Source organism: Nelusetta ayraudi, unplaced genomic scaffold (genome assembly GCF_046127955.1).
Source record: "Nelusetta ayraudi isolate G7.1 ecotype Tasmania unplaced genomic scaffold, CSIRO-AGI_Nayr_v1 ptg000007l, whole genome shotgun sequence".
Taxonomy (NCBI): domain Eukaryota; kingdom Metazoa; phylum Chordata; class Actinopteri; order Tetraodontiformes; family Monacanthidae; genus Nelusetta; species Nelusetta ayraudi.
Window position 1 is genome coordinate 6,818,213 of NW_027466057.1, and position 63,617 is coordinate 6,881,829.

General features: G+C 45.9%; 4 protein-coding genes across 5 annotated transcripts; 3 read left to right on the forward strand and 1 right to left on the reverse strand.

Annotated features, from left to right (window-relative positions):
- Positions 1 to 364: 364 nt before the first annotated feature.
- Positions 365 to 21,313, reverse strand: LOC142883406 (RAS guanyl-releasing protein 1-like). The gene is made up of 17 exons (XM_076018264.1): positions 20,811 to 21,313; positions 19,929 to 20,104; positions 13,558 to 13,663; positions 11,199 to 11,261; positions 10,890 to 11,021; positions 10,198 to 10,345; positions 9,945 to 10,118; positions 9,108 to 9,224; positions 7,827 to 8,102; positions 6,445 to 6,525; positions 5,626 to 5,730; positions 5,389 to 5,498; positions 4,398 to 4,542; positions 4,177 to 4,213; positions 3,350 to 3,496; positions 1,439 to 1,779; positions 365 to 1,346 (listed from the first exon to the last, which is right to left on the reverse strand). The coding sequence occupies exons 1-17, from the start codon at positions 20,945 to 20,947 to the stop codon at positions 1,212 to 1,214; spliced, it is 2,430 nt and encodes an 809-aa protein (XP_075874379.1). The 5' UTR covers positions 20,948 to 21,313; the 3' UTR covers positions 365 to 1,211.
- Positions 21,314 to 22,795: 1,482 nt separating this feature from the next.
- On the forward strand, positions 22,796 to 27,401 carry exd1 (exonuclease 3'-5' domain containing 1). Of its 2 annotated transcripts, XM_076018274.1 has the most exons (11): positions 22,805 to 23,545; positions 23,728 to 23,790; positions 23,866 to 23,899; positions 23,980 to 24,044; positions 24,192 to 24,265; positions 24,337 to 24,423; positions 24,510 to 24,614; positions 24,697 to 24,777; positions 24,877 to 25,020; positions 25,476 to 25,667; positions 26,307 to 27,401. In XM_076018274.1, the coding sequence occupies exons 1-11, from the start codon at positions 23,422 to 23,424 to the stop codon at positions 26,826 to 26,828; spliced, it is 1,491 nt and encodes a 496-aa protein (XP_075874389.1). In that variant the 5' UTR covers positions 22,805 to 23,421; the 3' UTR covers positions 26,829 to 27,401. The 2 variants fall into 2 exon arrangements, with proteins under 2 accessions (XP_075874390.1, XP_075874389.1); XM_076018275.1 differs by lacking the exon at positions 25,476 to 25,667 and having other exon boundaries at positions 22,796 to 23,545.
- A 20,542-nt stretch (positions 27,402 to 47,943) lies between these two features.
- LOC142883413 (delta-like protein 4) lies at positions 47,944 to 55,169 on the forward strand. Its single transcript, XM_076018276.1, has 11 exons — positions 47,944 to 48,421; positions 48,531 to 48,785; positions 49,254 to 49,311; positions 49,870 to 50,133; positions 51,339 to 51,399; positions 51,657 to 51,787; positions 51,883 to 52,049; positions 52,323 to 52,542; positions 52,678 to 53,431; positions 53,524 to 53,632; positions 53,727 to 55,169. The coding sequence occupies exons 1-11, from the start codon at positions 48,368 to 48,370 to the stop codon at positions 53,730 to 53,732; spliced, it is 2,079 nt and encodes a 692-aa protein (XP_075874391.1). The 5' UTR covers positions 47,944 to 48,367; the 3' UTR covers positions 53,733 to 55,169.
- Positions 55,170 to 57,142: 1,973 nt separating this feature from the next.
- On the forward strand, positions 57,143 to 58,859 carry LOC142883414 (glutathione-specific gamma-glutamylcyclotransferase 1-like). Its single transcript, XM_076018277.1, has 3 exons — positions 57,143 to 57,352; positions 57,529 to 57,564; positions 57,990 to 58,859. Exons 1-3 carry the CDS (start codon positions 57,185 to 57,187, stop codon positions 58,407 to 58,409), a joined length of 624 nt encoding a protein of 207 aa, XP_075874392.1. The 5' UTR covers positions 57,143 to 57,184; the 3' UTR covers positions 58,410 to 58,859.
- The last annotated feature ends 4,758 nt before the right edge of the window (positions 58,860 to 63,617 follow it).

The window sequence follows — 63,617 nt, forward strand, 5'->3', positions numbered from 1 at the left end:
TTTGGATGTAGATCTCACCGTATTATACAAATATGTTAGTGAGGACACTCTGATGTAAAATTAAAAATAGTTTGTATTATGACAGACCCCGTAATTGAATCATTGACGAGGCTACGTGTTTTCTTCTTCCTTATTTTAAAAGCCATGTAAACCCCAAACAGTGATACAACAATGGTTGCAATTATTTAATTTATTACAAGCAGTTCGTTCCGTTTTAATTACGTCTCCAGCCTTCACGGCACGCCCTCCTTTAGATTTCTGAGAAAGTGAAAAGTCAACGGTGGCGAAACGCGAGCTCAGAAATTTTGCGGGGATCTGGTGCCCCCTGGCGTCCAAACTGAGAAACGCAAACGACGATTGTGGGGAATTTCCCAGGCTTTTATTATGACAATAATGGAACAATACTGACGACAGGAGAATGACCCTTGAGATCAGATGGCAAGGTGTGTTAAAAGAGTTAACACACACGCACGCACGCACACGCGCGCGCGCACACACACACACACACAAACGCATCTTTAATCCTGTTCACCTAAACCAGACGTGGCGACACTAAATAAGAAATAAAGTATAATAATTATTATGATGCCAACATACACACACACACACACAGACACACACAGACACACACAGACACACAAGCATAAATAATTCACTGAAAGTACCAGCACGCTGTACAAAATGTCCACTTAAAGTCGGTCTTTGTATGGAGTGTGTAGTGTTTCGGACAATAAATAAAGACAGGAGCGATGGAATCATCAGCAGGGAAGATGAGTTGCACTGCTGCATGTGGTAGGACCCAAACTTCCCGTCGTTCCGCCGCCGTTCTGTTAACTGGCCGATAAAATGACATTCATTTTTCTTCTTCCTCGACTTGCAAAGTTAGCATCAAGAAATCTATGCGTTAACTCCTTAGTTGTGCTTTCTACTTCATGCTGTCGCAGCTTTACACAAACACCAATGCACCCTTCAAAGGTCACAATCAGACACAAACAGTCGGCTTTCGTATGTCGACCACTAGTGACTGTTTTTCCCATGTTTTTTACTTATATGATGCTAATTGTTTGTTTGTTTTTTAAATGACATCCAGTTGCTTCCATTGTCTCATGACTGTAACAATAAGTAACACAGTGGATCTCAGAAGTTTAAATTGCCGCCATACGGGGGCAGCACCACCCTCCACCAGGTGGAGGCCCCACAGCTGGTCTGCTCTAGGAGGAGGAGTCCTCCTCCACTGGGTGCAGGGCGTGTCTCTTCAGCATCGTCTTTAGTCTCTCCATCTCGCGCTCGGCCTCCTTCAGCTTCTTCCGTAGTGTCTCGTTGGCTTTCTGCAGCCGCTGGTTGTCCTTGGGAGACGAGAGAGGGAGACGGAAGCAGGAGTAGGTGAGCGACGCCTGGCAGGGAAAAAAAAAATAATGCAGTACCCTGCAATACTCACCGACTCCAGAGACTCGTAGGTTGGTTTGCTGTCCTCCTCCGTCTCCTTGGCCATGATGGACGCCCGGTTCTCCCACTTGGCGCAGTGCCGCTGCTTCCTCTGCGGCACGGGGCTGCGGCAGCACGAGGCCAAGGCGGGCGCCGCTGCCGCCGCCGCCACCACTGGGACCAGCAGGGATGCCTGCGGGCCGCCAGGCTCGGGGGTCCTGGGGCCCAGCTGGGGCCCCTCTGTTTGGGTGCCACAATGAACCCTCTGAGGCCCGGGGCGGGGGGTGAGCGGAGAGTCCGGGCTCCACTCCTTGCTGTCGTCCGACTGGTATGGGAAGGGGCATTCCTCTGAGCCTGGCAGCAAACAGACAAATTATTCTCAATTTTATGACTTTAAAATCAGGGCCATGTGAGCTGGGTAGACCCTGCTGTGAACACGTGTGAACTTTATATATCCTTCAGGTTTTTGACGCTTCATACGTCACTCATGGGGCGACACGGTGGTGCAGTGATTAGCACTGCAGCCTCACAGTAAGAGGGTTGTGGGTTCAATTCCGGGCTTAGTGTATGGAGTTTGCATGTTCTCCTGTGTCTGCATGGGTTCCCTACGAGCTGTCCAGCTTCCTCCCACAGCCCAAAAACACGCATGTGAGGTGAATTGAATAATGCTGATTGTTATATTGCAATTTAATGCTTTAGTTCATTTTCAATTGACATTAAAGCACATATTTTCCACATATCCCGTGATATATTTTCCTCTCCTATGAGGTGGATCACCAAAACACTCCATCCATCTGCTCCTGCTCCGGCCCCTCTGTCGAATTTTCCTGGTCTAGATGTTAGTCAAGTGTGAAATACCATTGCATGATATATATATCAAATTTTTATTTATTTATTTATTTATTTATTTTTACTTATTTTTTTCAGAGCTTGCGCTTGTAGTACAACTATTTCAATATGCCAGCCACTGGTGAGATCCCCCCCCCCCCCAGGTATGAACCTTGTTTACTGTGTGTCACAGTAGGTGAGTGGGTGGCTGCATCATTACTGTCAGTGCAACATTTCCAAATAAGAGCTGGAGGGGATTCACCTAGAAGAGACGCCGTGTAAATAGAAACTATTTAAATTCAAGCTTTTATTTTTTTTTTTTCCCTCCACTTCATGCAGGCAGTGATTACAGGAAATCAAACTGCCAGGTTGACGATCACATGCCCTGGAAAAAAGGCCTTGCATATGATGATATTGATGATGCAATGTTGTATTAAGGTCACCACTTTTCAATTGAGGTGCCACTCTATCTGCGTGTGTGTGCGTGCGTGTAAACGATCCGTTGGCTGGAAATGACTGCCGTCACTCACAGTCAGCCGAGGTGGGAAGTAACCAAGTACAAATACGTTCTTATCGTACTTCAGTAAGTCCATTTTTCAGGTATTTGTACTATACAGTAGTGTTTCGACGACTGTCTACTTTTATTGCATACATTTGTACACAAATATTTGTACTTTCTACTCCCTCCATTGGAAAACATGCTTGTTACTTTTGGGGTTAAAAGTGTTTAAAGGATATGAATTCTGTTAAAAGTAATTCATTTCTTATTACGCAGAAAATAAGATTGGTTTGTGGTTATGAGTCGCTGAGAGTTGAGAGAAGCAAATCTGTTAAAACTTATCCAGATGTTCATGCAGGACCTGTGACCTGTGACCCCTGGTCAGTTCAATCCTGATTATTCTGTCAGAACTTTTTTTTATTTTTGCCAAATTAATATTGTTTCGTTATCGGCATTAGAAATGTTTTTACATTTTACGTTGGTACATTTCAGAACCTGAACTTTCTTACCTTTACTCCAGTAAAGTACTTTTAAATGTAAAACTTTACTTAGGCACAGAAGCCGAATACCTTTGCCACCTCCGGCGGTCAGACCCACCCTCTGAGTTGGACGCTATGAGGGGCGTCGAGCTCGGCGTCGAGCTCGGCGTGGGGCTGTCGACGGCGCTGGTCACTCTGGGGGTGTTCTTCTTGCACTCGAACGCCACCTGGTCCTTGCACAGCTTGTGGCAGTTCATCCCGCAGTCTGCGAGAGGCAGAGGAGCGCAAGGCACGTCAGAGCAGGAACCCGTGGCACGTCGGCGAATGAATGAACGAATGAATGAATGAATGAATGAATGAAACGTGTGAGTAAAGAAACAAGTAGAAATAAGTAACAAAACAAAAGAACAAATGAAAACACTTAAACCAGTCAAGAGAAATCATATTAACATAACATGTTTGAAAATAATTAATATACAAGCTGTTTTTTTAATTTATTTTTTCACATACAGTTAACAATTGGCAATAATGGGGAAAATAAATAACCACGTACACCCCATCCCTCACCCACTCCCGCCTCCTGTCAGTCTGTTCCGTAGTTTCACTCCACATGCTGAAATCACACGTCTTTTCAGAGGGGCGGGGAGGTGGAGGCTGGGGCGGAGGCTGCAGACTGGTTCTCTCTCTCTCTCTTTCTTTTTTTCTTTTTTTTGGTTTTGTGCGCTTCAAAGCAAAGCTCGCAGTGTGCAGCGCATGCACACGTGCGCACGCACACACACACACACATGCGTGCGCGCGCGCGTGCGAGAGAAACCGCACGACGGCTTTGGTAAGAGACCAACTTCTGCAGCGCCCGCCCGCCTCCTCTTTTACGACACGTCGCACGGCCGTCTGGACAAATGTCAGAGGAGACGACTGCGCTTGGCGCAGGAGTGCAGTAATTACCTTTGCATCTGTAGCCTTGCTTGATGACGCCCCACAGCTGCGGTGAAAGAGTGTGCAGACGGTGAGGGGGGGCGATCAGAACGGAAACAGCAAAAAGGTTGTAAATGGAGAAGTCGTGAACTGTGATCTAGCCACAAGGTGACGCTTTTCGTAATGTGACAACTTTGACCACAAGCGCGAGTGCTGGGTGCGCTCGCGTGTGTGTGTGTGTGGGAACTCACGAAGCCCGAGCAGTTGTCGCAGAAGGTGGGCTTCATGTAAGTGGTCTCCTGGAAATTGTGGACAAAACCGAGGCCCAGCTTGGAGCAGATGACGCTGGCGCGCATGAAGTAGGCGGTGATCTCCTCTCGGCTGACGAGGCCCTCCCTGCACGTTAGGAGGGGAAGTGGAGCGTGTGTTTTCTACTGCGTGCACGGCAAGACAACAATTTCACAGACACTCTTGGATGTTTAAAAAAAAGAAAAGAAAAGAAAAAAAAAACAATTCGATTGTTGTCGATTACCTTCCTAGAATGAAGTCCACCCTTTACTGCCCCCTTTTTTCCATTTAAATCAGATTTATTCATTTCAGGATCTGGGCCCTCTGTGATGTCACAAAGAGCACTAATTCTCAGTGACAACACCGTCTGTGTGGCATTTGTAAACCCTCCCCCACCCACTCCTCACCACCTTTCCATTACAATTTAGCAGGAAGCTAAACCAGCTACACCTGAGTTTTTGCAGAAGGCTGCAAACAGAGGTCTAAATTTATTTATCTTTTTTTTATGGGTGTAATTTATTATGCATGACCCCTCCACTGCCGAAAGACAGCTATGAAAACTGAATACCTCTAAATGGGAGGTAGAACATGGCATTTAATATTTAGCACTGCCAGAACCCATTTACCTATGTCTAAATAACCTCTTTTTTTGGCCACAAGCTAAAAAAAAAACCAATGACATCCACTGTGTTAGATTTCCTGTTGGGTCCAATTGAAGCATTTCACGCTGCTCTGCAGGTTACGGTGATCATGCAGACGTGAAGGAACAAAACACTGAATGTGTTGTGGTTAGAGTTATGGTTAGTTCTGCTGTATTTTTTTTTTTTTTATTTCTTTCTTTGCTTCCTGTTGCTACACTCGTCACTACAAATAAACCCTGTCTTCCTCCGGGTCTTCTGATGTCACATATGAGCTGCGCTCATGAGAACCCGAACGAGTGTCGAGGCAACTCACTTGGCTTTGTCCATGACACAGAAGGAGAACGGAAAGCTAGCAGCAATTTTCTCAAACTCTCCTTGAGAAATGAAGCCGTTCTCGTCGTGATCGTAGTTCTTAAACACAGACTGCGGGAGACAAGGGGACACGAGCACGTGTTGTTATTCTGGTAGTTCGTCAGCAAGCCACTGCAGGAGAAGAGGAGGGTTTTCTCCAGGCTGAAAGAGAATAATGCATGATAACTTTCGCACTCACATCCACCATTCTCTGCACATGTTTGCTGATGGTACGAGGGTCAGGCCGAGGAGCAACTCCTGAAGCCCAGTCCACAAACACTGGAGGCCTACAGGGGGTGGCTGGCTGATGAAAAATAAATAATTAGCCATTAAAATATGTTGTACATGAGCCTACGATGCATGAAAACTAGAAAACTATGGAGAAAAACATTATCGGAGCCTTGCAATCTGCTCTTTTTAGGGTGGAATCAGCACTTTGAAGGAGACACAAGCCAAATGCGAGCTGAGGTTAGCAGTCTTTCTTTTCCCTTTTTTTTTTTTAGCTTAGCAAGCGCAGATCCAAAAATGTGTTATGCTCTGTGGCAGCCAGAGTGACACAGCCCCTTATTCCTAGTTAATTTATTTTTTAATTTTATGAAACAACGTTTTTCTTCTTGGCAAAGCAGCAAAACGTTAAAGAAAAATATTAAAAGATACCTTGCTGAAAAGAGATGTTACTGTTTGATTTAGAAGCAAACTTGAATTTAAAAAAAGATACGAAGATACTGGTCATTTTGTTGTTATTTTTTCTTTGATATATAAAGCCTTGGTCTTGTCTTGTTGTTGATACTATCTGGTCTTGATAATATCTTGGTCTCGGTCGGTGCGGTCTTGATAACAACACTACTCTCGAGTGCCGGACGTCAGCAGTGGCTAAACTAAGCTAGCTCCGTCCACAACCATGTGAAGCCTTTTAAACAGTTTTTCCCACAAATCATTTCCCCAATTCTCAAAATACCCCTTTGAAACTGTCTGGCAGAGCAAAAGTTCATTTTAGCGGTCTGCCATGATGACTCACGGGAGCTTTGCAGTTCTTGGGTTCCCTGGTGTAAGACAGTTCATAGATCTCGTCCTCGGTGTAGTACAGGTCCAAGGACAGCTTTTGGGAGAAAGAGAGAAAAAAAACACGTGTCAGCACACGGGAGGCGAGCGGAAAAACATCTCTCGGTCCGTCTCAGCCATTTCTCCTTCAGGCACATGCAGATATCTCGTCATGGCGTAACAAGTCACAGCTCAACAAGGCAGGCAGACATAAATACAATCACATTAGACTTTAAAACAGACAATAGGGCACCATGTTTCTAGGGATGGACACCTATTAAATATGATGCCTTTTTGTCATAGACCTGACTGTCCGTTTATGTTTTCTGTTTGTATTTTGAAAAACATCATGAGGAATCACAGTGAGATATTAAAAATATTCAAAATCAATCAACACCCCGGATATAAGAAAGATGCACCATTTACTTCCTTCATCTAGTCCGCTTTTCAAAAGGCGTGCACTTAAATACTTAGTTCTTGGAATTAACTCTTTGTGATGTCACAAAGAAAACTGATACCAGCTCCTGAGAGGTGTCGGTTCCTTTTGAAACATAAAGGGCATCGAGGGCTGATTATGGCGTTTTCTGGAGATCTCTGACGACCACAAAGGAGTGCAGAACAACCCAGTTTTTCGCAAAAACATCCGCAATATTTCAAAAATTTCGACAAAATACAATTGCGATTTGCAGGTGGTCACGTGACCCTGTACGTCACATCTAGTGACGTGTCAATGCGAAAAAGCGTTTCCATGACACTTTTGCGAGATACCTTAATATCGATGCGTCTGAAAAACCACCTCATCAGGGAGTAAAAACCTTTTAAGGATATTTGAGAGGTTTTTTGAAGTTTAGATGTTTCCATGACCAGTTTTTTATTGCGATAATCAGGTTTTGCACAGTTCTAGGGGTAAAGGAAACGCAGCTACAGTCAGCCATGGTCCTCAGCCTGGCCGCGTTGTGGCTATTTGCTGCGGACTTGTAAACCAACAGATTGGGATTTTTCCCTTGACTCGCTGACGTCGTCTGCTGCCGTCGGCCGACCCCAAAAGAAGAAAAACCCCGCAAAAATCTCGATGCCACCGAGAATTTCTATTGTTCGCATGTGTCAAAAGCGCCCAGCGCACAGAGTTAACGCAACAATGCAGCAGTGTGAACCCGCTCTCTCATTCACACTCAGCTTGTCACCCACACACTCATAGATCATAGACTCTCATCACGCCCACGCGGGGCCGCGGACAACCCTCATGCTGCATCGCGCTCATTTGCATACTGCGCCTCGTCCTCCGCCGAGTCTGGAGAACCTCGAGAAAACGACCGAAAAACGGCGGCAAAAAAAGCGCGTCGACGCCGGTGCGGTTACCGTCAGCAGGTGCACGAGGTCTTTGTTGGCGTCCAGCACCGGCGGGACCAGCTGCAGCTGGATGAGCTCGTTGATGTGGCCGTAGAGCGCCTGCAGCTTCTGGACGTTCACCTTGTCCTCGTCCACGTAGTCGGACATGGCCTCGTTGACCGAGATCAGGTCCTTGAGGTGGACGCCCAGGATGGGGATCTTGAAACCCGCGCACCTGTTGTAGGCTTGCCGGTAGTTGTCGTAGTTCCTGCAGGAGGACAGCATCTCCGTCATCTCGTTCAGTACCTGGGGCGGAGGGCAGACACGACGTGAATAGAACTGAATATAACAGAATCGAATAGAATGTCTTTCTTAATCCCACATTTGGGAAATTTGCATAATTACAGCATTAATATAGCGCGAGAAGGAAAATTATATGAAATATGTTTATTTATCAGGGGCGATACATGCAACATTGCCACAAGAAAGGAAAAATTTGATGCATATAAGACATCTTCCTTCAGCTAATTTGCAGTCTTCATCCCTGGTCAGGCTTTTAGAATACATTGAGACATAATTAATTAAATGATACAAATGCATTGAATAATACAAAAAAAACAGTTGCACTTGTCAGTTACAAATAAAAACCCGAGTTAAATTTAGGTGCCCGTTACGTTGACAATGACTTCATAGGAAATGAATGTTCACATTTCTACTACTGCTTGAGCCAATGTTTAACTATCACACTAAACCAGTTCAGTTAGTTCGGTTTGGGATTTGATTTCCAATGGAATTCCATAGGTGTGTACTTTGCACTGGGAGGGATGATTGGTCAAATGTTGTCGTGTATCTTTGACAGTTCTGCTTGGTTCTGCTGCTTGTCATTGTCCTAGAGTTGTCTGTCTATTTAAAGATCTGTGACATCACTTGTGGGGCCAGTCTATTTAAACATGTGAAAGGAACTTTTAGGAAAGATTCATAAAATTTATAAAATTCGAAAAAGTCAACAAATTGTTTTTTTCAATGAATTTGCTGTGTGTGTTTTTGCTGTTCTTGGTCTAAAATTTTCAAAGCTTGTTTCTTTCAGATCTCTTTAGCCTAGCCTTTGGCCTAGTTTGCATTAGCCTGCTCTGGTGTTTCCTGGTCTTCTGGCTCAGATTTCTAAAGGCGGCAGCAAAGTGCAGTTTGCCGTCTCATCACAAACCCAAAAGGACAAAATTGAGACGGGGCGAGATTTCCCAATTAAAATGCAAAAAGGGGCCCCGGCAGCCGTGCAAGGTCGGCGAGGGCGATGTCGCTGGATTCAATTACCTTGGTGACCTCGCTCGGCACATGTGAGGTGGTGTCCTTCAGCCTGGAGATGGAGCTGTGGCAGAGTCCTCCGACCACCGCCATTAGAGTGTTGTAGTTGTGCATCTGGTGTAGACACTGGCGCACACACACGCACGCACACACACACACACACGTATCAGTCCATTGCAGCGCACACATATGCATAAACACGCACAATTAAACTCATTCCAGGTAGCCCTGCTTATGTAACCCACAACACAGGCCGTTGCATAAGCCACTTATATTGTTGCCTCTCTCTCCTTTTTTTTTCTTACTGCGCTCCGATATCGCACTCTTTTTCCGGAACTCTCTTTCCCACCTCCTCTCAGTTCTCCAATTTGTGCCGCCACTGGAGCATTGCGGTGTGAAATTCGTTTCCACACCTGCGGGTTTGGAGGTTGACGGCGGCCGAGCGCGGCTGACCGCTGCATTAGCGCTTCCAGACAGAGAGGCCCTCTCGGAGAAAAAATAAATTGAAAAAAAAAAATAAAAAATCAAGCTCGCCCGACACCTCCCCGCCGCCGCCGCCGCCTCACAACTTTGCGTCAGAGAGATCTTGACCAAGAGGGCGTCCGATGAGAGGGGGCTGTAGCAAATTTTTTCACTCCTCCTTGGCTTCCAAAAAAAATAAAAAAATCTCGCTGTCAAACGGTAATGTTTGACTTAACGGATTCTCAAAGCGAAACCCTGCAGCATCAGCAGCGTGCAGTTGCAAGGAAGGAGGAAGTGTGTAGCGAGCGCGCTCTCTCTTTGACTAAACCAGGATCCGAGGCAGACAGAGTGACGGTGGTGGGTGAGGGGTGATTAACACGCTACCTGGGCCACGTGGATGAACTTGGTGAAAACCTCGGCCCGGAGCTGAGCGGTGGGCCGGCTCAGCACCATCAGCTGGACCCACTGGGAGATGCCGTTGCACAGGGCGATGGAACGCTCCATCACTGGGATGTCCTTCATGCAGGAGTTGCGAATGTAGTTCTGATAGTCTGCAAACTGGCACAGAGGCGAGGGAGAGTTAAAAGGGATCCGAGCCATTCGAGCCCACCGGGTTCCCGTTCAGTCGGCCACTCACCGATATTCTGCAGAAGGACTTGAACTCCAGGAAGGTGAGGTGCTCGGCCAGCTCGATGGGCTCCAGGTGGTCGAAGAGGAGGGAGACCTTCCTCTTTTTGCTGGGTCGGATCTTCTGGCTGGTCTTCCACGACCAGTCCCGTTCATTTCTGGAATCACACGTCACAGACGACACTTTCGCTTGAGCCCGTTTGCAACGTAGGAAAAAAAAAAAAAGAAAAATCCCAACAGGGGCATCTTGGAGCATAGTCAGTGAAGTTTTGAGAAACCGTGCAGTCGAAGCGGCGCTTTGCTAATTTGACATCATCGGGCAACACCTGACACTGGCCGAGGCTGAAAACAACAGAATAAATGGAAAGAATTTTCCTGCTACTCAAATTACGTATTAAACCTCCTTCATTGAAGACATCCGTAACAGCAAATCCAGAGGTTTCTGTGAAGATCGATCGGTTGTTCAACAGAAAAAACAATCGTCAGAAGGACAAACCTTTGAGTGTACTGAAATTCTGCAGCATGCACTCGTCTCAAGGAGAACAAGGCCAGATTGGGCAGTGAGACATCAGTGGTAGGATGGTGGACCAGTCAGACCACTGGAACCCCAGAGGGTGAAATCTCTTTTCTTGGATCCAGCTCATGAGTCGCAAAGTCGCGAAAAACAAAACAACCCGACTGTCTGATGAAAACACCACCTACATCCATTTAGTCTCCAGGAGGCAGCAGAGATGCTCCTGGCCCTGCTCCCTGATGAGCTCGCGGAACTGTTCCAGCCTGTCTGACAAGCTGTGGTGCAAGCGAAACGTCACCCAGTACTCGTGGATCCAGTGCCTGTGGGTCGAGAGAAAAAAAAAAAAAGGAACAAAAAAAAAAAAACCAAGTGTAAGTCAGACGGCGCCACTTGGGGCGGCCTCTCTTGTGTGTGTGTGTGTGTGTGTGTGTGTGTGTGTGTGTGTGTGTGTGTGTGTGTGTGTGCGTGCGTGTGTGCGTGTGTGTGTGGGCGCTGACCTGATAAAGTGGCAAATCCTCCGGCACTCGGCTGGCTGCTCGTTGTCCAGCGCTACTTTAAACGTGAGGGTCTCTGTTAAGGAGCCAGTGATGATGTGGAAAAACACAATGGCACAATACGACTCCGGGCGTGGTGCCCTTTCTGTGTGGAGTTTGCTTGTTCTCCCTGTGTCTGCGTGGGTTCTCTCTAGGTTCTCCGGCCTCCTCCCATGAGGGGGTTTTTCTGACGTATCGATATAGAGGTATATCGCGAAAGTGTCATGGAAACACTGTTCTCGCATTTACAAGTCAGCGGACGTGACATAAGGAGACACGTGACCAGTTCACGTCAAGTGAAAATGGCGCGTTATGCCTGGACGGAGGAGGAGACGGAATGTTTTTTTTTTTCTACAAGTAATCAAAGAGAAACATATAGCAACCATTCTTGGCAGCAAACAACATCGAAATGTAGATTTATACAAGGAATTATAAAGTGAAATGAGGGAAGAAGAATTACGGCTTATGCGCTTCACACCGTTCAATGGAAACGCCTGCAAATCACAATTGCACTTCGTTGAAATTTTTAGAAATATTGCTTTTGTTTTGCGAAAAACTGTAATGGAAACGCAACTTATCAATTGCGATGAACTGGCAACTTGTCCAGGGTGTCACTCTGCCTTCGCCCTCTGACAGCCGGGAGAGGCTCCAGCAGGCCGCCGCAACCCTGAGTTCAGGAAGAAGCGGGTACTGAAAATGGATGGACAAACGCCACATAACATTAAAACCACAAACCAACTTGCCATCAAAGTTTGTCTGCGGCTGTGCTTCTTTTTTCTTTTTTTCCTAGCAAGTAATCAACATAGGGCAGATTGGGCTGCTTCCTCGCATGCGTGCGCACGACTCACTAACGTGACGGAGAACCTCGCCGAGCGGGACCGAGCAGAAAAGGCACAAGCACAAGTGGAACGTGGGAGGAGGCGACGGCATCAAGTGAAACTCCAGCGATGATGATGAGCAGCGCCGCTGAATCATTTTTGGCATCCAGAGGCGAGTGAATAACAAAAACGTACCGAAAGGGGATAAAAGGCCGCGTTTCGCCGCTTCGTACGCCGAGGAGCAGCAGCCGGCTATTTGTCCCCGACTGAAAACAGCGGGTTAATCTGCCCTGCTCGGGATGTTATTTATTGACAGTACGCACTGTACAATGGCTTTTCCTCACAGAGGCTCTCGATTGGCAGGGGTGGCCGTGAATTGATGCACATGTAAGGGGCCAATTGCATCATGGGAGCAGACGAGCAGCCCACGCCATCCATCCATCCATCCATCATCCAGCTATCATCCATCCATCACCCATCCATCATCCATCACCCATCCATCATCAATCTCTCTATCATACATCCATCTAGCCATCAATCATCCATCAATCATCCATCCATCATCCATCCATCATCCAGCTATCATCCAGCTATCATCCATCCATCATCCATTATCAATCCTTCCATCATACATCCATCTAGTGATCCATCATCCAGTCATCCTTTTATCAATCCATCATCCATCCATCATCATCCAGCCATCCTTTTACCCATCCACCCATCATCCATCCATCCAAAGGCCAGCCTGTGATCAAGGCTGTTTAGCGGCCCCCACCGTCTTCTCAATGTTCACCCACGCATCTCCCCATCTTGGGTCTCCAGTGAGGGGTAAAAATAGCAGGAGGGCGCCCGACGTTCGCCGGCGTGACGTGGGTTCGGGCCTCCGCCAGGGGCGGGCGTGTCTATTTAAGGCAGCGTTTATATACGGCTGAAGGGGACTCGTCACTGAAGAAGGCCGAGGTAATTAACACCTGAAGCCCCCAGGCTGACCACCGAGGGTGTGTGTGTGTGTGTGTGTGTGTGTGTGTGTGTGTGTGTGTGTGTTAAGGGGGGGGGAGGGTTAGGGTTAGGGGGAGGTGTCCCTGTTGAGAGAGCGCCGTGACGCCACTGCTGCTGCTGGGAGCTCGGATTATGAACTCGGCACAAGAAAGCATTTATTTTTCGAGGCTTAAAGCAGCAGAAATGATTTATTTATATATTTACTCATTTATTGTATTGTATTGTATTGCCGTGACGAGACAAAGTGAAAGACATTCGCTCAAACGAATCTGCAAGAAAAAAAAAAATCAAACTGTTCCACTGACAGCCACGGGCTGTATTGTCAGCGCAGTAGGTAGGAGCTCGACTGCCTGTTGCTGTTGACAACCACAAGAAAGTGGGACGCAGCAGATCCAAACACGTTTTTGTTGTTGTTGTTGTTGTTGTTTTACATTTTTTGTTGTCTTTTTTGTTTTTGCAAAATCCTCCCAACGAGAGAATTTTGTCGTTCCGGCACCGAAGGATATATAGCGATGAGCTTGTCCAGAAGGTCGCTGGAAGGGATGAGGAAGCGGTGCATGGTCAGGGTGATGTTCAGCAGGTGGCTGCTCCCACACATGCAGCCGTCCGAGTCTGCAAGACAGCATGCACCAATCTGAGTGGAGACTTTCTTTCAGTTTTTTTTTTTTTTTTTGTGGTAAGTTTCTCTTAGGGACTGCTGTCTCACTCTGACTGAAAGGGACTTTTATAAAAAGAATATATATATATAAAACAAAAAAACACTTGACTCTATGAGCTTCACCATAAGTAAGCTTGCCTTTGCTTGCAGCCCATTCTGACATTCGCTATTATTGTGATTGCTGTCACATGTTCACAGCCACTATATTGTAGACTAGAACAGACGTGAGGGAAATTTGCATAATTACAATAATACAGTGCAAAAGAAGCAAATGACATCAAGAAAAATAGAATACAATACAAACAATACAAACAATAAAGAAATAAAATGCAAATATTTAATTATATTAAATTATAGACTAAGAAAGGACATTACATAATATTGACAGATAAATAATTGTTTTACTGTACGTTTCAGAAAAGTGAGTGTTTGAGAAGGTATGTGGAAAATTCAGTTGCTTACGAACACATCTGATCAGCCAACACATGGCGGAAACTAAATGCACTTAGGCATGCGGACGTGGCGAAGTTCAAACTGAGCATCAGGACGGCGGAGAAAGGTGGATTTAAGTGACTTTAAACATGTTTGTTGGTGCCTGTTGGGCTGCAGGTCTGTGTGTTTCAGACTGGGAAATTCACAACATCACGAGCCCCTCTGGAGAACGGTCCAAAGAAAAGAGAAAATATCCAATGAGCAGCAATTGTGCGGCTGAAAATGCCTTTGTTGATGTCAGGGGTCAGAGGTCGGCCCAGACAGACTCAAGGTGTACCTAATAAAGAGGCCTGTGAGTGCATTTTCGTTGTTGCTGCAAGGATAGCACAAAGGGCAACATGGGTCTTTGACAAAAGCTTAAAGCCTCTGCTGGGATTTCCAATAAAGGGACATTTATTTAATGGGGATCAACTCTCTGCGCAACAGCTTGGGGTCTAAAAGGGCAACGCATGTATTAGCGAGGTGTGTTAATGTCTGAAACTGCAGTCGTTAAGACTATTAGGCGCAGCTGAGCAAAATTGGGGCCTGCATGTGATGTCACGAAACACATTTGTTTATATAAAATAACCACGTGTTCAGTACAAACACTCTCCTGTCGACTCGTGTGACATCATCACAAATGTGTTTTGTTTGTTTGTTTTCTCCGTTCGTGTGCCAGTTTTGAGATTAGAGTCCTGACCCTCATGGGAAAATGAGGCGGTTGAGTTGCTTTTTTTTTTTTTTTTTTTTTTTTTGTCCCGAACAGGGACCAGAATCCAATTGCTGCCGGAATTTAAACCACTATTTCTATGCTAAACTTCGATGATTTGCTCAGAATTAGCACTGCCTTCTGATGCAGTCCTTTTGATTATCTCAGATCATTTCAGTGCAGACGTGTAAACATTTGTTTTTTGAAGTTGTCGATGCCAAGGCTCCGCAAAATGCCTGTTCTGAGATTTTATCCTGGACTCCAGTGGAGTAGTTTGTTTGGATCTCGGGTGCGACTGGATGCGACGTGCTTCCTGCTCAGTTTACTGTGTCCATTGCTTACTGTGTTGTTTTTCTCTCTCAACTGATGCTTGGTTGGTTCATCATGTTTTGAAGGAGACAGAAAAAAAGGCAGCTCTGAGTAGGACTCACGTTCTGGTAGAAATGACCTGGCTTGGTCTGCTGACGCTAACCTGAGAGAGGTATCAGTGCTTCTTGTGACATCATAAAGGGCTGAACCCCTGAATTGTACATTTTAGTGAAATTTTGCAACACGCAGACCCGTTAATTCAAGACCACTCCTGCTGCAAACACACAACCACCGTCATAGCGGGCTTGACTGCACGAGGACGAGGTTTAGCCGGCAGAAAATCAAGTGGTGAAGACCGTCCAGTTTTATCACACTGTCCACACGCTCCTGTTTGCCTTTTCCTCCGATTGTGAGAACCGCTGCAGCTCGCTTCTCTCACTCACATTTTGTTTGCTTCCTTTTCCACGGCGCGTATGTCACTTCCTCTCTTTGTGACCAGACCACCTTTCCTTATTTTGGCTGTCTGACTCTACAACCGACTTCTTGAGAACCGCAGACTGACAAATCTTTTTGGCAGCGGCTTAGAAACATATTTTCCAAATATTATGTGATGGCTCAAGTTAACGTAGTGACACAATTCCGGACAAGCCGGCGTTAGTAGAATAAACATCAGTCCCGGTAAAGGAACACTGCGCAAAAAGAACTGATTTGTTTTTGTGGGGAAAAGGCATTGAATTGAATTTTTCAAAAAAAGAAAAAGGTATTTGCATTTCCTTCTGTGTGCAATAACTTATTTTTTCTCGGCAGAGCACTGCTTTGCGCTGAGCTTTGTCGGTATCTTGACACCATCAAGGACGTCAGGCGTCTGTGGACCCGCTTTCAAACCATATCACCTTGGAAATACCTTGGACGCCATGGCAACGTGTTTTTTTTTCCACCCCCCTCCGATCTTTGTTATCTGTAAGCAACTCGCCACTCCAGACACAGCTGACTAATCCAGCCCTCGTACCCTGGGCGAGGTGTGTTTCTGTTTGCAACACGCTGCACCCACGGGGGGCGTCCTCGCTGACACCGGTCGAACAAAAGGCAAGTTAAAGCAGCTCCGCTGTACGGAATCACAAGTTGAAATGTGCTGCAGTTCAGACGCATACCAAAAGATAAAAGAAAAATACCACTTTTCCATACCGAGTGGAATCTGCGTAAAAACCCGGCGTTTCGTTTTTCAATTCACAGTCCAAATTGTCGGACTCAAGGCAACTCCACAACAGGAAGTCCTGACAGCAGGTAAATAATTGCTCCCTACTTCCCTCCCCGCGTAGGGTTAACTGCAGCAGGAAATCCTCCCCGGCCCGTCTGTTCCTGCCTGGAAAATTTGGAAAGTTTTGCCGCCCGCGACGCTCTCAGCAGAGGACGGGCGTGCGGTGATAAACGGAGCTGAGGGCACCCAGCACACGACCCACCCACACGGGTTATCTTAAACAATCATCTGCCGTGCTGAGCCTGTTCGGCCCTGTTCCTTGTTGTGACAGGGAACACTGGGCAGCGTTGTTTCTGGAGGATTCCAAGTCACGCTTTCCTCTCTGCGTCCTGAACAAACATCACGGCCTTGATTTGATTTATCATGTTTGGTTTTTTTTATCATTAAATTTGCTAAATTTGCACTTGAAGTTTTTAAGCAAGTTGTATTCCTGGTATAACATAACAGCAGTCTGAAGCAATCATCACATCCATTCCATAAGTAGAGAGTATATTTCCTCCGCAACCCTACATGCAAGCTGCGCAGAGGGATTCTGTAATAATATTGCTTTTTTTTTTTGACTTGTCAGGCCTTAGTTGGTCAAAGAATTTCATGACCAACCAGCTTCATTTTAGTTGTTACAAAAGCAGGAAGTCACTGTCAGCAAACCTTAGAAGAGGCAGCGGCAGAAGCAGATGAAGAAGAATGACAGGAAGTGACTGCGAGGCTAGCTACCGCCAAAGACATTAGCGTAGAAGCTAATTGATCGTCTCTGAATGGCTTTTTCATATTGAAAGGAGAGCTAAGAATGACGCTGAAGGCTTCTCTCACCAGACGTGTTCCCCACTTCACTCACGACTGATATGTCAAGAGTTTCGTTGAACCAAAAGTAGGCAATCATGTTGTGGTGTGAAAGAGCGTTACTTCTCACACCTCCAGGAAACTGTAGCTACCTGGCTCGACTGACGGAAAGAAAATCTGACTGGTCAGCTCTTAATGTGACAGACAGGAATTTGTCCAATCACCATTCAAGTTTGGGTTGAAAACGAACTTCCCTCTACATTAGTTTTTCCCTTTGGTTCACTCTTTTGCCAAATTGTCTAAAGCCTAAATTATGAGCTAACAATTCCTTTTCCCGCTACCTCAGGTCTGATGCTTTTCAGTCTCAGGTCAAAAACTGATCATTGAAAAAAAATGTTCCAATAAATCCAAACCACCGGCTGCTCCAAGGTTCTTACAGATGAATGTGGGGATAAACTTTAGTCTAAATATAACAAAAATCAACTCCTCAAAAAATATTACTCTTTGTTTTGTCCACAGTATTATTGTGTTCCAACTCTTGGGGTCAACAAGGTGTTATTGGCATCGGCAGTGGTCAGCAGTGTTTCTGCCCCTTGCAGCTATCCCATGGATTCTATTTTGGGACTGTGAGTTTGTTTTTGTACAATCATGAACGCGGAACACATGTGAAGCCAGTGCAGCGTTTTGACTGGACTGAGTGTGGACTGAGCCACCATTTTGAAATGGTCGGACTACCTCTGTGGTCTTTTTTTTACGCAGCGTTCAAATGAGCATGCATGGTGCTAATTCACCTTTTTTTCGTTTTCGTTTTAGTTAGTTGAAAAAGCATCTTTAACGCCACACCTTTCGATTTGTCGAGAAAGCAAAAATAGATTAAATCAGGAAGTTGCAAACAGCGACCAAAAAAAAAAAATTCACTGTACCGTTTCTGACTATGCAAAGGTCATTTAAGCAAACAAGAGAGTGTTCCCAGTGAATCACAATAAAAATGATGAGAGGGTCACATTAGTGTACATTTAAAAAAGGTTAAAGAAAGTGTTGGAACTGGCATGTTAAATATAAACCTTTCTATCCAAAAAAAAAAAAAAACTAATTATAAATATGAAAAATATTCAGGAATCAGGCCAACAGTGTTGAGTTTCGAGGGGCTCGGCACAGAGTGGTCTAAAGACTGCGATGATGTCAACAGCTATTGATCCACGCCTCAGTGTGCTGTGCATTTCAAAGGCCGGTCAGCATCTGAGGGCCGCTGCTGCTGGGGGATCTGACCTTTCGGCTCAGCCAGGCTTGAAGTTCCAGCCATCAGGTAATCCTTCAAATGGCTCTTACGTGCAGTCTCACATTAAAAAGAAGAAAAGGTGGTAGGAACTCATGGGCCACGGGGAGGGGCGAGGGGGTTCGCCTGTGATGTGGGCCGAAAGGAACAGGGCTGTGCGGCGTTTTGTTTTGTTTTTTTCTATCAGGGCCAGCTGTTCAAGGAAAACCTCCGTCGGGACACAATGGGCTGCGTGAGATACCATCTCGCCTTTTGCATAGCGACACTTGGCTGTTTGAAGCTCGAGTTGGGAGCAGCGCAGCACCGTGCGGAACAGTTCCTGGGACTGATCTGGTTTCTGCCGTGCATCTGAAATGACCAGCAGACCTTCCACACTGCCAACCCATCCACCGCCACCCACCCTACGACCACCACACACACACACACACACACACACACACACACACACACACACACACACACACACACACACACACATACACACACACACACACACACACACACACCCCTCAGATAAATGTCATTTTATGTGCGGCCCATTGTAACGCCTCTCCATCGCTCTTGCTCCATTTGTGTAACCAGGCAACGGCAATTTGAAAGCTCATCTCTTCACAGACGCAATCACCATAACTCTGAGAGCACTCCAGACAACTTGATGAGGCCAATGATCTTTGCTTGATTGATCCAACCGCGACCCGCTCAATCACTGCGCTCTCTTTCTTTCTTTTTTTCTACTTTAAAGCGTCCGCGCACTTTGTACACGGTTAGCGACCTTCCGACATTTCCGAGCTTTCGAAACACACCGCAGGGATTTTCATTTTATGTCTCAACATTGTGATTTGACAGTTTTCACAATAATGCATTGACTTTGCAATGGGCGCATCCTTGCAATTGACACAGCGCCACCTGCTGGTGCTATAGTACCACACAACTTGGTTTCCTGCCTGGCACCTTTTCACGAGACCACGCCTGTGTTTTGGCCACTTCTGTGGCGCTTTCTCTGCAACTATACTGAAACCAGTGAGCTAACTTGCATCTTACAACCACACAAGAGCTTCTGTTTCTGAGTGGCGTGTTCCCATAAAAGTCAACTGTGTTCTCAGAAAAAAGCAAGACAACCAGAGACACTGCATATAGTCCTATTTCAGGTCAGCGAGCGACAATAGCAACAAATCAGTTTTAATCCAAGCTGGAAAAACTACATCATGCTGCTCAGTTGTAACTCAATTTGTAATTGAATCTGAAGCCGAAAAGAACAGCGGCTTCTCACGAAACCACAACCGAGTCGGGTGCAGACAATAAAAAAAAAAAGAGAGACCCCAGTTTGACGCAGAAACGCCCGCTGCGACTTTTCACTGCAAAAGTCCATCGTGTCAGACTCAAAGTTCAGACGCAGGTGAGCAAAGGTGAACTTACCGAATGACTGCAGGCAGGCCTGGATGAGCTCCTCCCAACTCGCCCCCTTGGTCAGGTTTCCGAGGGCCATGGTGGACTTGCTCGGTGCGGTCTGGGCCGGGCTGGGCTTGTGGAACCTGTGAGGGCGGCCAGGAGGAGAGACCCGAGACCTGGAGCCGCAGCCTGGAGTCCCCCGCCTTAAGAAAAAGAAGAGAAGGCAGAGGTCGAGTGAGGGAGAGGAGGGCTCGTTGTAAAGATAATGCATCTATATTTGCATATGAGGATGTGGGCCCTACATCTGCCCTTTTACGTGTGCTTCACTACATAAGCCTAAAAAAAAAAAAAAAAAAAAAAAACCCAGTGGCGATTATTACGCCGAATCTATTTGTGTAACTGTCTCAAGCGCACGCGCGCGCACATGAGAAAGATAGAATTGGAGCCATTGTTCAAACTTAAGAAAGCCTTCTGGTATTTTGCTCCTCAATTGTTCTCGCTTCCTTCCTTTGACTTAGGGGGAAATGCCTGTTGATTGCGAACATCAACTTGAGAAAAAAAAAAAAACGTGGAGCGGCCGCGGTAAACAAGAAGGAATTTTCATCGGAATCGTGTGCAACTCGTGGCGGACAGGCTTTGAGCGGCTCACAAAAGTACACAGTCCCGTTGCTAATCACCTATTCATATATTTATTTAACTATGTATTTATTGCGCGCAGATTTTTACGCACGACTCGCTGCCAGTAGCAGCGGCAACAGTAGCAGCAACTCGGATCAACAGTCTGATCGAGTGATCGATTAAAAGTATCTATTTCTGTAGAGACAGATACCGACTCGAGAGAAGCAGGGAGGTGAAGGAAGAAGAAGAAGAAGAAGAAGAAGAAGAAGAAGGGGAAAAAAACAGACTTACGAGTCATCTTTCGCCTTCTCGTCCGCAGCCGCGCTTTCGCCGTGGCTGCTCTCTCGGGTCTGGCATCCCATGGCGAGGTACTGGGCGACCAGCGGCTGTACCAGGCTGTCCATCTGCGTCCTCTTCGACGGGAGCATTTCATCCCTAGTGGGCTCGGCTAAGTGCGCCTTTGCGGTGCCGGCAGCATTGTGCTGCTGACTCGTCAATGAACGTTACACAATTAAGAGCCAGTCACCGAGTCTCCAGCCAGTCAGTCAGTCTGTGAGGGGGCGGCCGCCGGAGCGCGGTCTGCTTGTCACTCACTCACTCACTCACTCACACACACACACACACACACACACACACACGGGAGTGGGCTCACTCGCTGCCGCTTCTTCACCACTCGCTTAGCTCTTGCGTCAAAGGAGTCCTTGCAAAGGGCTCGTTTGTAGTCATGTTTTGTGTTTTGTTTCTTTATGCAAGGAGCCGAATTCCATTTCCAGCTCGGTATGTGCTGGATCTATCTGAAAGTACATTTACATATTTCAGGAATTAATTCATTGTTATGAGTTTTGGGAAGGAGGGGGGATGCATGTGATTCATCCCTTTCTGTTTTTTTTTTTTGTTTTTTTTTTTAACCCCAAACTTCAACCTTTTGGTCGTGTGATTAGATGTATGATGAGAAGTATGTTTACTTTTATTTAAAACAATAGTTAGGTATCCTGGAGATTCTGACATAAGGTATAAACTGTCGATATTATTCTGATACAGAACTGAAGTGATACCCATGAAGTGATGCAAGGAGTGTAAACATTCATATTGGTCACATCAGTATGCATAAAGCCTCAAAGACTTGAAATGACTAGAAATGTAACTTGAAACCGAAAATGTAAGACCATCCTCTTCCTCACAAGAACGCTTTATGCCTTGCGCCTTCCACATTTTGCATGGCAGAGTCCCAAAGAAGCAACAGGTTGTGCATTATGCATCCACTTGGAGTGACTACAAAGTTTGGTTGAAAGCTTGGTATTCGGCCTTTTTACATAGACAGTTTTAGTTCCTGAAGAACATTGAGGCATTTGTGCTGCTTTTCAGTGGAAATATTGTTGTTGTTTTTTTGTTTGTTAGTTTTTCTTGGTCCTGAACTCCAGAGCGCCCTCCTTTTGTTTAGGCCCAACCCTGTGTGTGTTGTCCACAGGCAATTCCAATTTCAGATTCATGTTTTTACACAGGTAGGGTGAAGTCATGGAAACCTGTGTGCGTCGGCAGCTGGCAGCCTATGATGAGGGAACCTCTCTTTGCCATTGCTGTGATCAGAGCGGTCAGTCGGTCTCTCGGTGGCACCTGGAGACTGCTGCCCTCATGTGGCTGAAGGTCCAATCGGATGCACACCGGATTTGCAAGATGTGATTCCCCCCCTCTTCTCTGGCCTAACTAAGCCTAATGGGATGAATCCAGGTGCAAGTCGTGCATTTCACGCTTAGGCCATCAGTCTCAGTTGTCACCTACAGGCCAACCTCATGCAAAGCTTCTACTGCTCAACAGTGGAGAGTGTGCTTACGTATAGCATCACGGTGTGGTATGCCGGCCTCACTGCAGAGGACAGGACAGCACTGCGGGGAGTAATAAAAATCAGCACATAAGATCATTGGCCGCCCCCTGCCCGCCCAAGAGGACATTGCAGACCCCCAGGGACTCAATTGGGCAAAAAAGATCTTACATGACCCAACCCACCTTGGACAGAGTTCTGAGGCAACGGACAAGCAGGTTTAGAAACACCTTCTACCCCTGGGCCATCAGGCTGCTCAATAATATGTGAATGATGAGGGGGTGAGGAATACAGTACGCTGTATTTTATTCATTGTTTTTACACTGTGTTTTTATTTGTATTACTTTTATTTATTGTTCTATTCTTGCACTTGTAGTAAGGGCAGCATATCCAATTTCGTTGTAACCTTAAGTACAATGACAATAAAGCATATTCTATATTCTGTTCTGGTCTATTCTATTCTATTCAATAATATGTCCGGTAGTGCCCCCTGGTGGATCGACTGAATAATCTTTCAGGCGGACGTTCAATGACCGTACACCGGTTCACCTGAGCCGACTGCGGTCTCTGAGAGTAGACGTGCACATAATCTAGAGGAGGGAAATATTTTGGCGATAGGGTTCTGTTGATCTCGCTTTGTCAGCAGAACCGGAGTCACCGGTATCGTCATCAGACGTGCAATAAGAGCCAGTCTTTCTTGCTGGGCAGACCTGTTTGCGGGACTTGAGACACCTCCCGTCTCCTCGCCGTCCTGTTGCCGTTAGGCAGCGCCCAAGTTGTAGGTATCTGGAGTTGACAGCGTCGCGACACGTGTCCTCGCCGCCGTTGTGTTTTACGGGCACTCATCATGAAACTGAAACGTCAAACGAAACGCCAAATAGCGTCATGTGCTCTCGCGTTGGTTATACGCAACGTAGACGACAACGACATTTCCAAGGAAGTGTTGAACGCAACATCGTGCTACGGCGCGTCTGGCGCCATGACACGCCCATGCGAACGCTGCGTGCATTCGCAAGCAGTTCGCCAAGTGCGGCTAATTGAGCTATCTACCATCAAAGCGTTTATCCGAGTGCCAACACGACGATGGAAATCATCAAGTTTTTATATGCATTGAAAGGAAAATGTGTCAAACTGACTCTCAGGAACTCTTCTTACGTCGGGTTCGTCTGTCGAATCAACCCAAACAAGACGTTGATTTTTGTAGACGGTAAGTTTAAAAAAAAAACAAAAAAAAAAACAAATATTTGTTTAGTCCAAAGAGTGCGTGTTAGCTTAGCTAAATTGTTCGTTCGACATTCTCATAGGTTGAAAGGCAGCTCCCTCAATGACTTGAGACTTTTCAGTCGTTTTCTTACAAAAGTCACGTCGATTTCTGTGGTTTTTCTCCAGTTGTTGGCGATGGCTGTAAAATCCCTGGCTCAAAATTGTTCTTCGGCAGAGAAATTCTAAACGGTAAAGTTTCACTGTCTTGGCCAAATATATTCGTTCTGAGTTGTAACCAACACGTTTTGTACCATTTGTTTACAGTGGAAATTGTCCATGAAGGCCGCACTTGCAGTGGGTGAGTTGCCAAGTAACGGATTTAGAACTTGTCGACGTTAATGAAACTATACAAACTGATGCTCTCTACCTGCGGTACAGAACAGTACATGACACGCTTGATGGCCCGGTTGCACAAAAGGCATACATGAAAAAAGTCATGTTGGGTAAGAAACCATGTTAGCGTTTCTAGTTTTACATTTAAAAAAAAAAAAAAAAAGTTGCACCGCTTAAATAAATTGCAGCATATATGAACCCTAAATTCATAAGCACTTATATGTGTATATACATATATATATTTTTTTTTTTCACAGACGATGATGAGAGTGAAGAAGACTGTGTGAACTTTGTGGTTGTGGATGAGTTCCAGGGGAAGTTTGTGCCAGCTGTAAGTAAATTCTCCCACCCTCAGAGGTGATGTACTATCAAAGTTGATGTATTTCTTCTTATATCTCCAAGGTAGCGCACATCAAGAGGCAGTATGCGATCGGTGTTGGAGCCGATGGCGTTGATTTGTTCAAAAATGGGAGACTGTGTTGGCTGCAGGTGACCCCCTGCTGATTTGATTTTCCCTCCATCTTCCTTCAGAGGCTTACAAGGCTGCTTAAATTCTTTTTATTCTCTTTATCCAGATTGCCACCAAACACAAAATTTACCTTTTTGACATCCTGTTACTTGGAGCCCGCGCTTTTAAGAATGGTCTATCCCAGATTCTGGGGAATAAACACATCCTGAAGGTAAGTGGTGGGACCTGACAGGGAATCCTGCCCAGCCACACCAACGGTTTTTACATCGGTGTATATTCTATTTTTGGCACAGATCATTCACAACTGCAGAGTCATCGCCAGTAGCCTTAACTGTCAGTTTGGAGTGAAACTAAGCAACGTCTTTGATACGCAGGTATGTCAAAAGTCTATTTTAGAACATTGCTCAACAAGATGTGCACCGTGTGTATTATACTGCGCGTTAAGACAGGCTTCCTCATTTTCTGTTATTTAGGTGGCAGATGTCATGTACTTTTACTCTGAGACTGGAGGCTTCCTCCCAGACAGAGTCAGTACTTTGGAGCAGGTGGCGAGTCTTCACCTGAAGATCCCCTCCTCTCAGGTCTTGGCCCTTCAAATGAAGTCCAAGGTTGGTCAGGTAAAGCATGCGCCTCTCCCACATCATTATTATTATTATAATTATCATTATTATTATTATTTTAAACCACCTGGTCCTATCAGGTAATCTAAAATGAAAATAATACATGAAATTCAACTGAATTGAAAATAAAATGTAAAAAAATAATAAAAATAATAACAAATTAAAGCACTAGCTCCACGTTTCACTCCACCTGAAACATGGTCGCGTCCCAATATGGTCTGATGCAGACGTAAGCAAAACAACTGCAAATACAAATGTAACAACCTGCCCTGTACACTTGGAGGACACAACTCTGCGGTCATCTTAGCTAAAATTTCTGCCACATGCGTGTTCATGAGTTAATTTGCTCCATTATTCCGGTTTTCATGAAGCTCTTTGCCAGAAATGTTCTGATATCAACGCATATCAAGAGCTTTTATGGGAACACAGCATGTTGTGCGGGACTCTTGCAGGAAGAAATGCACTTGTGGCAGAAGCGGCCGTGTCCCGTTCCCCTGCTCAGATTGATGGCACTGTCGGTGACCCACCTCATACCCCTCAGACTTGCGCTGATACACACTTTCATGATGGACTACATGACCTTGGTGGACTCGTACCTCGAGAGCAGCTATTTTGAACCCGATGAATTGAGTTATCTCAACATGGTGAGTACCGCTACTCAGCCCCATTTGTGATCCGGCATTCCTGACTAAGCGTTTCACTAATCTACGAGGTGTATTTCACTTATTCATTCAAAATAGGGTATTTAGAAAATATTTGGAAAATGGGATTTTCTGTGCCTCGCATATAAAAAAATGGACTAAGCGGAGTTTGTATGACTGGCTGCGTGTTAATGCTGATGCCTGTCCCGTCTTTGCAACGACTGGTTGGCTGTTGTGCTTTTGGTTGCAATGAAAACGAAACTGCACGACTTCGAAACAGTAAAACTGACTGAAAAGACTCCGATTGGGGCCATTAAAGATGGACGAATGAGATTTTAGATTTTACATTAAAGATGGACAAATGAGATTTTAGATTTTTCATTAAAGATGGACAAAGGAGATTTTAGATTTTACATTAAAGATGGACAAATGAGATTTTAGATTTTACATCTCTGCAATCTGCTTTTCAAAAATGTGCCAATTTTTAGGTTTAAATTTTGGTATTTGTGCCGTTTGTCTGTGGTGAATTACTTTGAAAAGGAAATCAAGATTAAGTGAGTTTGGTTTGGGTCCTGGTGTTTTCGTGTCCATAGAGGACGCCACTTTCAGTCAGTAGCAAAACACCTTCACCTTTACCTTCAGGAGAGCGCGTTGGAGTTGCCTGACGAGCTCCGGAAACTGGAGCAAATGCATAATGAGCGGCAGCAATGGGCCTGTGAGCACTACGCCATCACTGAGAGAGGCCTGCTCACCCGCTTTGGCCCTCAACCTTCACCTGAAACAAGACAACAGGAAGATAAAGAGGCAGGGTCCCGCCAACCTGCAAGTACACGGCGCCCTGCCACAGTGAAAGTCTGCCCCGCCCCCACCTGCCAGCCTGTGAGCCCACGGAGCGTCGCCGCTCATTCCTCTTTGAAAAGCATCGTCTCGCCAGATTCAGTCGACCAGGATCTAAAAGCAACCATGGCGGCTAGAAACGATTTGCGGTCTGGTAACATCTCCATTGCATGTCCTGGTGGAACCGCAAAGCGGCTGTTGGAGCGACTAGATCGAGGAAGAGTCTTTGGACAGCCGCAGTCTCCAGCACCAGCCCAGTCAGCTGGAAGGGGCTTCCTTCTCCACATGTCACAAGCCCAAGTCTCCCGATATTCTCCGTCTGCCTAAGAAGCTATCAATGAAGAGGGGGAACTTCCAGCAATATTGGAAAGTCTTCCCAAACACCTTGTTTGTGTTAATAAAGATTTTCCCGCTAGTTCCTCCCATCGCTTTACAGTCGTTCACTTTTTCTATCCATTTTCTATCACCGCGCATCACCCTGTGCTTCTGTGGGTCTCCGGTTACTCTGGCTTCCTCCCACGGTCCAAAGTCATGCATGTGAGACAATTTGGGAACTTCTAATGTGAGTGCAAATGGTTGTTTTGTCTTTCAATGTGGCCCTGCGATGAACCTGCCTCCACCCCCTTCCCTGCCCCTGAGTGCAGGAGAAAGCGGCAATAAAAGATGGATGGATGGATAGATGGATAGATAGTGATCCTTATTTCTTCTGTTGCTTGTAATTTTTCCAAACTCCAGTAGATGGCAGTAAATGTTTCTTTTTTTATGGTTTGTTTGCTGCAAGGCTCTGCAAGTTTTAATAGAAAGATGTTGGTATGCTAATCTGTTTATCAATTAACTCCATAGATTTGAATATGTTTCTGTATTGTGTTATCTAATGTCCATGTGCTTTGGTCGACCATCTGCATGGTTAAGATGTGTTAGGTTCTGCATGGTATTAACTAATAAAGCTGCATTAACTCATTTTGACATGCATATTCTTCTTTCTTTTTTTTTTACTCAATGAACATGTACTCTTTACATGCGGAGCGTGTTGTGATTTTCATCTTCTCGTGCCAAGATATTGTGGCCTCGGCAGCAGAGAACAGGCCCACATGCTCGTAATGGCCTCAGCCTGGCGTGATTGATGGCTGCTACAGCTTGTCCTCTGTCTGCAGCCACTTGACTGTGAAAAACAAAATGCAAACATTGATGGATCTGCTTCAAATGAAGCAAATGCAAATTGTTAACTGGTACTTGCTGACTTGACGCTGAAAAAAACAAAAAAAACAAAATCCAAACAAAGAGACACAAAACCGTATCACGCGTTGCATCCCCACCCTGCAGGTTCTGTTACGGTGCACATCATTGCACCTGCACGGCCGTTCCCGCTGCCTGCCTCATCAGCCGATGATGTCTGGGATCAAAAACAAGGCATGCACGCGACAGCAGGGCATTACTGCAGCCTGCGGTGCAAATGGGGCCCCCCTGTATTAATCACATCTTATTGCTATGGTTATCTACACACAGAGGGCTTGGGCCCTTTCCAGAGCTTTCTAATTGAAAGCATGAAACAGATAAAGTAGGATTTTAATTAACTGGGAGGCGGCCCAGAACAAAGCCTCGCATCTCTCTTAGCAACCAGCTCCTCCTTAGCTTCTGCTAAACACAAGCAGGGTGGATCCCACCCATATGCCTGCTTTGAAATCCGGTTGTCACGCAGTCTGTGCGCGCTTTGGATTTGCATGAAAAAGGTTTAAAACAAAATTATATATTTTTTATTTTAGTAGCTGCTCTGCATGTATCCTCAGTACTTCTTTGATAGAGAGAACGATGCTGACTAGCGACCAGCGGCTTGTGTTATATATACTGCTTTGTGGTGTGGACAGAGGTGGTGTGTGCTGCGGTGTGGGATATGGTCTCCGTGGGGCCACCGAGGGCCGGCCTCTTGTCACTGACAACCAGATTGGGGCTCTTATTTTAGAGGACCTTGCATTTCCTCTCCGTCACAATAATGCCTTATGTGCAGCACTTCCTGTTTCTCAGGCCCGGGAGGAAGGAACAGGGCGCTTGTCACACAGTAGTCACCGCTTCCTCTCTGCCTCCCTCCTCCCCCCGCCCGCCCACCCTGCCCCCACCTCCTCCTCCTCCCCCCTCTGCTCCCTAACTTCAGACAGTGTTGTGTCCTTCAGCGGGGGGAAAGATGACTGCACCTAGTGCATCACAGCAGGATGCTGCCGGGCCTATATTTAGACACAAGTCGGAAAGGTAGCACGCAGACATAAACACAAACCTTAGGATGTCCAGCTGTGTTGATTTAGCATTCCGAAAATGGAGGTTGAGCGGCGTAAGACCATTTATTGTTGTGACTGAGCTATGCTGGGAATCGGGGAGGCCTCCTGTTTGCTCGAGGTATAATTCCAATAGAGTTAGCCGTAAACAACACTTACTGTTTCAGAAATATTGCTGTGGGTTCTTTTTAATCCCACCAAAAATGCTTTGTGTGTGTATGTATTTATATATGTATGTACTGTATGTATGTATGTGTATGTAGATGTGTATATATTTATATATGTATATATGGTTATATATGTATGTATATACATATGTATGTACACAAACACACACACACATATGTATATACAGTATATACATACACACATACTTACCCCCCCCCCCCCTCCCCACACACACACACACACACACACATACAGCCCCCCGCTCCTCCCCAGAGGTGTTATCTCTGCACAACTATTCAAGCGTCCCGTTCCAATAGGCAACAAAGCCGCCCTGACATGTGCCGGCCTGCATTATTTATCGCTCAGGCTTGCAACACCCTTCTCACAGCGCCCAAAACAAAGGTAATGTGTCCCTGGCACCCATCCGCCTTATTTACTTTCCGACATATTACTGTCATACGGCGGCGGCTCCGGTTGCCGTCGACACCAGAGCAACAAGGGTCCTCAGAGAAGGCCAGTGGTCTCGGCCAATCAGTCCCTCCTACTTGATGAGGTTAGGCTACACAACTGTTCATAATTGATGAGGGTTTTTTGTTTTTGCTTTTTTATTTAAATTATTAAGAATGTGTTGGGAAGTCTTCCCGCAACCACTCCCTCTGGACAGGTCCGTGTTAGAAGCACCGACTCCCAGTTTTTTTTTGCGCTCCCTCAGCACGTCATTAAAATTCAGTTTTGCTGGCTAAGTGCGCCGTTCGCATCACGGGTCCGTTAATGAAAGCCCTGGAGGGTCGTGCGCCTCGCCTGATCACGACGCCCGTGATCGCTTTTAGATTTGCGGGTCTCATCACTGGGCTTCTGCCACATTGACAGTTTCCAATTTGGCCGACGACTGCACTTGTGTCACTGTGGGGAGCTCCATCGGCCTCAAGCAGCCGGCGGGCTTTGAGTTCTGGTGGTGAGCTTGTTGGGTCGACGTTACCCCTGGCAGCCCAACTCAAGAAAAGTCACGCAAACACGAGTTGCGTCCACTGGTTGGCCGCTGCATTTATCATGTGGCGGGAACAAATTGCGGACACGTGTCCGCTCAATAATCTCAATTTCATTATTCATGCTACGGCATGTAATCCCTTTGTTTGGCGAACTGCGGGGAGCATAATACGGTGTCGGGTTTCCAATACAGCAAGGCCACTGTACTGAATATCCCTGTAGCCAATCTTCCATCTGCTAGGGGAAAAAAGAAAAACCCATTGTTTAATCCCGCCCTACCCTGCCCCCGCTATCGCCTCCTCCCGCCATGCTTTCCTTCTCTCTCATGACCATAAAAATGACCGTCTTGTGCACCACCCCGGTCATATTCAACGGGGCCGATGAATATTTAACGTGAGAAAGGCTAACCTACCCAGATGGGGTCTGGAGTAAGAACGAGAGCATAACATCATGAATATTTCAGTCGGCCTCGCTCCCGCTATGTGGCGAGGAAGACCCCGGTCGGAGGGAGCCGCTCCTCCACATGAACGCCTCCATATCAAACGGCCCCCGCGCACAGATGCGAGCACGCAGTATCAGCGGCTGCGCCATGTTGACTCGGGCAGCGTGAGGCATCGGGAGCCTCGCAGGCTCTCTGCAGAGAAACGGGCCATGTCGTGACCTTCAGCTGGGGCCCGAGGAGCTCAGATCGAGGATGAGTGACGGCTGGCCAGTGCGTTGGACGAGAATGCGTTTGATGCGGGGCCTCAGGAATCTCTGCGCTCAGCTGGTCCGGCTGTGCTTGTGTAAACACGCTGATGAACGCTCCTAGCAGGGTTGTTTTGTCTAAAAGACAAAGGTCAGCTGTCGGTTTTTACCCCAATCAAACAGTGCACCTGCCAAGTGGACTGTCAGGAACCTTTTTGGTGAGACTCGCCAGGTAAATCCCAAGTAGTCTTGATCACAGTTTTGATATTTCCTCCAGGACCGCAATTGTCTCCTAATTTGTCTCTTTTAACAAGCCAAACCACGTCAGTATGTGATGGTGCCCTCGAACTGCACTGCACAGTGTCAAAATTCTTTTCAGGAGGTGAAAAGAGGAACAAGTGGGTTGGTGACATCAGAGTCACCCTGTTCCTTGCCATTTTGGTCCCTTAAGGACTTCTTGTTTAGGGTAAAAGCATCAGTTTTGCACAGGAAGCAAAATCTGCACACTTTCGGTGGAAGGCTGTACACAGAGGGCTAAATATGTGGTTTTCTGGAGCACTGTTCTATTTTTGGAAAAGCGAATGTGATGAAAGAATTAAGATCTGATCTATGCTAATCATACACCCAGGAGCGGTAGAACTTTGAAAAAAAGAGAATATCAGTTGAGAGAATTTCAGTGAGCTGGCGAAAAAGATATTTTTGAACCCATTTTTTTGTTGCTTGACCTCTCATTGAAGAAAAGCTTGCCCTCTCCTCCAGGAGGTAGGCTCTGGGCCACAGCAGGACTTGACCAGGGAAAGTTTATGTCATCCTAGGGGAGCTCTTGACTGTTCTGGAAGTCCCTCAGCCAACCGCAGAGTCCACCAGCCAGGGCTCAATCCCCGGGGTTCGCTGAGACGCTTCCTTTTGAGGACCTGCAACGATGAAACGAGCGGGACGTTAGCTATTTTTTAGGATGAAAGGGGGAAAAAACGTGTCAGCGGAAAGTATGCGAGAAATGCTTTTTTCTATTATTAAATGCTGGATGAGTAAAAAGTGTCCCACGCTGTAAATAATCTTAGGCAGCGTCAAGAGAACGCACCCCCTCTGGGGTTTTCTTGCATTGATGGCAAAGTTGATGTCGGCCACAGCTGATTATTCCCTGAAAATGATTGCAATGGGTCGTTGGCACTAACCTCAGTTACAAATGTCTTTGGTTTTGATTTGGATGCGGGCAGGCATTTGTCATCGTAAAAAGCCTCTGTGTGTGTGTGTGTGTGTGTGTGTGTGCACAGATGAGGGGGTATTTGTAGCCACAGGGTGGGCATGAAAGACGGAGGGCTTGGAAAAAAGGGGCTCCCTGCGGCTGGCAGAGTGACTGCCTGCTGGCTGGCTCGGCAGCTGCTCTCTGGTCCTGGCACACTGACAGCCTGGCACAGTGGGGCCATGTCCTGTTGTCAGGGCCGACCAGCGCCGCCACTGTTCAGGGAGGTGAGCCCACCCTGCACCAACCCGTGCCAGGTTCTGTCCTCCTCTGGCTTTCCGTTCTTGTGTTGCTTGTTTTGGCAGTATTTTGGGATTAGCATGTGATTAAGTTATGTTATTAAAAAGGGGGTGGGGGCAAGGACATCACTGTCAACAGTGGGAAGAAAAAATGTAAACGCAAACTGCCGACTCGATTATGACATTTCACCATAATGAGAAAATTGACCGCGGAGGTTATTTTAGCTGGGGAGTGTTCGGTGTGTTGGGACCCCCTGCGTCATTATCAGCTGCCTGAGTGTGTAATTCACTTAAGACAAACTCGATTTAATTAAACTGGTTTGTCGAGGGTTGCTTAACAAAAGCTCTTAATCAAATATGATACACAAAGCAAACGCCAGCTGCGTTAACACCTAGTTGTCGCCGCAGTGCCGAAAGCACCTTTTCAACCATATATCGAGCAGCTAACCTCCCCTCTGCAAGCGTGCGTCTGTAGATCGTGAACGAATGGACTTGAAGGAATTTGCATTTCCCTGCTATGAGGCTTAAAATAAAACTAAGTTAAACTTCATTTCTTATTATTAGAGTTCAAGATCTCAAGGAATGCACTTATATGTTATTAGTATCGTATTGAAACATTGAGACAAGTAAATTAAATGTGATTGGTTCGCTTTCTAAAAAGGAAAAGGGGGGGGGGAGCATTAGCAGCGGCCCTCTCTCAGTTGTGAAGTAACCATATGGAACTTAAATCAAGTGAATGAGTGTTTAAGTGTGGATGGTATTAATTACATTAGCATAATCAGGTTTGGCTGGAAAGGAGGAAGCAAAAGTGTAATTTGTCAAAGACAGCGCTGCTCCTCCGTGCAGCTGATCGACCAGTGGTCCCGTGACACTTTACTGTGTGTCCATCGGTCCGGGATGGTCGTCGGTAGCGTCAGACTGATCAAAGTCCTTCTTCTGGAAGTGTCCTGCTGAAAGGTGCCCCTGTTGAGTTGACCGATGTGGGGTTGAGGGTGTTACTGGTGGGATCCAGTGGGTGAGGGGCGTACCGTGAGCCTGCCTTGGCCCGCGTGCTGCAGCTTCTGTCCAGGCGTAGCACCAGGGTATCTGTTGGGGGCCGAGCTCACCAGCTGCTATCTGCGTGTCACAGACAGCTGTATGTGAATATTCATACAATAAAAAGGGGGGCAGAATAATGTCCTACGTGTTTGGCCACACATGGTGTGCCGTCAAATCAACCCCTCCTCCCCCCAATCATCTGAAAGGTATCGAAGCAGTTGGATCTAACCTGGAGGGAAGTAGGTGGAAAACACGCTTTTCATGTCTTTGAGTGGACCTCAAGGCAGCTGCCCATCCTTTATTTTATGGGTTTTTTTTTCTTAGCGGTTTGTCCTGGGACTGCAAGCGTGCGTCTTGGCCGAAGCTCCGCTTTGGTCAGTGCCATTCAGCTTGTGCCAGTAGGAGACAAGGGGCAGAGACCCCGACAATCACGTTTAGAGCAAATGGCCACCGTCCACGGCTGCGGCTCAATTGTCCCTGAAACTTTTCTTCTTTTTTTTTAATTACTTAGGCAAGTTCTGGAAGCCTTTTTTTAATGCTTGTTTGGTCAAATAATCTGCTGGCTTCACTGCAATAGAATCTGTGAATGTGCTTTGGCGAGTGTTTTTTTGTTTTGTTTTGTTTTTTTCGAGTACGCCGTTTTTTGTAAAAACGAGCAGATGGTCTTTGCTTCCCAGTTTGAATAAGTGGACTAACCAGTGGGCACACAGAGGGAGATTTGTGGGTAAACTGTTTTTACCTCCCCTTTCTTTGTGCTGTAATGGGGAAGGCAAAATGGTTGCTAACTGCTCAGCCACAATGGCTCAGCCCTAATAGGAGCAAAGTGTTTTTTGGTGGTGCCGGTATAATGAGGATAGAGTGGTGCGGCTAATTATTGCAGCCAAATATAGGCAAGCCAAACTAAAGTATTGTTAGTTGTTGCCTCGTTTCTTCCACTTGTTCCGATTGAACCCAATTCTCGTTTTTGTTTTTTTGAATGAGAAATTGGACATATTTTGCATGTTTAATTAGCAGGCTAATAGTGCATTTTGCCATAAGGTGCCGTCGCTAAACCTGTCAACCTGTTGGGTTTACCCCATTACTAGTAACACATGAGAAGCACTAGTACCAATATTAGTATCACATAGTGCTGGTAACACAGGCTGTAAAACTCACAAGGCACAAGGTTTTCTTCCATTTGGGAGGTCTGCCTGGAAGCCACGTCTCTCTGGTAGCCGTCTTGGTAATTTATGGAGGAAGTGCCGTGTGGGTGTTCCTTTGCACTTCCTACTAGTGCCTTCCACTCGGCCTCCTGCACTCCAACCCCCCCCCCCCCCCCCCCAAAAAAAAATTCATGGTTTGATTTTTTTTTCAGCCATGCTAGACATCAACATCTGTAATCACCTTGTGATTATTTATGATCATGACCTGGAATTTGAGTCCGACTGGATGGTAGAGACTACATGCAGAGTGGCGAGGGCCCGTAAACAGTTTCGTTAACTTAAAAAGAACCTTTTGTACTCGTATTACATGGAAAATGGCACAATTTTGCATTTGACAATTTTGGTTTTATTGTTTGTTTGACTGCTTGGTTCACAGCATAAAGAGCAGGAGGATGGAGAGTCAAGAAAGGCTCAGTCCCATTTCCTTGACTTGGTAGTAGCTATGCAATTGAACACCCCTTCAAGTATAATATATAGCGTGTGGATTGTTATGGCTTTTAAATGTGCAGAAGCAACAAGACAACAGATAGGCCACTATCATCTCTCACAACATTATTTTTGAACAGTGTTCCTGCAAACTCATCGTCAACGACCATTTACATGGCCATGCAAAATGAGTCAGAGGCAAACTGTCAAGTGTGTTTTTACAGAGGAAAAGAAGACAATGAAAAAGAGAAAAAGCCAACCGGAAAAAGTATGCATGAAAAAAACATCTGCAAAGTCCTACAAAAAAATCAGCTTAGTCATTTATGGAAATACATTAAGCTGACACCTCACTAGTGTAATTGTAATGAAAATCACCTCTGAGTCCAAAGACAAACCTAAGGGACACGCCCAGCGTGAGAAAAATGTGCTGTTTGGGTGTTTTTGTTTGTGTTTTTAAAAAAAGAAATGAAATGTATGCAACAGCTACCAGTTTACTTCCAGCGTGAGAACTGCAGGTTTTGGAGAACGCTTTTTCACTCTCTCATATGTTGAGGAAAGTCCATTTTATTGAGTAAATAGAGATAAGGGCCGCATGCTATTTCATCTTTCGAAATTTATGGTGTGGGTGTAACACAGCTCACAGTACCCTAAAAGGAGACATTTTTGCATAGTTCTTCCAGTTTCCCATCAAGCCTGTGCCTTTGCTCTCTGTGGCAGTGGAGCACTTTTCTCTCATTATCACGACTTTACAAGAAGGGGAAGGAAAAAAATGGGAGTAAATGGTTTCCAGCTTTTACGTTTGCTTTGAGGGCAGAGCAAAGGTTGGACAACAAACGGTGGGTCACACTGACCTTACAATCAAAAATAGGAAAAAAAAACAACTACAAGTCCTTCCACCTGCACGCTGAACATGCTGAATGTTGAACTGGCACATCATTATTTATTGGTACAGCTCTAAGTCTGCGTTGGGCTTCGGCTGTTACACGGCGACACCCATGGAGACAATACACATTGTCAATGAGTTGTCAAAACCCAGTGAGACCAAATCCTTGTAATTCATGAGAGGGGATGACACCCCCATGGAGGAAATGGGTGTAGGGGTAGGAAGGGAAATGACCAAATTCCCAAAATCTAATTGTATGAGAGTCAAAACAGGCTCCTGATGTCATTCGATGCCTTGTGAGCAGGGACCAAGCGGGAAAATGACAAAACTGACTCAACGCTTTCCAAGGAGCTCAACGTTTGTTTTTTTGGTTGTTGTTTTTTTTTTTGACGTTCCAACAGTTAAATTTAAGGCAGCTGTGTCGGTGGTGACATAGCGGCACTTAACTCAACAGAGATCTAAAAGGGCTGGATTTATTGTACCTAGAGATCCAGCCCATTCAGCACAGCTTCAGGCAGGTCCTGTGATTCCCACGTTGCCCCCTCGTCCTGAGGAGAGACTTATTGTCTCACGAGGAGTCATGTTGTCTACAGAGAGTCCCGCTCTGCTTTGTGCCCTGATAGGTTTACCAGCAGCAGCAGTAGCAGCAACGGCGTGGAAGAAGGAGCCACTCTTTCCCATAGGACAAACAGGAACCAGGCTGAATGTGGCCCAGATGCTTATCAGTTTGGCTACTTAATGCTTTGGAATTTAAATGCTGCTCTTTTTTTTGACAGCACCTTGAGTCAGACTGTCTGTACTGTGCTGCAAAAAGTTTACCTTGCCGAGAGCTTGATGAACGAAGATTGGTCTCACAGTTCAGCAAAAATGGTGCGCACATTCTGCTGAATCATACGATACCCACGATAATGTCCTGTAAAGGGATGCTCATCGATAACTACTGACAAGCTACACACAAAAGGCTAACTGACGCTTTTAGCTAAGCTTAGCCCCCAACGATAGGCGGAAACAGCTTGCAGAAATATTTCAAATCTGCCTAACAGCAGGTCTAAAAACAGGTTTCCCCTTGTCTTTTTTATCATCGGCTTATCAGCAGAAATCCGCCATCGGCGGTGGAGCTATAGTTAGCCTGGGTCTCAGGGTTTAACGCAGGCACGACGTCCAGCGCCAAGGCATGATGTGTCTTTATCTTTTTTAATGAAGCTAATGCATCAGTTGTCCCATAGGAAAAAAATGCTCAAATTGCACAAGAATGGTTTATTGATACCCTTGCGGTTTCTTTTTCAATTTTAGATTCAAATGTTAGAGACTGCGTTTATTGGATACAATTAGTGTATATGTGAGTCTTGTTTATTGAATATTGAAAAGTCCACTTCAAATTAATTGTCTTTAAAGAAATATAATGGAGACAGAAGTTAATCCATATCCATTTATATATATATATATATATATATATATATATATATATATATATATATATATATATATATATATGTATATATATATATATATATATATATATACACATATATATATATATATATATATATATATATATATATATATATATATATATATGTATATATATATATATCACAGTCGTAATGCATGAGCCAAAAAGCATGTCAAAACTGCAAGAGGTTAATTTACAGCGTGCTCTATGTCCCTGAGGGTGCCTTTTTGCAGAAATCCAGCCCTGCAGAGCTAAACAAACGCACATTTGTTACAAACGAGGCATGTCGTATTTATTCCTGTATTAAAATGGAAGTACTTCTGTGACAAACCGTGACATAATTTAAAGCAAACATGCTTAGCTTAGCATAAACAATCAAACCCACAAAACAATTCCCTCTCCTATAAGGGAGGAACTTCCCTCTGGTTTCCCCTGCTCTTGCGGCAATATTGTTTTTTTTACGGAGGGGGGCGGAGGGGGATTGTTTTTGTACGGAATCGCAGTCATTTTTCACGCTCCTGATGACTGCCAGGGTTCTTTTTCCCTCGCCTTGCACTGTTTCCTTATCGAATCACTTTTGTTAAGCACTTGCTCCTATGACTCTCTATCACAAGTCGTGTTTGCTTCTGTATCGAGGGCCAATCTCAAGGCTGTGTGTTTAACGCGGCCGGTTCCCAGCATAGCTGGGCCTGGCATGAGGTAGCAGAGAGCGAACCCAGCTGCAAGCTGGGCCTCATGCCTGACCTGCCCCTGCTGTCCAGGGGTTGGGGTGGGGGAGGGGTAAGACTGCAGGCATAGTTCTGGGGTGGATGGGGTTCCCAGATCTCACTTAGGGCTGCGCCGATGTCGAACGCATTCTTTGCAACATGTTTTTTATTTTTACTTCTCTGACAAGCCTTTTCGCCTCTTCGGAGACCTTTTAATCTCTGGTCCCACTCTGCTCGCTGTCAGTCTCTCCATCCCCGGGGGTCGTTCCCATCCATGGGAACATTGGTTGTGACAGTGGATTCCCAGCGGGGTAGGTACAGGGTAGATCTCGACAAGAAAGTCTGAACCAGGCCAGAGCAGACGTGGCTATGCAGCGCAAGAATTCCCCACCGTGGCCAAAACTGAGATGGCTGTGGTGGGGGGGTGCAGCCAGCTGGGGATATTCCTTAAAGAGTCATCGCTCTGCTCGGCAGACAGGCCGTGTCCTCCGAGCCCTTAAAGGTTGTGTCACCTCCACTTGACCACTGGGCTGTGGATGATATAGGTGAGAACGGCTTCTGATTACGAAGCAGGATGTGCGTGTGACATCCTCTGAAGTCCAGGAATTCCCTCATTGAAGAGACCAGTGTGCTGACGGTCAGTGGGAATCACCCTCCTGTCTCTTGGCGTAAACAGGGGCGGTGGCCGCGGGCATTTTCAAATAAACACACGTTCGAGTTGAGTCGACTTGGAAGCGGTTGTGACAAATACGTGCCTTTCTTTAACATATGGCTTCCTGTGCGAAAGCAGGAGATTTTTTGTGGGGGGTGCACGCATCCCATCACTTCTTATCAATGTCTCAACTGCAATTCTCATTAGGATTGCTCAACACCAATGAGCTTGTCCAACAGGGTGATGGATAAGGAGCCTGATTGAACTTAAGTGTCGTGTTTTTTTAGGCTAAACTACAGCAATTAGAGACACTCAAATATCTCTTTCCGGCCAACGGTTCGGCACTCTGGGTCTGCAAGTGCATCCACAGTTCGAGTCAGCTGTCTACGCGGCTGAAAAATTGTTTCCAGCCAACATACAATAGTCCAGAACAATACCCCCGGTGGTCGTGGTCGTGGCACACGGCACAAGCTCCAGCGCATTTCCACAGCGAGGTGCTCGAAGGAAAACCCTGACTGAGATAACAAGAGACACATGGCGGAAACACGGGTGTCGGGAGTAGAGGGGGGTCACTGTGGCTGCTGGGGGGCTGCAGTTGTACAGCATCGCATGTGGATCTTCACACGTCCGCAATCTGTTCTTCTCCGTACCGTTTGTTCATGTGAACATTTCTCGTGAGTCACAGAGTCGGCCGATGGAGACATTAATTTACGGGCGTTGCGCTCGCCAGAATGAGTCACTTGGCTCGCAGTCAGTGCCTGGTTAGAGCTGCACAAATGAACGGGGCAGCGGAGCAGAGACCTCTGCAAGCCAGCGGGGAACCGCTACCACATGGGTGTATGTATACAAATCAATTCCACTGTCTTTCTATAACCCTCCTCCCCCAACACACACACACACACACACACACACACACACACACACACACACACACACACACACACACAACACTCAACCCTCTCCTAGTGAGGATAAATATTTGATAAAAACACATCTGCAGAGGTTGATTACATGTATTTAGCCCAGATAATCAGTCCTGGATCTCATGTGCACTGTGTAATTACAGCACCTGTGTCTGGCCCACCTGCAGTCATTACCATGAATGCCAAGCAGCAATTTTAACCATAATTATATCAACGGGGGAAAGAGGAACATTCAGCAGCAGCGGTGCGACTCAACGACTCCACAGTTTAAAAAGAAAAATGTTGCCGGCTTTTTTTTTTTTCTCTCACAGATAGATCTCTATCTGGACGGGATTCCTGAAATAAACGGCCCACCAGAAACACTTGCATGAACCAATCAAACCCCCCGCCACCCACTAGTTTTCCTCCACATCAGCCGTGTACTCGCTTAAATCGTGCCAGCTGGGTTAGGGTGAAGCAATCCAGGTGACACGGGGGACAGCAGGATCACGGTTATCACTCAGGCTAATTGATGAGCCCACTTATTTCCACCCAGTCCAAGTTTAGGCACGAGGAGGAAGAGGAAGGCGCTCGTCAAGGCTGCCTTGTTTGTGCCGCCGGGAGGGGGCGGAGCGTCGTGAGAGGGAGTTTGAAGGGGGGGCTTGAGGTGAGAGGTCGAGCAGAGATTTTTCGCCTTTTTGTTTTTCCCCGCTCTGCTCACTTGGAAGTGGGAAGACCAGGCGAGCCCTCTGGTGATCAATGAATATGGACGAGAAGAAGAAGGAGTGGCTCCGGGGCAGCCAATGGTGGTCCGGGGGTCCGCGGAGCGGGGCTGCGGCGAGGCGGCAACGTAAACAAGGAAACCACCTGATGTGAGAAGGGGTCAGATAAATGCTCGGCCTTCCACACAGGCAGGTGCTTCCTGAGTCCTGCTCTCTCAATCAGTCGCCGCTCGGCTCAGCAGCTCCCTCCAACTCACCAATTCACTCGTACTCCCTGTATCGTGCAAGTAGTTAGGTTGCTACGTCTGCAACCCGAAGCCAAAAGCAGCCACTGAGGGACAGTTAAAATCATGATTGCTTTGAGATTTACTGACGAGACCGTGGCAAGCTCTCATGGTGAGCTTCCAAGGAGACAAAGGCCGTTTCACTTTGAACGGACCAGTCAATAGCTGCAGCGGTCGATGTGTTTTAATGCAGCAGATGCTCCGGTGAACAACTCACCACAATCTGAGCTCGCGTCTCCTGCCGTTTCGTCTTCGTCCGTCCTTTTTTTCTCCTCCCCGCGGGTCGGTCTGGGATTGCTTTGTGCTGTCCAGCGAGGAAGGAAGTCGGTGTGAGAAAGTGCCTGTTTTTTTGAGACCAACAGGAATTGGCCTCATCACAAGCGGTTCCTTTTTTTGCCGCTCGAACAATGCACTGGCGTCACACCCCTCGACTGGACCTCGGCGTTTCACATGGAAAAATGTTCCCAGAATTCCGCTCCCAGGCTTTGGGGTAAGGGCTGAGGATGGGGCGAGGGTGAGAGGGCGGGGAGGGCTCGCGGCTGTGAGCCGAGCAGGGTGACACCGAGTGACCAGCAGGACACTTGTCACGGAGTTCGACCGCAGAGAGCAGAGTGCCACTTCCAGGGTTTCCAACTTTTAATGGGCAGAATATTCCCCTCTACCTGGGACTTAATGAAACCAAATCACTTCTGTAACATCTTCAGTCTCACAAACCTGCAGGCAACATGTGTTCGACCTCACTGCAGATTGAAACTTCGTCCATTGGGTCGTTTGTCTTTGCCTGCAAACTTCTCCAATCCCCAGTTTGGTAGATACCAATGTGTCACATTTCATTGCTGTTGGAATTGCGTTAAGTAATAAACCTACTTTTACCTTAGGATGTTGACTGACACTTTCAGAAATGATGTGGTCACAAAATGAATGGACCTAGTACAGATCAAAGGCAAATCTGGATTTTGTGAGTGTTGTCAGTGAGCTGTTATGTTAGCAGTAGAAATCTCATCAGTTCACCATCATCTTTATGCAACCTAAATTGTATTACTTCAGAATGATAATGAAGCATTGATCACAGATCTTGCATGGTCAGAGGTTGTGCACTTGGTCCGTTACTTTACTGCAACATATATTGAGGTGTGTCCTGACGCAGTTGTACTGGACATGCTACGGTCATCCCACAGTCGTAAAGTCGGTGCAGCGTTGCATTTCTCGCACTTGCACTTTCAGTGTAGGCTTGCAAGATAAACACATTGCAGCGGCTAGTGTGTGTGAGGTCGACTTGGTATGGTATTGCCGTCGCTTGTCCCACTGGCTTATAAATCATGGCCGCACGTATGAGAACATAAACTCTGAGCGGAAGATTAATTTGCGCGCTGCAACCCAACTTTTCAACCGAAGCCATTAGAACGGCACCTCTGTGCTGCTTCGCCCACCGGACAGGATGAGGAATCGCTATTCTCACACTTTTGATTTTCCCACGAAAGAAAACCATGGCTGCTCTGAAAAAAATATATATGAATATTGCCCAATAGTGGGCATTTGTGAAACAAGGGGACATGTAAACTATGAGTCCTCTGCTACCAGTGTGACCTGGCAGAGCACAAAGTTCTTGAGATATGTCAAATACCGGGCGGAGAAACGATAATTGCCCATGAGAGTAAGCCAGAGGGGTACAATCTTGTGGCAAAGTGGAGCTCGTAGGGTCAAGTTGCAACAACACTCCGCGACCATTAGGCCCAGCAGAGAGGGAGGGAGCGACTGCCGGGCTGCAATGCAGAAATTCAGTTCAAGGCATCGCCGCCACCGCCGCTGGACGTATTTATCGCTGTGAACGCTAAAGCCTTCCCCAGCAGAAGATCCAGCTGAAATGAGCCTTTACTAAACCAACAGGCTGACACCTGCCTACCGCTGAGACAATTAATCAACCTTCACGCAGTCACTCCCTGTTGTGTGGGTGGGTAAGCCCACACACACGTTTTCAGACGGCACAATGACCGCTCTTAACATTGTCCCAGCAACAAAAGTGCCTGCAGGGTCGTATGCCGCTTCCACCTCTGCTAATGTCACAAGCGGTCCTCCAATTGACTTGGATGACAATCACCGCACACACAAAAGAAGAAGGGATTTCGCATCTGTTGTTTGTCTTGCGGAGTGGGGAAGGGTTTGTGTGCATGTACACAGTGCGCAGTTATGAGGTCAGCCGCAGTTCAGCCGGCTAGATGGGATCCGAAGAGAGATGGGCATGTTGACTGATTCCAGGCAGCAAGCAGCAGAACCTCCTGAAGTATCTTTTTTTCTAGCCTTCTAAGAATCACGTCCTCACGCCGCACAACAAAGCGTTGCACTTCACCCGGAAAAATTACGAGCACTGCCAAGCCCCAGGAATCCGTGTGAAATAGGAAGCAATGCTTGGAAACCTCTTGCACATCCAGCAAAGGGAAGAGGGGGAAAAAATAGGAACGAGGGCTCACACGCGAGGGGGAACAAAAAAATAAAACGCGTCCTCCCAAAATAATCCCGGCCCTTGTGTCGTAAACAAACAGTGATGTTGTGTTGGACGCCGCTGAGGTCGCGACGCCCCCCAGGTCAGGAAGTGAGCCATGAGACACAGATTAAAGGCTTGTCAGAGCCACTCAATAATTAAAGCAGAATCTCAGGGCCCTTATCTCGCCCGATCTCAGCATCGCGCGGCACAGCGTGCCAAGGCGAAATTACTGGACGCTAATCACGCTGATGGTGTTCCGTGATTGTGTAGTGCTTCTTCCCCCTGCGGCGACACAATGGCCAAAACCTCTTGCGGCTTTGAAGTTTTATATTGGCTATTAATGTCAATGTCCCTTGAGTCAAATGGCCCTGGCAGCCTAAGTATTAAGTTCAGTATCTGCCTGGAGCCACCAAGAGCACTTGAGAAGACAGAAGTGTGACTGCAGCTGCACCTGTTCACTGCTCGCATTACCAGGTAGATAGATAGACAGTATGAATTGCAGGCTACCATGATGGAACCGTCTTCCTTTCCTTTTCGTCTGAAACTCCCAGGCTGATCTTCCTGACTGGCTAGCGGTTGCAGGGGTAATTTTAACAGCCCTCTTCACACCAGCACGTTCTTCCTTCTCCTCCATTTATCCCTTTCCTCTTCCTGCTGGGAGGTTGTGTCTTGCGCAGAGCAATGATGCTTTGACTGTGGCGAGGGGAGGATTTCCTCGGGGGCTGCGGTCGCTTCTTCCATCCGGACGAATCACAGTCGCACCAGTAATCAACCCCGAGCTGCTGTGAAAAAACACGTCTGGCTTTTGGGATGGGAGGAGTGTCCTCCTTGCAACAGATTGAGTTTAACAATAAAACAAAACAAAAAAAAGAATAAATAACCAGAATTTAAACACAAACATCCTAAGCAACAATATTTGCTACTGCCACTAGGTCTGTATCCACTAATACTAAAGATCAATGAAGACTTAAAGGGGGTGTCCGCTAAACGAAGACTCTTCTTCTTCTGCAGCCTCGGATCGCACGAACCCGATTGACCCAGTTTTCCCTCAGCGGGACTCTTCCAAGCAGCTTAATGTAGCTACGAGTTACCCCGCGGGCGCAAATGATGTCATCACGCCGCCATCAGCTAGAGGTCTTTCTGGCAAACCCGACTTAAGATGACACACGCCTGCATGGCGGCGTGGTGACAACGCGTGTTGACGCCTTTGTTTTGAGGGCTGAGGTGCGTCGACATGCCTGTGTTTAGGCAACATCAGAGCAGCAGGGTGGCTGGAAAGTTCCAGAACAGGACAACTCTTCTCGGCACCTTTGAATCCGGTCGAGCGTTAGATAAATGTGTGGAGCATTTTTGCAGACAGCAGAAAAGGATTTTATCTCATATATATTTACCTGCAGAGCAGCGCTTGGCAAGTTTGTTTGTCACATTCAAGGGGCCAAACAATTTTTTTTTCTACTTAACCAAGCTGGCAGTACACTATGGTGTTATTGGCAACATTAGCCACATGATTACAGGCTATTAATTCTCAACATAAATGAAGTAAATTAGAAACACACTGTCCTTTGGTCCAGGCTAAACTCTATTGGTGCTGCCATTGTTTTAAATTTGTACGGTTCTTCCTGGTCCTTGCCTTTGTGGTTTTTCCTGAGAGGCTTTGAGCAGCTTAGTGCCTCCAACCTCTTTAAATGTAAAATAAGCTGATTGGTTCTGGACACCATGGAAAATTAAGTCTGATTTGTGCTTTGTATTTGAGTTTGGCAAGATGATTTCATTTCAGAGTTAAAATCTAAGCGGTCCATCTGCTTTGCAAAGGTCAAAATAAGTCCTAAAATGCAATATACTGTCGATGCAAAAATGGTATTGAAAAATATTTGTTAATTACATGTGTCTAACTTTAAACAATTAGCTACTTAAAAAGTAAGAAATAAAGACTTAAATTATAGCAAACCCATTTTTAATCTGTTAAGAAATAGTCTTTTTTTTTTTTACACCCTGAGCCTTCGCACAAATTTCCAACCGTTTCATCTGAGCTTCCTGAGGCAGTGTTCACTTAATCCAGGGCAGCGTGGTTCTGTGAGAGAAGGAACCCCCCCACACACCCCCCTTTGCTTTTCTAATTGCGGCAGCATGTGATTTCTCCTCAGTGGGCGACACGCTCAGATGCCTCTCCTATACTGTTCCGGCGCGCATCAAAAGTCTCATTGATTGGCCTGACAGATTGGGGCATCAGAAATCAAACACTCTCTGTAAAGAAGTGTTAAACTGCTGTTCATTAAACAGAGCAGTTTTCTGTGGACTAAAAGGAGCCATCTGTTAGCACTGTAGCTAATTTTCTATTACACTTGCCCAGATTGTTGATGCCATTAGACCCATGGCCAGAGTGGATCCAAATCTGAGCTGAAAGAGTGAAGTCCTGTGTGTCTACAGAGGAGAACAATGTTGAGAAAAACAAGAACGATAAAAGAAATAAGTTTAGGAGAACCTTTTAATACGTGTCACAATGTGTTGTGTCATTTGTTTCATCAAGTCCAATGTGTGTTTATGGTTCATTTTAACTTGACAGTCGATGTCAAGATTAAATTAACTGTAAACACACAATGGAGTTTGGCACATTAAAGTCATCATTTAAAGTCTTTCATACTGGCTTTATTGATGGGGGACTCATTGATCTTAATGTGTTTTGGAAATAGTTGTTGCTGGAAGAGCTGGCCAACGTTTTGTGTAAATGTGCTGGTGCTGCCAGGGCTAGTGAGTGTCAAAGCAGAGAAAAACTTATTGGATTAGCTCGATTACTAATAATTTCACATACTTCATGTGTCTTGTTAAAATGTGAATGTTGCATCGTTCTCATGGGGCGACAAAGTACAGTTAGTTGTATAACCAATCTGTTGCAGTTAACTGTTGTTTAATAACTTCTTGTGCAAAGATGCTGTTTTGTTTCAACAATTAGTGTAATATAGACGCTGGCTTTGAAACCCCAGAAGAGTGATAGGGCAGCTTTACAAAACACTGTCACTAGGAAATATGAACTTTTAAAGCTGTGAGGTCGGCCGAGATGTGTTTCCAGGGCTGTGTTTACTCTAGCAACGCAGCAGAAAGAGCCATCCTTGATTGCTGTTTGTTCTGGCCAAGCGCAAATAGGCCATCCGGCTGAAACAGTCTCTCATTACAATCTGGCTTTTGTACAAACAGAAATAGGAATAGATCAAATATATTGATCAATGAGTAAATATCAAGTTGGTGCCAGAAAGGTTCCTTTCCAAAAATCCAATCCAGGTTTTCCTCATCCAGACTTTGGCTGCTTGCTTTGCACAAATCAAGGTTTTACAATAAGTTGAATCCCAAAACACAATCCAGAAACGTTAATCATGCCAGGTGTGGACATCGTTACACACCCCACTCCATCAGAAGAGCTGACCGACCCCCACAGTCTATGGTGGACCTGTGAGCCTTGTTGGTAGCAATTTAAATATTCTAAATATATATATATTATATTTTGTAAAAGCTTTCTCACCAAAATATGTGTGTCTTGGTTGGCAATATAATAATAGGTCCTTCCTCACTTCTTCTTCTTACTTCTTTTGCTAGGGTGGGTATTTAACCATGCAGTCCTCAGAACCATGCTGTTGTGACATCACAAAGGGCACTAAGACCCCTCCTGGGTCAGTGGCAGCGCCGCCAACGCCACCATTTTTTATTTTTAATTATGCGAGGCTTGCTCTGGAACCTGCGATGAAAAGTAAACGGTATAGCTTGGGACCTTCAAGCACCGTGCACACAACACAAACTGGGTGCGTGCGGGTTTCAATCGATCCTTCTCAGGCTCCACATGGTGGGAACCCACCAATGGTGGGAGCACCGCATGCTTCCGTGAGGCAGAGCCGTGAGATGTCCGGACCTCTTAGTCATGCTGCACCAAACTCAATAGTGCATTGTCTCCGGGCCCCTGCGCTGCAAAACCTCAAGACGATAAGTCAAACGTGCGGGCCTCGGACATGAAGTCATCACGGCAGGAGAGCCGCTGAGCAGCACACCTTCACGGCCAGGGAACAGTTCCTGAGCGCCGTTCCCTCACTGTAAATCCTCCCAGACAAGCTGGGCCTGTTGCAGGGGCGATAAAGGCAACAATGCCTCTGCCCAGCGTGAGTTTACATGTGATAAAATATGCATATGGCATTTGAATTTATTTGCTCAGCGGCCGTTATATACACTTTTGAGTTCATTTTTCCCCCCTTTTTTTGTCCCTGGTGGAACAATCATAAACAGAGGACAATCGAAAGAGGAAGAGTATTTTTTTTCTCTTTCTCTCTCAACTGGCTGCAGTGTATGTTCAATAAACACTGCAGCACAGAAATGGGAGAGAGTTTGCGCTTTAGTTTACTGTTTCACCAATCTTTGTAGCTGTCATGTCTCATAGTGAAGCCCAATGTTATTTTAAAGGTTGTGGCTTTTATTATATGACAATAATTCCTCCCATACTTGCTTTCTGCCTTTTCATAAAACTTTAATGTGAAAACGGCCCCACTACATTGATGGCAAGAAGTTTTTGTTTGTTTGTTTGTTTGTTTTTACGTTTAACGCGGCTGCATCATTTGATTTGCGAGCACAGCGACGCTGTTTGCAGCCCCGGATCCATTATCATTCAGCTGTGGGGGGGTTATCGTTCCCTACCGTCGTCTCTATCTTAAATAAACACCAGAAGCAAGAGAGGGGGGCCGCTTCGAGGTCACATGCGTAAAAAGCACTTGAGGCTGCGGAGGCGCGTCAAGACGCACGGAGAGACAGTGATCGACTGTGCCACGGAATCATTGCCGACTTCCTGACCTGCGTTTGCTCATCACAACTTAACACAACCTTACCGGGGGGGCGAATATTTAATAGTACAGCACACAAATTAGCGCGGTTTTGTTTGTTTTTGTTTTGCTCTTTTATTTTCTTTCCCCCCCCCCTGTAGACACGCATCTCGGACGTTTAACTGAGCGCTGCTGGCGGTGAAGTGACGGGGGGCGGGGGTGTGGTGCGGCTGGGGGGCGAGTGGGCGGGGTTTCTAGTGAGTGACAGCAGTCTCGGTGGAGAAGCGGTATAAAACCAGGGGAGAGACGCGGGACATCCTTTACTGGGATCCACGATGCGCTGATGCTCCGTCACATGCTCGCATCACTGTTGGCAACACTTCGGCTCATCAGCAGTCTCACACAGCATCTGGCCGCCACGATGGATGGGCAACAGAAAGACCGCAGACAGACTCACTTGTGGATATTGACGTTACTGATATTAGTCTAAACGCCCTGCAGCCACTGGATAACTCGGTCTTTCCCCCAACTTCACCTTCTGGTTACGGTTTCTTGGAGCTGGATCTCGCCCCTACAGGATTTGGAAGAAGGATTTATAATATTTTTTTTTTTTTTAAATCGGTTTCTTTTTGACGCCCTCATCCCGTTTTCCGACGTCGCCAACTCTGGAATAGGAGCGTTTACAGGACGGAAGAGATTTTTTGAAGGATACGCATATCAAACTCTAAAGGATGGCCATTTGGTTCACCTCTATCCTCGCAATAGTTATGACAATATTTACTCAGGTTAGGATTTTAATATAATCTCCTTAAAAATAATGTTTAGTAATGTCCTATTTAAAAAAAAAATGCCATAATTTCCATCGTTGTGCTAACTTGTTTGTAACCCTCATAGGTTCTGGGATCAGGTGTATTCGAGATAGAGTTGCATCATTTTCAGAATACGAAGGGTTTGCTGACGAATGGACACAGCTGCAGCAGCATGATCGGCTGCAGGACTTATTTCAGGGTGTGTTTGAAGAACTTCCAGACCGTGGTGTCTCCTGGAAAGTGCATTTTTGGCGAAGCCATCACACCTGTTCTGGGCGCTGACTCGTTCAGCATCCAGCAGGACGCCCGGCTGCGCCTGCCGCTCAACTTCACCTGGCCGGTAAGAGCACCGTGCGCTACAACTGTTTGATTTGAATTGCCATTCGAATATGGTTCAGAGAAGATGAGAGATAAGAGAAGACGCTATTTAAACAAATCGCTTTAAAGGGTTTTGTTTGGTAGCTTTAATAAAAACTATTCCGTGGTTTATTGCTTTATGGTTTCCAATGAATTCAGTGGCATATGGTGCCTTTTATTGCTGATGCCCAAGTGTAAATGTTAGGGTTATGTTCCAGACAGACACTGGAGATTAGATTGGCGTCTGTAAAATCTATTCAAACAGCGGTCAAATTTGCGGAAGATAAAATGCATTACGCGGAAAAAAACAAAACAAAAACAAAAACAAAAAACAAATTTAAGATAAATTTACCCGATGGTTGGCACAACTTTTTTCTTGAATGAAACAGTATAATTTTTCATCATTGTCTTTGTTTCGGTGATCTTTATTTCTTCTCTGTCACTTCCACAGGGCGCTTTCTCGTTAGTTATCGAAGCCTGGTATTCTCCAGAAGTTGATCAACCTGGAGGTGAGGAGACGCTCCCTAACCATCCACCACTAGAGGGAGACATCCCATTTGAGACAGATAATTTGTATCCTGTCACTTACAAAAAAAAAAAAAAGAAAGATTTTTTTTTTTTTAAAGTCACGTCTCCACGTGCAGTTGGTCGCATGTGGCTTTTTCCCAGCGTCCTGGATTGTGCTGTTTGTTAGGATGTCTTATGTCACACGACAATTCCGCACAATCAAATCTCCCTCAACACAATTGCACTTCCTCTGTTTTATTTTTGGCAACGCCTGGGAAAGTGTGCGGGCTTAAGTGAGAGAACCGACTCTTGCCAAAAATCCCATGACAGGCCCTTCCTGGATTTTACACCTTTTTTGTTAGGCCCTTCATAACAGGGTCACGATGGTCACGTGCGAAAGGAAGAGGAAATTTACACCAATGGTGTTATTGTCAAACAAATCACTGAGGAAGAAATCATCACATTCACATTTATCAGCAGTGCAGAGTTGTCCCGACATACTTTATGCTAAATTTCGACTCAACTCCATGTCTTCTGGCCTTCTTCCCTCTTCTCCACAGAAACCACCAACCCCGATTTCTTGATTAGTTCTTTTGCCATCCATAAACAGTTGGCAATAGGGCGTGAGTGGTCCCAGGAAGTACAGAACGTGACGCAGACGGAGCTAAGGTACTCATACCGCTTCATCTGCAATGACAATTACTACGGCGACACTTGTTCCAAAATATGCACCCCGAGAGACGACCGTTTTGGCCACTACACCTGCAAGTCGGATGGGCAAATAGCCTGTCTGCCGGGATGGAAGGGAGAATACTGCCAAGAACGTAAGCAAGAGTATAAGACACTTGATGTTGTTTGTGGGTTTTGTAGGGGACGAGGCAGGGCAGGTTCTGGCACAGGGATGGGCAAACTTTTTGACTGGTGGGCCACAATGGGTTTTAAAATTCCACAGAGAGGCAAGAGCAGATGGATGGGGTTTTCATAGGAGGAAAAAAGTATACCATTGAATCAGTAGAAAACATGTGGTTTAATATTAATTGAAAATGAACAAAATATGTCTTTGAATCTCCACGGTATTTAGCTCTTTATTGAAATGACTCTTAAAACACTGAATATAAATGGATGAAATCCGGCAATTTTATTAGTTACTTACTATTAAATTAAGTTCTTCAAGTTCGGCGGGCTGGATTAATAAATTTAACGGGCTGTTTATGGACCCCCGGACCGTAGTTTGCCCATGCCTGTTCTAGCATGTCATGTAGCCGCGCAATTAGCATCGCAGCTTGCCTACCTGCTACACGCTGTGTGTGTGTGTGTGTGTGTGTGTGTGTGTGTGTGTGTGTGTGTGTGTGTGTGTGTGTGTGTGTGTGTGTGTGTGTGTCACTCTAAACCGAACACAAGAGAGAAAGAGGAGCCGCCCGGGTGTCACTTGAGAGCCCCACTCGCTGCACTTTCTCTGCGAGACGCGTGCAGTGTTAATCCCGGGCGGTGGTCGCCCGCCCGCCCGGCAGCAGCCGCAGCCGCAGTGGCGGCAAAAGCGGCGCGCGCCAGGGTTAATCGCGGTATTATCGGCCGCCACGCGCCACTAAATGGCGCGCTCTATTGTTGAAGGCGCGCGGGGCAGCAGCTGCAAACGGGGCTCGCGCTGCCCGCCGATAACAATGGGGGCAGATGTCCTGCTTCACCCCCACCTCCTGCCGAGGAAGAAAAGGCATCTGCTGCGCATTCAGTAGCCGTTAAACACAAATAAAAACCAGTGCAAAACCAACAACATCTTTCTCTCTCTCTCTCTCTCTCTCTCTCTCTCTCTCTCTCTCTCTCTCTCTCTCTCCCACACACACACACACACACACACACACACACACACACACAGGGAGGAGCAGGCGAGATAATTAAAGTTGTGTGTTTTAAACGGAAATTAGTCATCTAGCCAGACGTATTGGCATATGGGGAGCGTAAAAGAGGATTGAAAAGTGTGTCTGATACTAGATGACTGAAATATTTAAAGATTTGTTGTTTTCTCTTACAGCTGTCTGTCTTGAAGGCTGCAATGAAAGAAATGCAAACTGCACGTTACCTGGAGAGTGCAAGTAAGTATTCAAGAATTACTGTTGAAATCAGTCATCAAATTATTGAGATAGATAGATAGATAGATAGATAGATAGATAGATTTCTGCAGATATTCTGTTACAGCACCGAGAGAGATAATACTACCCACTTATTTAAAACAACTAGATGTTGTTTGGGCCTTTTAATTTGAGGGTAAATATATCTGTGTTTGTTGTCTTTTCAATTCACCAGCATTGCTTTGTGGATTAAAAGGTTTTGTTGTTGAACATGTAAACAGGTGCAGAAAGGGCTGGCAGGGACTCTTTTGTGACGTGTGTAAACCCCACCCGACCTGCAAACATGGTACCTGTAAAGAGCCGTGGCAGTGCACCTGCAAGGAAGGCTGGGGGGGCATCTTTTGCGACCAAGGTGTGTAACCGTTCTCCGCGGCCGCAAGAGAAGCGACTGCAAAGATCACGTACGGTGGTGATGACGCGGAGGCTGCTGCTCCTTTGTTTTCGCAGACCTGAACTACTGCACACACCACAAGCCCTGCGTCAACGGGGCCAGGTGCATGAACACCGGCCAGGGCAGCTACACCTGCACCTGTCCGCCGGGCTTCACCGGCGTCAACTGCGAGGAGGTCATGAAGTGTGACAGCCAGTCCTGCCGCAATGGAGGCAGCTGCCGGGTGAGTGCGGAAATCTCTCTCGCTCCTTTCCCACAACACAGGCCTTCCTGTTTTTGTTTTTGCCTCAGTCTATCTGCGCGCTCCAGGAGGATGCTATCGATTGTCAAGTCAGTAGATGACCCAGTTCACAGAGTGCGGACTGTAAATAGAATTCAAACAGAGGATAATGGGGGTTTGTAAGGGCAGCGGCAGACAGGATACGATAAAACAAAACATCTGACAAGAGAGCTTTTCGATAAACTTTATATCTTTTTTCCCTTTCTCTTTTTGCAGGACTCAGAAAGCGGCTATCGGTGTGAGTGCCCGAAAGGTTTTACGGGGACGTATTGTGACGACAGGGTGAACGCGTGCGCAAACACGACCTGCTTTTTCGGTGGCAAGTGCAGAGAAGTGGACAGCGGGCACACCTACATGTGCGAGTGTCCGGCAGGCTACACCGGCTCCAACTGTGAGAAGAAAGTGGATCGATGTACGTCCATGCAGTGCGGCAACGGTAAGACCTCAGAAGATCTGTAGAGTAGAGAATAACGTTGCAAAACTGGGCCTTTCGCTGACATCACTTCTTCTCCTTCTTCTTCCCCTTCTTTTTCTCCTTCTTCTTCCTCTTCTTCTTCTCCTTCCGTGGCAGGCGGCCACTGCGTGATGCGCGGCAGCCGCCCGCAGTGCAGCTGCCTCTCGGGCTTCCGAGGTCCCCACTGCGAGATCAATGTCAACGAGTGTGCCAGGAGCCCCTGCGCCAACGGCGCCACCTGCGTGGACCGCATCAACCACTACACCTGCGCCTGCCCACCGCGCTACGCGGGCCGCCACTGCGACAGGCCGACGGACCGCTGCGCCTCGAGGCCCTGCCTCAACGGCGGCACCTGCTTCGCCGACGACGGGGTCGAGGAAGAGGGGCAGCCGACCTGCGTCTGCCCGGAAAACTACAGCGGCTCCTGGTGTCAGTTCAGAGACGTGGCGCCTCCCCCCGCGAACACCCCCAGCCCCAACGTGGGCCCGGAGTCCGAGGACGGGCTGAGCTTGGCGGCCGTGGGTCTGGGCGTCGGCCTGGTGGCGGCGCTGGTGTTCGGCTGCATGGCGGTGACGGCGGCGTGCCACCTGAGGAGGCGGCGGGACAAGGAGCGGGACGCGGAGACCATGAACAACCTCTCCAAGGGCGACTTTCAGAGAGAGAACCTGATCTCCACTCTGGAGCTCAAGAACAACAATAAAAAGGTGGAGCTGGAGGTGGACTGCCCCGGGGAAAAGTCCAACCGCAAGCGCGTCAACCACCTGGACTATAACACCTCGGCGGGGTACAAGGACGAGTCGTCCTTCTCGGACAAAGACGAAAACTGTGAAAAGACGATAGAGGACAAAAAGCATTTTGCTCGCACGTACAGGTAGGTGGTGGCTCTTTGTCGGCCTGCAGGGTGTTTTGCTTGTGTTGCGATATTCGCCTCAGGAAGTGACGTGGCACCTTTTCTCTTCACAGTGAAAGACCCGAGTGTAGAATATCCACAATAAGTTCTTCCAGAGATTCAGTGTACCAGTCTGTCTTTGTAATAGCGGAGGAGAAAAATGAGTGCATTATTGCAACAGAGGTAAACAAAAAAAACAATTTCTTTATGTTTTTACATTCTCAGCTCGTTTTACTGCTGACGGAGCCGCTTAACGTGTTCTCTCTTCTTTCGTCAGGTATAATAAACCGAAGAGTCTCTTCACTGTCAGCGTTGGATACCTTGTGGACTGTTTACAGGTGTGGAGAGACTGGGATTATTTAAATTCAAGTTGCTGCTCTTTAAAGCTTGATAACTGGACAGAGCCGACGAGCTCCTGTGATTTCCCGACAGAACTTAAACTACTAATCTACGTAAGAATGTAAAGACTGAAAATTGAAGAATGTCGCAAACGACACAACGAGCTGAGCTGACTTGTGCGCACGCATTTGACCCCCTCCCTCGAATCCCGAGGACGAGACGACCTTGTCCTTTCGTTGCACCCAAGGGCTTCAGACTGAGATGTTTATGTCTGCATGTTGATTAGTAGAAGAGGACAGCGCCGACGTGCCCTCCTCCTCCGGCCCATTGCGGAAATTAGCAATCAAGGAGCAGCGCCCTGCAAAACCTGCCTGTGGAGGGAGGGGGGGTAGCCAGCCTCTTCTGGGTTTGTCATGGCCTCCTGTGCGCTATGCAAAAAAATATAAATCATTTTGCCATCCTGCTGAAGCAAAAAGAGGGACAGCTACTGAAAACGGTTCATTTTTGAAGGATGTTTGAGGTTAACCCGTCGTGTGAACCTTTTTTCTTATTAAGAATGTATGCAGCCGAGATCACCGAGCCTTATAAATGTGTTTGAGACAAGCATTGTGCCCTGCCTTATATTGTGATTGTTGAGATCAGAAAACGATGCAATGTGGTGTAGCCCCATGTGGAACTCAGAACAGGGCCTTGTTCTTTTTTTTTTTTTTTTCTATCTTATGCAAGATCCTCCTTAAAATTAAGACAAAGAAAAACATGAAGTGACTATCGCACCAAGGACGCCTTTGAAGGAAATACTGAACCAATAATGTTTATTTTGTAAGATTAGCATTTCCTTAGTAATTTAAGAATATGAAGCACTGATCCTTCTCTTTCTATGTTTTATAAAGTTATTTTGTATATACTGTATATTTATATTTTGAGATTAGAAGTATGAGCATCTGTGTTTAAGTTGATGCCCGGAAAAGTTGAATTTATTTTTAAAGTTTTGTTGGTGATATGTTATCAATTTGTTTTGTTATAAAAAAGAAAGAAACAATGAATACATATCTGGTACACTGTTTGTTTGTTACTCCTTGTCAGTCGAATGTACATGTGGTCAAATAGAGATCCTAATTTATATGTTGGAATCATCTAGAATATATGTGTGTCAGCCGGTGTGGAAGAGGCCACATTATCTACCGTTCCAGTCGTGTATTGGGCCTATTTTGGTGATTCCATGTCTGTGTATTTGGCATTTGTGTCGGTGTGACGTGAAATCAATGTGCTAGCAATCATTCAGTGGACAGTTTTGTAATTGGCAGCATTATAAGGAGCTACATAAACAAGAAAAAGATATATATTTAAAGCATTAAAAAAAAACATCTGTTTGTGAAAGTAAGGAATCCCTGTGATCTTTCCCAACTAAACTGTTTCTGTACACTGCCGCTTAATCTTTTCATCTTACCATCTTGCTGAGGGGGAGAAGACTTGAGTGGTGTGATCTCTGATGATTAATAATTTTGCCTTGGCCTTAGGCAGACAGATGAAGCAGCAATTGATTTCCTAACATTGGCAAAATTGTGCGTGTGCACACACACACACACACACATCTTTTGCTATGCAGAATTCGCTTTGCCACTGTTTTCTAACAGCAAAATACACAAAAGTACATCGTTCCCTGGTTGATGGACAATCAGGAAAAGTCACTCCCCCTTTCTCCTTACTCCACCTTTTAGCAAGCTTGTGCTGAAAACAAAGAATCCTGGAAATTGGCCTCGTGTGACGTCACGTTTGAGCTCCCCCCTGTTTCTGCCCTCATTGAAAACAAGCGTGAGGTCCAGCAAAGCCATCGGTTTTGATTTGTTTTGTTTTTTGCAGGAAACTGTAAACTGAGGGCTATAAATGTGCAGCTTTCTGGAAATCCTTTGCCTTCTAATTGCTTGTGCAAAGCATACCAAGAGGGAGTGATGTGGCGCGAGGGACGGCAGTTACAGCGACTCAATTCTGACTCACGCAGAAAACGCAATGGCAATGAATAGCAGGGCTGTGTTTTGGAAAATGTTTCATCGTGACTGTCTCGCGACCTGGAAAATCACACCACCCTTTAAAACAGACATGGGCAAACAAACGCGGCCCGTTAAGCTTTTCTTAATCCGGCCCTCCGAACATGAAAAAAATCATTCTAATTGACAGTAATTCATTCCCCCCCCCCCCCAGTGTTTCAGAGTCATTTCAACAAAGCTAAATACGGTGGGGCTTCAAAAACACATTTTATTGTAAGTTAGCTTTTGTTTGTTTCACATTAAAGCTGGTATAGTTTTTCTCCTATGAGGTGGGTCACCAAAACACTCCATCCATCCATCTGCTCCGGCCCCCTCCGTTAAGTTTTTAGAACCTATTGTGGCCCCACCAGTCAAAAAGTTTGTTTTCCCCCCTGCTGCGGTTTGCAACCGCTTGGGGGCGGTAAACTTTGCGTGGAGTTCAAGTGAGGTGGGGGTCGTTATTCTCCGCGCACAGGAAGTTCACTATCACCTGAGTCAGTGACAGTGTAGAAAGTACAGCGAAGCAGGGGACGTTCGTATCAGGTGGTGGTGTCTGGCTCAGTCAGCTCCCGGAGGAGCGCAGACATGTAATGAGCTTACCGAAGACGCCCTGCTATTCCTGGGCTGCGCGATTATCGCTGACACTTTATCTGCTGGACTGTCACTGACTGTCCTAAGTCACAATAGATACTGTTACAGAGGAGGATCATACAGAGATACAGAGGAGCGCTCATAACAACAACAACAACAACAACAACGACAACAGCGACAAACAAACTAAACGAAAAATCCTTTGAGGGCGACAGAAGAAAGAAGGGAAGCAATCAAATGAATTAACTTCTTTGGCAGTTGCATAAGAGACTTTTCATTGAATTTCGGAGGAATAGTAAATCTCCCGCAGCCTGGCGAGACCCGCGGTGAAAGAGTGTTTTCAATGTGGCACACAGAAGGAAGCTTCTTCTGCGTGGGCGCGTCCTGATTGGCTAAGACTGTGTCCTAGCCCCGCCTTCCGTGCGATATAATTGGAGAAGTGCGTCTAACGCTGACGTACTCAGGACAACAAACACACGTGCGAGCCGAAAAAGAACTGCATCCAAACAGCCGAGCAGCGACTTGGACACCAGCAAACACAAGTCTTGACGAGGCGTCTCTTTTCCGGGACTGTTTATTTTAGATTTTTATTTATTTTAATTTTATTTTTGAGTATTTTAGTCCTCTGTGCAAATACAGCGGCTAGAGCGTGTCTGAGCACCCAGGAGCACAACAACAAGGTAGGAAATGACATTGACATTGACTCGCTGTCCTCTTTTAATCCGTTTTCTTTTCTTAAAATATTCTTTCATTGTGTATTTTAAGGCTGCAGCACAGCGCAATGAAAACTCAGGACCTCAAAGGAAAGACCAACCTGTGGATATTTGGCTACGGCTCCTTAGTCTGGAAGCCAGGGTTTGATTACAGGAGGAGCAAAGTGGGACACATCACTGGGTACAAACGGCGTTTCTGGCATGGAGATGTACTTTATCGAGGAGACAAGAACAAGGTGACAACATCTACCTGTACTGGACACAGTAGACTTGTGTCCAATCGATGGATAAATGTGAAATAATTATAAAAAGAAAAAAAAAGAAAAAAGAAAAGTATTGCTTTTTTGTTCTTTTTTCGTTTTTTGTTTGTTTATTGTTGTTGTTTAATTTCGTGTGTCCTTGTTGTCCACAGCCTGGAAGAGTAGCCACACTGGTGGAGGATCAGGAAGTAGGTGCACCTTTATTCTTCTAAGAAACAAAAACAATAACAACAGTTATAACGATGGTGTGATGTGAACGTTTGCTTTGAAGAAATGAGATGAGATTGTCGGCAACATTCTCGTGTGTCTTCATATATAAGCAGAACTCGGGGAAACTGTCATTTATTGCAAACTACTGTTGTTACTTTGTTATTTATGTAGCTAGATTTATAAAGACTGGACTATCTGATCCAAGGCACAGCATTGGGCTGATCATGTTGTGTACACTGATCCTAGTAATGAAATCTTCCTCTTTATGGTGGTGGTTTCATTGGATCATTACTGTAAATAAATGAGGATCACAGACAGACTACAGAAATGCTATTACTCACTGGAATTGCATTTGACTTTGGGGCTCTGCTAACGCCTCCTATCTTATTTGCTATCGCCGCAGGCTTGGACATGGGGTGTGGCCTATGAGGTGACACATGCCCAGGTCGAAGGCTCTCTGCAGCACTTGCACACGAGGGAGGTTATCTCGGGTGGTTACATAATGGAAACGGTGCAGTTCTTTCCCAAAGAGAAGGGCCAGGATCCCTTGCTGGCTCTGGTCTACATCGCTACGGCAGACAACCCCATCTACCTCGGCCCGGCCTCGGACCGGGAGATCGCCGCCCAGATCACCGCCTGCAGGGGCACCTCCGGCCACAACATTGAATATCTGGTGCGCCTGGCAGAGTTCATGAGGCTCCACTGCCCAGAGGTAGCAGACGAACACCTGTTCTCCATCGAGGCTGCTGTTCTGGACTATTTCCAGGACTCGGAAGGGATTTCAACCAGTGACCAACAACAGCTACTGCTGGAAACAGAGTAGCTTAGAGGACTGACTTTTAAATACACAAAGCACTCCAAAACCTTAATATAATTACTTTTTTTTTTACATGAAGGGGAAAGTATTTTTAGCATTGTTTCCCATGCATTTTGGCTGAGTTATTCCTTTTGAGGGAGATGACATATTTAGGTTGTAATTTTATCACATATCTCATGTTCTGCAACGCTAAATATGTGGCCTTCACACCTAGTGTATCTGGTACGGACTGTAAGATAAGAACTTTAAGCTATGTAGGTTAAGAATGTTCCTCCTGTGTATGTTGCTCACTTTTGAGGTGCATGTGATGCCATGACAAACCTCTTTTTGAATGCTTTATATCTTACACCTTTGTTGTAAAGACTCTTTTGTATACTGTACATTTTTAAATCGTATTTTAACGACTATCATTAAAAAAGCAAAACAAAGCATTATGCACATGTGGCCAAAGTATGCTATAGGTGTCAGCTTCCCTTCACTCCTACACGACGGCACAGCCCCCCTTTCGTGGCTTCCCCCATAGCTGTGAGATGCTACATCACGTGGCTAAAGAATGTACAGCTGTAGTGTTTGGCACCCGGTAGTGCAGACTTGCACTTCAGGAACTCAGAACCGCACAAGTAAAACAGTGTTCATATATATTTATTTTTGAATCATAGCTGGGTATTTTGGATTTCTTGGACACTTGGTGTCTCCTGCGCAGCTTGTTTGTCAGATTTAAACTGTATATGTTGCAGCCTACAAACTGTAGAAGCAGTCGTGACTTTGACTCTTTCATTTACATTTGTTGAATGGAAGTCAGTTTTAGACACCAAAGTCTACAGCATGTAAACAACGGCCTGCAAAACATTCAAAAGACATTTAGAAAAAAATATCAAAACCTTCAAGTTTCAACAAGATTTTAAACTGACTTGGTGTCTAAGTTGTGCATCACTTCTAAATATATTGGCACTGAACCGGGTAAATCTGCCAAGAGAGTAAAGGAATTACTGCTAGTTAATCCCTTTTGTTGCCATGCATAGGTTTAAATTTCATTCAGCTGGATGATGTTTTTTTAAAAACAAAAACAAACAAAAAAAAAAAACTACAGTACATTTGTGTATCTAAAAAAAAAAAAAAAGTTGCACAGTCAGCAGAAAAGTAAACGGCTATTTCAGTCTGGACAGAGCGAGTGCATGCAGTGTTTGCAGACCCCCACCGGCCCTTTTGTCACGTTACCAAAACATGTGCGCTGGCCTCACGTCTGTAAGCGTGTTCTCCCCTCCTCTCCATCGGGCCCAAACCACATGTTGCTGCGTGTCACTGCTCTACTTTCCATGAATTCAGCTCAAAACTGGGTCAAAGGTTGGCGGCGTTGCATCGCAGGAGCGCTCATTTCACCGGGAGCTGACGCTTGTCGTCGCACGTTTTCCAGATTTAATCTTCACCTAGTTTACATGCAGGGAGGGACCCACACCTGGTTCTGCCCTAGGATCTTAACAAAGGCCAGCACAATAATTAAGAAGCTACAACATAACAAAGGGACAATTTGCTGGTGTGGGCACACACACTCCATGTGTGAATCTTCACCACAAGATTCCATACCAGTTTGTCACCCTGCGGTGGAAACTCCTCCTAAACGTTTTGTATTCATTTCACGTGCCCGTTTGAAAATACTTAGGCATGTGCGTCATCAAGCCTGACATTCTACAGTGGTATTTATGTTGTTGTACTTTTTGTGATGGGAGCACGGCATCCAGTTCTTGTAAAATGTTCTTTCACAGCAGCATCGGCCTTGTTTCTTAGTTTGTAACTCCTAGTTCCTTCTTCTTTCTCCTCCTCGTCTGTGTTTTTCTTTTAACAGCTCACCCTCCTTTTTAAGAGAGGGTAAGCTTGGAGTGAACGGGCTTGCACTCTCTTACCTTATGTGTCTTTATGTTTATGGGAATCTGAGTGTTTAAACAATACATGGAATATCAAGATGGATTTTTTTTTTTTTTTAAAGCTTTCAATCGAAGTCTGGCTGAATTTTCTATCTGTAATCCGAGCAACACACCTCTTGTGAGAGGCTGTTATGAGAGCTCCTTAAAAGTACTACTGAAGGATGGCCGGAACATTTACAGATTGATTTTTCAACACTGAGGTCACAACTCACTCTCTCATTAGAGGTACATTAGTACAGACGTGTCCATCAATCCATGCCCCCTTTTCACACTTTTATGGTCCCCTGAAGATCATGTCAGTGCTGCAAGGAAGCCAAATTATATATATATATATTTAAAAAAAAAAAAAAAGAATCACAACGGGTGCGCTCATCTTTGCCTTTTTTTTTCTTTTTTTTTAGGTTGTTACACAGTTCAAAGTACTGTGAAGCCTCCACATTGAAAAATGAATAAAAAAAAAATACAAAAGATTTAAATTTACCCAACATATACTAGCCAGTGCATTTTTCTCCCCCTGGGCCTCCAATCAATATCATTACCCGCCCTGAGGTCACATCCTCTTCATGAAATAATGTAACTCATTATCTAGCAAGACATTCATGAAGTGAAGACAAGGTCATGGAGTGGGGATGTTTGTTAAAGCTAAAAATAGTGGATCCCACCACAAACCCCCCTAAAGAAATAATCATCCAATGTGATTCATCCCCGATCCTCCACCTGCATGCTAATGTGCACCTCGTGTGAACCCTGATCCCTGACACTGGCCTGGCCAGGCCTGGGCTGGGAGGCTACGCCGGACGCGTGCTAAAAGAGAAAGTGATTGGAGCACTAATGGGGTTCCCGCGGCTTTTGTGGCTCTGACTCGCTGACATTGTGGTCGGGTCAGACGCCGAGGGAGGCTCCAGGCCTCGTCGGGCTCCTAACGGCGCTCACAAAAAGCCTCTCGGTCGCAAGTGGAAGGGCCTCCATTAAAAAGGCGCAAACAATGGCTAATGATGTGGCAGTAAACCGCGAGGCCTGCTGTCAGTCTGTCAAGTGGTCGTGCGGCCACTGCAGAGCAGCTCTCAGATGGCTGGATCAGCGATAGCGACCTGAACAGTGCGTGTCTGAAACAGCTTCCGACTTTCAGTCGTCATCCACTGGCAACGTTCTCGAGTCTGTTCGTCAATGCCAGCGTCTGATGTAACAGTTGTCACCTCTCTTCCAAATTTCCTCTCCAGAATCTGACGATCCAAATGTGCCTGGAGCAGATTTACCCATAATCAAAGAAGCGTCCTGTCCATGTCTTTTGTGTTATCATGGATGCCAGCGGCTGGATTAGAAGGTGTTAGGTCCCGAACGCAAGCCATGAGGTCATTTTACTTAGGAAATCTGTTTTCCTCAACTGGCAACTTGTCTAGGGTGTAACCCCGTCTTTGCCCAAAGACGCTGGGATAGGCTCCAGCACCTGCCGCAGCTATGGCTGCAGGGGAAGCGGTGATAGAAAATTGATGGTTGGATGTTACACTGCAAAGTGGAAACAAGTCTTTTCATGATTTTGTGATTTACATAAGTGTAACTTGCATAATATTATTCAGTTATCGACGCTCATAAACAAGAAAGTTGTAAGTCAGAATCATCTTTATTTGCGTTTCAGTCAGCGTGTTTTATAATAATAATGTACCGCTGCCAAGTTTGCTCACTGATTACCAGCAAACGTCTAATTTTCATAAAGTTATAAAACTAGGAAACCAGAGGTTGACAAAAAAAATGCTATAATATCACCACTCTGAGACATCAAGCAAACATTGCGTTGCTGTGTTGGTTATCGAATGCAGTGAGTGAAGTAAGATGTTAATGAATCCAGTTATCACTGTTCCTCTAAGACAGTGGACAAATGATTTGTCTGTCCGGAATGCCTCAGAGAATGAATTTGTTGCAGCTACAGCAGAAGCATTTCTGCATGGAATAATAGTGTCCCGTCTGTCTGCGCAGAGGGCCACTAAGCAGGAAATTTGCTTGAGGAGGTTGTATTTTGTTTTCTGTCTTCTTCTTTTTTGTTTTGTTTTTTCCCAGAGCAAATATCCATAAGGTAAACAGCCAGTCTAGACTTTTTTATTAAAGCCCCACAATGGAATGTGGGAACATTTTGTTGAGACGTATTTATGGTCAAGGAAGCCATTTCGGCTTTTCCCATTGCCCTGAAAGAACATCACAGAGTGTCAACAACTTAGTTATCACACACTGACACACTGGCCACCAGGATGGAGTGTGCTGTACACACACGCAGGAGTTAAAGTGGCTAAAAGATGATGCAGTCAGTTTCCATTCTGTTTTCATTAATATCCTGTGAGAAAGACTCCTCCCACCCACCTTTAATTATTTTTATGCCGTTTCCACTCAAAGATCACTTTGCTATAACTCACAATATCAAATGTTAGTACGCGTTGCCAATGTCACATTCTCTGAACTTCATAACCGATCATCAATCTTGGTTTATGTGAAAAGGTCAAAACATGTGACGTGTCTTATCAGCATTTGATCCATCAGAGGCGGAAGCCACATGAGAGGCTGCATTGTGACACAACTGGGTTGTGACTGGTCCAAGTTCTTCTAGTAATTACCAGTTATCATTAGCAAAAAACAAAAAACAAAAAGGACAGCGTAAATGAAAAACACGAGTCATCACTGATTTGGTGTCTCTTGAGTCTTCAGACGGCAGTGACTCATGGCACCCAAAGGTTCTTGTCCTTAAACCTGTCAATGTTGTTGTGTTTAAAAAGTTTCTGTTCTGTTCTTGTGATTCAGTGTGGATGCAAACGTTTTTAGCGTTCACGCTAAAACTGTTAGCGTTGACGCCGTAGCAGTGGCAGTTTTGTCCGAACTGCAGTTTTTCAAGTTAAGAAGAAAAAACAGTTCTGAGGTCTTTTCTCTGTGGACGTTTTTTCATTTAACTCAAAGTAAGAAACATGCTAAACACTGCTGTTTCCACTTTGAGAACGCTTTAGACAACTGTGACTAGCCTACTTCACTGTAATGTGAATCGCCTTCGAGTTTGAAGGCATCTAATGGGCTCTTGAACGAATAAATGAATAAATGAAAATTTATTTCGAAGAAGAAAAAGAAAAAAAGAAAAAAAATATCAAAACAAATAGACACAGTGAAGTCAGGGTTCCTTCCTTAAGGCAAAACATTGGTAAACCGCATCATTAAAAAGCGCCACCGCAGGTCATTTCGTGGTTTTACAGAGATGGTTCCGCTGATTTGAAGGCGTCCCTGACGCTCCGAGGACTCGGCGCTCTCAGGTACTCTG

Coding starts and splice junctions, on each gene's coding strand:
- LOC142883406 (XM_076018264.1), bottom strand. CDS start 20,947: ATGCTCCCGTCGAAGAGGACGCAGATGGACAGCCTGGTACAGCCGCTG. Junction 6,526..7,826: donor ACCTCGTGCACCTGCTGACG/GTAACCGCACCG, acceptor TTCTCCCAAAAG/CTGTCCTTGGACCTGTACTA. Junction 3,497..4,176: donor GCAAGGCTACAGATGCAAAG/GTAATTACTGCA, acceptor TGCCTCTCGCAG/ACTGCGGGATGAACTGCCAC.
- exd1 (XM_076018274.1), top strand. CDS start 23,422: ATGGAAATCATCAAGTTTTTATATGCATTGAAAGGAAAATGTGTCAAA. Junction 23,900..23,979: donor GAAGGCCGCACTTGCAGTGG/GTGAGTTGCCAA, acceptor CCTGCGGTACAG/AACAGTACATGACACGCTTG. Junction 25,021..25,475: donor TGAAGTCCAAGGTTGGTCAG/GTAAAGCATGCG, acceptor GGACTCTTGCAG/GAAGAAATGCACTTGTGGCA.
- LOC142883413 (XM_076018276.1), top strand. CDS start 48,368: ATGGCCATTTGGTTCACCTCTATCCTCGCAATAGTTATGACAATATTT. Junction 50,134..51,338: donor GGGAGAATACTGCCAAGAAC/GTAAGCAAGAGT, acceptor TTTCTCTTACAG/CTGTCTGTCTTGAAGGCTGC. Junction 51,400..51,656: donor ACGTTACCTGGAGAGTGCAA/GTAAGTATTCAA, acceptor ACATGTAAACAG/GTGCAGAAAGGGCTGGCAGG.
- LOC142883414 (XM_076018277.1), top strand. CDS start 57,185: ATGAAAACTCAGGACCTCAAAGGAAAGACCAACCTGTGGATATTTGGC. Junction 57,353..57,528: donor ATCGAGGAGACAAGAACAAG/GTGACAACATCT, acceptor TGTTGTCCACAG/CCTGGAAGAGTAGCCACACT. Junction 57,565..57,989: donor CACTGGTGGAGGATCAGGAA/GTAGGTGCACCT, acceptor CTATCGCCGCAG/GCTTGGACATGGGGTGTGGC.